Source organism: Odontesthes bonariensis, chromosome 13 (assembly GCF_027942865.1).
Source record: "Odontesthes bonariensis isolate fOdoBon6 chromosome 13, fOdoBon6.hap1, whole genome shotgun sequence".
In the NCBI taxonomy this organism is placed as follows: domain Eukaryota; kingdom Metazoa; phylum Chordata; class Actinopteri; order Atheriniformes; family Atherinopsidae; genus Odontesthes; species Odontesthes bonariensis.
Window position 1 is genome coordinate 20,249,566 of NC_134518.1, and position 69,943 is coordinate 20,319,508.

The following is a 69,943-nucleotide window of genomic DNA, read 5'->3' on the forward strand; positions in this document are numbered from 1 at the left end:
AGCAGAAAAATAAGCTGGACAAAAAGAGAGGAGATTGCTTCGAATGCTGTCAGAATTGAATCAGAGGCGGCCAGCTGTAAGCTCCGATAGTGCTTTGCCTCTAAATATAACAGGCACTGAGATGGACTGATAAGGCCACAACAGCCACATCACAGTGAGAAGAAAATGGGCTTCAACAACCATGACTAAAGGCAGATGAGATGTAAAATGTCCCACATGTACACACAAACAAACAGAATTACTTCTCACCAGCGGGTAATTTTCATGTGATGACAGTTTTAGTGTATATGAATGTGTTTGCATAATATCACCATATCCGTGTGCGTTTCGGCACTAAACATGCCTCCACTGACACACTCACTTGGCAGGGATAATATCACAGTCAAACTGCAGCACGACGATCCAACAAAACACATCAACTTTACAGCATGAAGACCCATCTGCCCAGACACAGCAGCAGGAGACACCCGCTTATAGAGCTGGACACAGGGGGTGAGAGCTGGCCTGGACTCCAAACCGCCCCAGATGCTCAAGGTGTCAGTGGCAGTGATGGAGTGACAGCGTCGCCTCTGGGTGAAATTACAACCTCAGCACACTATCCCTCCTCTCTTCTTTCTCATCTGCTGCTCCTTTTCCAGAACCCACTCTTGCTGATGGCAACTGTCTGTCAGCATAACGGTTTACAGACACAAACTCTCCTGCAAGACGGAGATATCCCCCGCAGAGCTGCTACACACTCAGACACACACACTCCACTCTTGGAGAAAGCAGAAGTGCCTTCGGGCATCATGACGGAGAAAATTCTTACAGGCTTGATTGAGACTTGATTTATTGACATGTCTGGGACAAGTCATTCATACACACACACACACACTTTTTTCCTGCCTTCCCTTGTCCCATCCTTCTTCATCACTAACTCCCACGTTAGCCTGTATGGGAAGAGACTGAGAAAGAACCGAGCTTGGCATCATTAGCATCCAGCATGGAAAATTAATTAACAAAGAGGCCATTCATTCATGTAAACAAGAGTTAAAGCACAGATAGCTGTACTGAGGCTGTGCATTGTGTGTGTTGTGTGAGTGTTAATAATGAAGGGGCATCCTGTGGGCCCAGCTGAGCTTCTTTGGGCTGATTCAGGCATCTGCACTGCTGTTTTGGTGAAAACATATTCAGGATGTTGGTTAATCATGCTTTACTGGAATGAATCGTACGTAGTAAAATCAATGATGCATAAAATTAAGAGTACAAGTATACTGTAGATTCCCAATCAGCCGGGTCACAATACTCCTAAAAGCTTTGATAAAAATGGCACAAGAGAGTGAAGATAAAGTAAACTTGTTCACACTGCAAACATGCACTGTTCACAGGGGCCACTACTGTGAGGGTGCGCCCAGAGGCCTGAGGTAATAATCAAACTGCTTTGAGTTTCAGTTTTTTATGCAGCGTGAAGGAAGACTCGCTTAAAAATCAACTCGGTTAAGAGAGTGGTAAAGTGGTCTGCCCTGGGCTGAAGTGGGACTGACTTTCTGTCCAGGAGTTTCACTCTAAGACCAGCCCACTTCATACCAATCTGGAGAATCTGGTGAATAAATCAAACAACCGATAAGTTTTTGCTATTCTGCCATTTCTATTAGCAGACCTTGTTTAAGTTGAATTAGTTCTACAGTGTGCTGCTTTCTCCCAACATTATTGCAATCTCGTTGTCATTAGACGTGATGATGTCGTGTAGTACATACCGGCATAGTGAGTGAGTTGAGTTGAAGTGCTTCAACCAGTTACTTACTTCTGATGATATATAAAAAGGTACAACACAGCACATTGAATATAGATATGTGAAATGTACAATTTGAAACTAATTGGTTTGGACTATGTTATTCTGATTTACATAATAAACCTTATTTGTCCTTCAAATCTACAATGTAAGCATCAGAAGCGTCTAAGCACATAGATTTAATTTAAAATCCACCTGTTGTTGTCTATTGACGTGATTCCACATATCTCCTTATTTCATCATTCCTCACATTGACTGAGTTATTTGCTGCTTAAATGCCACACAGGCATCTGTTAGAGTATTTTACTGCTCACGCAGCCAAACATATCCCCTGTCTCTGCAGTTGTTTCTTATTTTTCTGCCAGAGAGGGGATTTAGCTGAGAAAGAGGATGGACAGTAAAAACCACATGCTCAGAAACCCAAATACTCTCTTTGGTTTCTATCCTCAGAATGAAACAGTTTATGTGGAAGGGATTTTATTAACAGGCCAGTCTAACATGATCAGCAGTGGGTAGCTTTCAGATAGAGTAATACACACACCTGTACACTGGCTGCTTTCACGACATGTGAACCAAAATCCAACATCAGTTTAACCGATCTGCCTATAAGTTACACGGACTTTTCTGAGTATTGGCACAGCCCCTAATAAAAGTCTAATCATGGCTTTGGCTGTACAACTGCCATTTCACGATGGCAATGACAGACTATAAACGTATACACTGTTGGAAATGAGGTGCATGGGTGACGAATAAGAATTGGGTTTTTATTCAGCCAAAAGCTTTAATACATTTTCTTTCTGATCATCGTACGTGGGCCATTTGCCACTGAGATTTTCAGTAAGTTTTTGGGAAAAGCAATGCTCTCTGAATTATAATCATACATAAATTAAAAGTCTGGAGACAATTCAGAATGTGATCATTTGTGATCAAATGGTGATCATTTACACCTGACCAGCTGCATCTTGCGTGCTGGCCTGATTTGATGATATCTGTATTATATCGTGCTTCTGTCATCATGTGGAGACTGAGACTATAGGCTTTGTACACGTCTCCTCTTTCTGCTGAGGTCTTTTATTTATTTTCCTTAAAACAGGTGTATCATGTCAATATAATGAATGTTCATTCCATGAAAATATAATACAATACAATAGTCTAAATGGGTTACCTCTGAGGTTGATATTGTGCATTTTTTGTTATCAAAGGTTTAGCAGCTCGATTTGGGCCGAACAGCTTTGCAAACATTTTTTCACTCGCAACTAGTAGTAACTAGTAATTATGGTTGAAAATTAAAGTAATATATATAGAAAATGATTTATTCTCATCTTGGGAAATGTGTAATTTGCTGTTTATAAGTCACTTCCCAATAAGGGGCTGCGTAGCCCTGAAGGTATGATCTTAGAATTGGCCCGGTGCTGCAGGAAAGCACCTGTTTTCTTACAAGGTGTTGAGGTGTTCCTGGGTGCGCGGTTTCCCCCACAGTTAGCAACAGTGACCAGATAATTCTCTCATCACGTTAGTTATTTTGTTTCTCACAGTCTGAGTTATTCGGGGGGGCCTTTTGGCAAACTCACAGGAGGTTGTCACGGGCCTCTCGGCAGGGGAGGGCATATGTCTGCCTGCTGTGAAGTTGGAAAGTTCTCTAATATTCACAAAGGAACTCTGGATCTCATTAAAAGTGACTTTGGCCTGTTAGTTAAACTGTCTAAACTTCCATCCTTCATCACTCAGCTTGGTTTGGTTGTCAGACATACAAAGTCTGTTGGTGGTTCTAAACTTGAATTTTTTCAAAATTTGACATGACACTTTCATAGTTCTAACACACTATGAACTGCTAAACCTTATATTGACAGGTGCCTTCGTTCATATTTACATTCAGTATTTTCACTCGGGTCAAAATGGAGTCCTGTCAAGTTGGAGAAGCATTTGGTTGAAGGACCGCTGATAAGAAGTGTGTCTGAGTAAATCGTTTCTATTCTCTATCTGCTTCGTCCTGTTCACATACAGCCGTAGGAGCGTTTCACAGCAGAGTTCACCCTGCACAGGACCAACACAGGCAGATAACCACACACAGCCACACTCCTCTGTGGTCATTGCAGAGTTACCAGCTCACGCAACATGCGCGTCTTTGGACTGAGGGAGGGACCCGGAGAAAACTCAGACAGGCCCAAGCCGAGACTCGAACCTAAAACCTGCCTACTGTGAGGTGACGCTCGCCATAGTAACCACTTTGAATAAATTACCAAGCACTCAAAAGAACCATGTTTCTTTATCATTGAGAACTAATTTCTTAATGCGAGTCTAAAGTATAAGATGAGGAAAATTTTGAACTTTCTGATGACTCCACCACTGCTGCAGTTACATTTATAGTCTTGTTCATGCTTCACGTATCATCTGAAACATAATGCATTGTTCCTTAAACAATTATATTCGTGTTGAAACATTAAAGATCTTACTTCTTAAAATCTTCTTTCAGAAAGTGACAGCAAAGCCTCTCCAGCAGTTTTCTGTCAACGTAATTTCTGTAGAAATGTTTCTTGCTTTGAGATACAAATAATCATGTAAACAGAAACTTTGTTGAACTATAACATATGCATTGATCTGGATATCAACAAGACTAAATAAGACCACTCTCTATGGTTAGTAACTTAACAGAAAGACTTCGCAAAAGATATGAATATAAGATTTTTAATAGATTTCTTGTGATGGAAGATTTCTAACTGTTGTATTTGGAATCGTGGAATTGGAACCTGATGATCAAAATGCCTGTTCCACTGCTAATGAAACTGTTGAGAAGGCTAACAAACCTTTTTGTAGCGATATCTTTCTGAACAGTTGGAAGTACTGAGCAGCCACCTCTACCACTGCACAACTCTACCCCCTACACACACACACACACACACACACACATTCCTTCCCCCGCCGCAGGCCTTCTCTCTGCTGAGCACGAGCAATAATGTTCTCAGAGGAGCTCTTAAAGCTGCCGAGCACAGCAGGTGATTAATAAGCTCCTTCTTTCTGCTTATAGTCCTTGTTGTTTCACCTCAGTTTTTGGTGGTTTATCTTGAGAAGGAAGGGAAGCAGTCACTGAGATGTTTAAGACATCTTTGGCATGTCTTTAATGCGCACAGCAGCACCGGCCACGTAAATAAGTCGCCGTTAAAGAGCACCTGTCAGATGTTTACACTCCGACTGCGGCAGTCACAGTGAAAGGTTTGTGGTTCTCAGCCCCACTGGCTGCCATCTAGTGTTTATTAGTGGGATGTTTTCTTTCTTAATTGAATAAAAAATGTAGAGTTCCAAAGCTAGTGATGAGAAGATCACTACTGGGATTATGATATTGCTTTTTAAAATGTTTTTCTTAAGGCTTTCTTGTGTTTTTGTCAAAGGTTATTTGAATCCCAGATACCCCCAACATATCAAGAAAAACTGAAAATATCACCTAATTCACAGTGTCGTCCGTTTTCCATTTGAGAACCGGATGGATCACACAGACAGACAGACAGTGGACCGATCATTAACATTCTATAAACATTTATTCTCTGTACCGTTAGAAGGAATTAGGGGTAAATCGATGACACCGATTAGAGATAGAAAAATACTTTTAGTGCACCATGATCCCTCTACACATACATACAGTGAGTAACAAAAGAACATATCGTGTGTGTCCTGAACATTTCTGAAAACTAAATGGGGAAAAAAACAATGTGCGTGCAAACGTGTCCATCTATTGGCTACTCTTACAAAAAGACTTACAGCGTGTGTGGTACATTGGCATATTTTTATAACATACTCTACAAAAAAATATCAGTGATAGTCTCTTTTAAATAATTTTCTTTTCGATATTAATCTTGATTGTGTGCAAATTTTACAACTTAAAATCTGGCCTCTGCGTTTAAGGGAATCACATAGAGCTATGAGAAGAAGAAAACAATCAAGTCTTTGGAGCTAATCGCCTTTTCACGTATTTGGCTTCGTGTGTAAAAATCAGGTACCGTGACCTCCAGTGTGTTCGTTGACCGTGTTCCTTTAGCGGCTGTTCAAGTCGTAGAGTCCAGGGAGGCAGGTGCGGGGCTCTTTGATGACGCAACACGACACGTGATCTCTCTGTTTAACACAGTGTAAAGGTGTGCAGCAGATGCAGACGTCTTCCTCGATATATTGTCAGTGAATGTTGGTGTCACGGGCGGGTTTCTTAAATGCGACTCCGCTTGGCTTCATAAACTCTCTGCGGTTTTTCAGGATTTGTTTGATTGGCAGCCACTGTGGTCTTTCACGTGTCGGTCACAATGTTTTACTCATTCAAGAGGTCCTGCAGGTAAGACGGGAGCTTCCTCCAACACGGAAAGAGTTGTTTTCAAAACGCAAATCGACTTAGAGTGCTAAGGCAAAAATCTTGCAAAGTATTTCGTTTGACATCTTCAGTTAATCATTTTCGAGGTTTAGGGGCCAGTTGCAGCTTGCTGCTTGTTCACAGACGGGTAATAACCATGTGCAACGAGTATTCCTGATTAGATGACCTGAGCCTCACATGGCACACTTGTTCCTGCAGTGTGACTGTGTGTCTCAGCTGAAGTGGAGGTTAGGACGCTCCCTCAGAGGGCTGCAGATATAGATGGATGTGAACTGAAGGGCGAACATACAAGACACACAGAAGAATAGACACCGTGCGTCTCGTGTTAGGATTTCTGTAACGCAAGAAACAAAATGCAAGATTCAGCTTAAACAAAGCAATGTTAGCAACATCTTTGATGTGAACAATCAGTCAGTGAATAAAAGCGATGTGACGCAGAACACAAACACACAAACAGACACACAACCTACCAGTCACAGCTTGGCCCTTGTGAGGAAGGTTTTCACTGGGAGGTTTATGCGTTTCTACAGACACACAAAGACGCAAATGTAATGACACATTTGAGACAAGCAAACAAAAAGGTGACGTAAACAAAGAAATACGAAACTTACCTGCAGATTTAACCACAGTGTGGGTCAGTGTTGCTCCGTTCTGTTTGAAGTCCTGAACACAGTGTTGACGCAGTTTGAGCAGAGACCATTAGAGCCCAGAGTCTGGACACTGATGTCGACTGGGACGCTCAGCTCGACGTTCTCCAGAATACACTGGAGACGGAGATACACTGCACGCTTTATATTTCTACGTGATGTTAGGATGCAGTAATTAACAGCTGTAAAGCGTAAAGGAGGACTGATACCTTGGTGCACGCTGAGCTCATGACTGATTTGTGGAATTCCCCATCTACACACACCTGAGCAGAGAATAATAAGAGCAGGAAACGGCGTCTATTTCAGCGGATAAATAAACACAGAAATGCGAGTAAATCTTCCAAAAACAATGTCCACTTTTGTTCTGCCTACCCTGTATCCGTACACGAATGTGCCGTTACTGCAGCCCAGCTCGTCGAGCGGCGGCCTCTCCCAGCCAATCAGGAGGCCGCTCTGACCAACCGTCTTAATGACCTCAACAGAGCGAACCTCAGCTGGAGCTTCTGCAGAGAGTTGGACAAAGAAATGTTGTGCACAGCTCTAACCTCTTCCATATTTCTTTTAGCGAGGAGTGAAAAACCCCTTTTTAATCTTTTAGTTATTAAAACGCTACCAAGCAAGTACATTCAAGACTTGCAAGTGATACATTAAAATCTAATAATCGCTCGTGACGGTTTGTTATAAGAGTAGAGAACAAGGAAACGGCAAATAGCTCGAAGCTGCGCAGGAATGTGCAGCATTATTTTATCTGATATAAAAGACAGACACAGAAAAGAGCCCATATCTGGTGGGGTGTAATCACATCACAGCTACATGCAAGGAAAACTAATATCCTCCTGAACTGCTACATCGCGTACAGAGGAGTACACAAGTACACAAATATTGTGTTATTGTCAAATATAAAAGACATTTCAGCTCTTAAGTGAAGACACATTTTCTCTACCGGGACTTAAATTCCAGGGTGCAACATTGTGGGCAGAGACACCATTATGTTTTCATGAGTGTAAATCGTGCGGAAATAAGAAGTGTTGTGTTTTTATCAGCTCGGAACAAACTATTTATTTCCCAAAAGACAACAAGTCGCCCTCCATGAAGCTACTACAGTTTCCAAGAAGCGACTTGACACAGTTTTGGTGGAAGAAGGGGGAAAGTCAGTTGGCTGCCGTCTGCGTCCAGGACACTGGACATATTAGTCCACTTCAAGTCAAAATAAACTGAACTTTTAATGTTTCACACGATTAGCCTCGCAATATATCTCACTTATACTTCAGATTGTAATTTCTTTAAAAGCGTTACAAAAAAGTGTCAAAGATGAACTCTACTTTGTGATGTACACCAGAAGCTTTAACTCTACCATAAATGGTGTGAAATAACAGGCAGGGTGGAGCAGAGGACTCCCTAACTTATATTTTCACTATAAACATGCAGAAGCGAGTAGAATTCTGGTGGCTTTAAGAGATGCTCATGATATCTTAAATGTTACCTGGTTTGGGTCTGGAAGCCTTTTCATGAGCAGCAGTGGACTCTCTGGCAGGCTTGTTGGATCTCTTATCAGAGGAATGAGCAGACTGAGTGCAGGATGGAGTGAATGGGTTGTTCGTTTTAGAGGCATTGTTTAAAATGTGACACATGGGCACAGTTGGTGTGCTAGAGGCAGATAGATCTGGGAGAGTGGTTTGGGGATCAGTGACACTGGAGTTAAAAGTAGCCGTCTTCAAAGTCAGAAAAGCCGAAGCTGTATGTTTAGCATCCAATATGTCAGAGATGGTGATTTCCTTTGTTTGGTTTGGGGGTGTTGTGACATTAGTACCATTATTTGAGATGGATTCATCTTTGCTGGGTGCCACAGTGGCAAGAGGAAAGGTAGAGGAGGAAGAAAGAGCAGACGTTTTAGATATGTCTGCTTTAAGGTGTCGGCTAGTGAATATGCTAGGACTCAACGCTGCATTAGCAGATCGAGAGGCAACTGCATTAAAAAGTGTTCCTGACTTATTAAAGCTGGCAGATTTAGTTGTTACTACTGCAACATCTTCAGCTGGGCTCAAATCAGTGGCAACTGGGAGAGAGGGTGTGTGTGGAAAACTGCAAGTGAGGTTCTTCTTCTTTGCTTTGGGTGAGCTCAGGTCTGCAGGGGCTGAAAGTGACAGGCTCTTCCTGGGCTGCCGTCCCCTTCCTCTGTTCTCAGGTGCCTACATGTAAAGACAAAACAGCACTTGAACATAAAAAATAGTCGAACATTTGAAGTTATTTGGCACTGAGTGGAAATATCTCCATACCTGGTGAGATCTTTAAGTAAAAAATGACATGAATTAGGATGCGGTTTACATCTTTATCCAAAACAAAGAGGAAAGCAGTTTGATAAAGGTTTTTATGAGATAACACGAATGCTAACCTGTGTCTGTGCACAGCACATCAACAGACAGTGAAAGTACCTGAAAGCTGCTCATCAGAGTCTTCTGCAGTTGCTCGTGCAGGTTGAGGATCTTCTCGGGACTGCTCAGCCTCCTGCTTGGACTGACTCTTGTGGTGAAAGAGGGAGAACTGGGACTCTGTGAGGATTCGCTCGAACTGGTCGGATCTGACGAGGACTTCTCTTTCATGTCTAAATGATGAAACTCTGGTTTCTCTGGTCGACTGCTTGCTTGGACTGGTCCACTGACAGAAGACAGCTGCAGTGAGATTGGAAAAAGACTGTTTAGGACTTACTTCCAATTCAAAGTTCAAATTATCTGATCTTCTCTTATTTGACATTTAAAACCACTGACAAAGTGCCAAGTGTCATATGCTGTACATAAATAGGGGGTTAAAATTTTCATTGGATTTCCAATAAACACGTTGGTAAACAGGACCTTACAGGCTAATACAGGCTAACTGAGCGCTGTAGCCTTTAACTGACAAGAGTGGGTTAAATTTCTTATTATGTCACCTGTGAAGAACTGGTGGCCAGGCTACATTTCAGTGGCTCATCCACAGGTGAGGTCGGCCCAGGTGGGTTTTCCTTTAGTGTTCCTTTTGCTAAAGGTGTGACACGTGGGTCTCCAGATTCAGGTGAGACACCATTTTGTTGCTTGCTCACAGAGGTTAATGCAGCTGGGCAGGTTTGATCGGCTATGAATCCATTGGTGTGGTCTTGAAATGTTGCAATAAACTCTTGAGTAAACCCATCACAGTGACCGCGGGCCTGTATTCTGCTTCCCGGTGCGAATGCTGCAGTGTAGTCCTGCAGAACAGCATCTCTGAGCAGATGCTCAACCCGCTGTGTGAGCTGGGGGTCCACGCAACCCCGTCCGTGCATGGCCTTCATCATCTGAGCTAACAAGCCGTTTCTCTCCTGACACTTCACCACCAGGCAAGACAACTTGGCCTGTCATTGGACAAAATGTCAGTCGGTCAAAATCACCCAGCTGTTCATCAGCACAGACACTCCTGCGCAGCCGTAGCACATAACACAATGACAGAAGACTCTCACCCTTAACGGAGCAACATCCAGATCTTTCAGGCTTTTCCTTTTAAGGAGCGCATCATACTATAAACACAATTAAAGACACAAAAACTATAAGATATAAATAAAAGCACTTCCTAAAACAAACTGCGACAGCTGTCTACAGCGGTCCCCACCTTGGCCCTGATGTCGTTGTAGCGCGCCCTAAGCGAGACAAGAGCAGTACTCTGATCATCCCTGCTGCCCTGTCCTCGTTTCAGAGCTATGTACTCTGAGTTGAGCTCCTCCAGAGCGACAGTCTGTAAGGTTTTATAGACACATGCAACATCAAAACTGCTTCAAACAGCTGAAGAATAACAATACTGATCTAATAGAGTTGCAGTGAATGAATGCTGCCAACTGGTATTTCTGTGCAGCATCATTTAATCAGTGTCATCTAAAACGTTTATGGTTGCAGCTTAATATATAAAGTCCCTAGGATTTCACTTCCAGTGCACAGACAACATTTGTAATTCTTACTTTTGCTTTGAGCTCAGCGGTGAGGATGTTGTACTGCCGCTCTATTTGCGTCCTCAGAGACAGAGCATTTATCTTCTCCCTGAGCAGATCAGTCAGCTTGCTCTGCAGCTCATTAACCTGCAGCAGACACAGCCACTCATTACCACACACATTGACTTTATTTGGCTTTGCACCTGGAGGGAAATTGATAATCTTGAAGATAATAGGGACCAACTAAAAACTCATGCATATTTCCCAAGTCGTCTGAAGACAGACACGGCAATGTTATTAATCCTTCAACTAATATTGACTTGTTTATTCCATTGCTCATATATACTGAAGCTAAAGTGCTGTGGAAGAGAAATAAGGGAACTCTAACAAGACTGAATGTACTGTACCCAGGATGTGATTTAATCTACATGAAAAAGCATCATGCCACCATCTTCAATACAGCCACAAAGTCATTCTGTGAGTTCATTAGAATGCTGATGGGGGTTGAACTATTTTCCCAGTAAATACTGGCTGAATACCTGTGATGTGAGGCTGGAATTTTCCGTCCTGATGTCTTCCACTTTACTGGCTGCATCTGTCAGTCTCATGATCTGTTCAGCTGTTTGGGCTACCTTTATCTCAGCTTCCCCCCGCTTCACTTCTGACTGAGACAGTTCCCTGTGCAACCTCTTGCTCTGAACATGTGCACACAAGAGGTTATTGTGGTCAGAAAAATTCAAATAAAAATGACTAGGATCACAAAGGCGATGCTGCCCACACTCACCTCTACATGACTCTTGTCCAGTTCCTCTCGTAACTTCATCAGCTGCTGCTCGTGATTCTTCTCGTCGGTTTGCGTTTGGATGGGGAGAGCTTGAGGACAGTTTTTTTCCTCTCTTAAGCCCAGGATTATTTGCATTATCTGCTTTTCTTCTTGTCTCAAGCAGCTGACTGAATGTTCAATTTTTCCCTTTTCTTCTTTCAAACCTCGAACTGCCTTTATCAACCGGTCATGGTCTTCTTTTGAAGTATTCGCTAATTGTTCCTGGTCTCTCTGTTCTGTCGGGCACTTCCGGGAGTCGGTTAATTTATCTCTCTGTTGTTTCAGATGAAGCACTGTCTGGCTTAACTGGTTGCTCTCTGCCTGCAAACCCTGCAGTGACTGCATGATCTGATCTCTCTCTTCTCTTCCACTTGAGAGAGATTTTATTATTGCCTCTTTATCTCTTTGAAGAGCAGAAAAAGATTTAGTTAGCTGCTCTTTCTCCTCTTTTAGGCCACTCATGGACCTTATAAACTGATCTCTCTCATTCTTCAGTCCAGAGACTGCCCTGCTTAGCTGCTCTTTCTCTTGTTTAAGGCCAGCCAGAGACTGAGAGATGCAATCTTTCTGCTCCTTTAGTGCCCAAACTGTGCGAGTTAAGAGCTGTTTCTCATCTGTCTGTGTTTGGACTGACAGAGCAACATCTCTTTGCTGCACTCTAAGTGAATTAATGCTGTAAATTAGTTCCTCTTCTTCTGTTTTGAGGCTCTGGATTGAGTTGTTTAGCTTTGCCGCTTGGTACGTCAGTGAACTAACATGCATAATGCTCTGTGAGTTGTTTTGTGACGAGTCATTCTTTTTATTACAACCAGATAATGAAGCTGTGGTGAAGCCATCTGTTATGTGACTGATCTGTACCTCTTCTTGTAGCACACTTGCAACTACACTGTCCGCATATTCTTCTCCATTGTTGTGTAGAAATATTTCTGGGATTCCAGCTTTTTGACCTTGTGATTCCTCTTTAGCGGCCCTCAACTCCTCTAACTTTTCCTGAAGCTCCATAATTGCGTTAAGATCATCCTCAGTTTTCCTGGTGAGTTCTAAAATCAGGCAGCCTTGTTCATGGTTCTCTTGCTCCAGCCTGATCCCATCCTCCTTCAGCCTTGAAATATTTACCCTCAGCTTTGTTTGCTCCTTCTCGAGTGCCTCCTCTCTGAGCTCAGCGCGAGACATCAGCTCCTGGATCCGATCTGCCAAGGCCCAGTTTTCCTGATTCAGGGCTTGGACAAGATCATCTTGGGCAACGGCAATAATGGCATCCTCCTGGGCAGGAGATGATGGGGGACAGTCATCTCCATCGCAGGTGGGTGGTGTGACAATCTGCCGATAGAGGTAGATTTTGATCGTTGATGTACAGGAAGCAGAGAAAACCTTTTACAGATTTAAATACATTTGAGAGTCCAACACACAACATACCTTTTCTCTTGATGACCAGGGTTCTGTCACTTTCTGTTGCTCCTCTGCCTCGTTCCTGAGCTGTGATCTCAGTTGAGCATTCTCCTTAGCCATTACCTTCAGCTGCTCCCGTGTACGCTGCAGGGCGACCTCCAGGTGCTCACATTGCTCTCGAAGAGCTTGAAGATCTCCCCCTAATCCCAAACTCCGGAAAGCTTTCCTAAGTGCATCCGATTCCTCACTGGGACTTTCCTCCATGTTCCCCAGGTTAAACTCATTCAAGGACTCTGTAATGAAGGAAAGTGGCTGGAATTCGGTGTCGGACTTGGAGCCAAAGTGGTGAAAGAGGTTCAGAGGATCGTGTTTTGGTGGGGTGTTTGATTTGGCTGGTGGCACACGGTCGTCTGTGTTGTTCTGTAGGCACTCCGCTGCTCCCTGGTGGTCAACAAGTGAAACCGCCACTAAATGAGGCAGAACATCTTCCACAGCTGCGGAGGACTGGACCTGCGGAAAGCAATTTGTCATCTTCTGTGGGACAGACGTTGACAGCAATTGATCATTATGTGAACATAACACATTGTTGTTGTACATACACTTCAAGTTTATCACTTAGCCAATTTTACCAGCCACAGTAAGCTTGTATCAGTGAAAAATAGGTCATACTGAATCAATGGAAATAGGTGAGGGAATTTAAAGAGGTAGCCTGTCTTAGATTGATCAGCTCTGCTGGGTTCTGTAAGAGTTTTGAAAACATAAATACACACAACAAACACAATATTCAAACGCATTTGTACTTAAACACCTTTATCTACTACATAGTTCCTGTAAGTCATAGACATAGTAATACTTGTGTTTTAATTAAAAATTTTGGCAGTTTGATAAGATAAAAACTATTTTATTTCTAATTTCGTAATGACACAAGTTGTTCTTGTTTAGAGAGAAAAAACAACTCTTCCGAAAGCTATCACGTCTGTTCTGGACTTATTTTGTTTTCTCACACTACTCATTGTACCTTAAATTGCCTAATGCTGTTTTTTTTACCCTCCTTTTAATTACAGGAGGTAATTATCGAACGCTTTATGCACAATATGAGCAAATCGGCTGGACCTATTTTCCTATGGTACACATGAGCAATAAAGAGAGCGATTTGTATTGAACTGCTTTTGTTAAACGTCTCCTTCTGAAGCGGTTTCAACTTTATCCAGTATATCCGCAAATTCATTGGTCGCCTCTTGATATCACACATTTAAACACTGCCCTTTGCACAACTTTTCACCGTTACAAAACCTGAATGAATTCAAATTTTATTTTTTCATAGATGCCAGTGAAAACACTTTGTGTCTGTTTATGCATTTCTTCAGGATTGCAGACTCTCTGGATTTGGATTTTAACAAGACCATCTGATTTAATACGGATATAATAATAATGATAATAATGATAATAAAGATAATCGTGGCTTACGCACCTTTCCTGAGCTCCCCACAGAGGACTGTCCCATGGCAGTGGTATATAAGAGAGTGTCAGAGGACGTTGAGCAAACAGCTGAACTGCATCGAGGCGAATTGGTCCCAGGACTCACGCATGTGGAGTCAGGGATTGTGGATGACTGAGATGGTGTTCGGTTCGCTGCATCCCTGAGGATCTTCTGGAGTCTCTCATTCTCCTCTCTCAGCTCTTCAACCTCCTCCATCAGGAAGCTCTCAGACAGTTTCAGCTGATGCACCTCTCCATTTAACTCCTCCACTTTACAGCCCAGTAGGTGGCTGTTCCCCTGAGCCTCCTGGAGCTGCTCCATCAGTCCTCTCCGCTCAGTCATCCCATCCTCTTCCCTCTGCAGCAGCACCCTGAGATCCTCCTGAAGGCAGAGAATGAAGCCTTGCAGCCTGGCCTCATTTGAGGTCTGTTTTGTGACTTTGTTTCTTCCTCCCTCTATGTCGGTCTCTACCTTTTCCTCATCCCCCTCCCGCCTGTCTTCTCTCTCAGTTCCAACATTTGACTGCCACTGCTTCCTCCTCTCTTCCTTTTTCTCCTCTTCTCCTTCACCCTCTCCTCTCATGGAAGGGAGCCTGCCTTGTTCTTCAAAGTGAGTCCCAGCAGTAATTCTGGCTGCTCTGATTGTTGCCATGCTAGTGGCAGCACTAACAGTCATGTCAAGTAGCTGCTTCTCTAAATTGTAGATGCGATTCTGTAGGTTCTGCTCTCTGTCTCGGGTCAGGCTCAGCTTGTGTTGGAGTTGGGTTTTAAAGTTCTCAAAGTACTGGGACTGGCGGCTCATCTCCTCCTCTTTGGCCTTTAGTTGCCTCTGACAACGCTGCAGTCGCTCCCTCCAAACTCGCTCCCCTCGCTCCTTCTCCTGAGTCTGAGTAAGAGGTAGAGGAAGAAAGAGACAAAAAGAAAGAGAAATATCACAGTTTAGTCCAGATCGTTTCTAAAAGCTTGCTAAATACATTTTAAGCTAACACATCTACACAATTTCCAGAAAATTTGAATACACTGTAAACTATAAATACAAATAGAATGTTTAAAAAAAGATTTGTCTTTGTAGTCCCATGTGTAAAAAAGAAAAAAAGAATCATATTGTGACAGACCACAATGTGGATTTGTGAGTGCTTCATATCTGCCAGGGATAGCCAGGGAACTTTCTTCTTCTTATGAGGAATGCGTGTGTGATCATGGTGCTGGAGTTCTCACCATGGTCCTGACTTCCTCCCTGAGCATGTGGAGTTTCTGGTCCAGCCTCGGAGAGTGTTGCATGCTGGGCAGCTGGGAGGCAGAGGCTAGCTGGAAAAGCTGTAGCTCTCCTCTCGGACTTCTTTGATCCTAACAAAGCAGTGCAACAAAACAAATGCACATCAAATTAATCTAAACATCTTTAACTAAATCGGCATATCAACTTGAAGTTTAATCACGTCCTCTAGTCTGAAAATCTGTACTGGATGCTGGTCATTTCTCCTGTAAACGGCGTGCTCACATGCAGGAGTGCTCTGCGGTCATTTGTGTGTGATACGTGATATCACCTTGGCCAAAAGTGAGTGTATAGTAGCAGGTGTGTCACTGGATCCCCTCTCCCCCAGAACCTCACCTGTTCCTCCAGTAGCTGTCCGACTGGACGGCTCAACCTGCTCTCTGCTCCAGGACCTCCACTCTGTTATGCAGAAGCTGCAGGTCCATGTTGTTTCCTACAGTCTGTTGGCACCGTGGTAACCGAACTGCTCCTGGAAGTCTGATGAAGTCACGTGATCCTCCACTCATGTGCCTTTTGCCCACTGAGAGGATTGAAGTGAACAAAGAAAAGCTGTAAGAGAGTTTCTGCTCACTTGTCACGGTTGCATGATTCATCCAATTCTCAAGTCTGTCTCACTGCACAGACTGCACAGATGAACAGAAAGAGGAAAAGATGCATACACTTTAAATACAGTCATCTATTATTCACCACATCAACAGCTTGGTAGCAAGTTGTTGGGCACAGGTATCTCTCAAGTTACCCCACCTCCTAATCATCTTGCATCCCGAATCTCCTACTGTACCACCCTGCATTAAACATCACACCGCAGAGTCACCAAGCACAGTGTCCCATGTTTTCAAGTCTGCCTTCAAACTATACTCACATGCCTGTATGACAGTCGATCATTACATCTGTGTATCCGAGGCTGCTAATGTGGTTAAATGACGGAAGGTAGTCTTTGATAATTGTGAGCTAATTGTTTAAACTTGCCAAAAATGATGCGAGCAAGTTTGGCTAATTTTTAGCTCAGTATGAACAGATAACTCTGTGGATGATAAGGTCACATTACTATTTTCTGAAAATGATCAGCAGCATGTTTTTGTCTCAAAGCTGAAACGTCACAGATGGTCAAAGGATCAAATTTTCAAAGGTAAACAATAATACTAACCTGGTTTGTGTTTCTGAATGTAGTTTCACCCCCTCAATGCACGAAAAGCCTCTCTTAAGTTCAGCGTCTGATCTGTGGACTTTGTTGCTCTTTTGTTTCCTTAGAAACGCCACAGTTGTTGGACTTTGCCAGAATCCTCTATATCCAGCTGGCACTCAGCCTTCACACCCCCTCACTTAGCCCTGTTATTTCACTCTTTCCTCCAGCCACCTCTCCTTTTCCACTTGGCGTTTCTTCAGCTGAGGCTGTGGCTTTTCTCTTTTCTTTAATAAAAATCTTCCGATTTGAGAGTTTTCTTTCAACAAGTCCATGTGTTTGCCTCTCACAAATGAGTTTTTTGTTCCAGGTAAGATAAAAACAAACAAACAAAAACAACAAACAAAAATACGCTATAGTACAAGTTAATTATAAATAAATCTGACTTTAATATCTGATCTATATAGTTATCTTTAACATTTCTAAATATGTTTAAATTCCAGGTAAGGGTCTTCTGAAAAAGTGCGTGTTTATCAAAAAGGCCACGAGGTTTTCGTGAACTGTCTACAAATGCATAAAAAACAAGTTTTGTTTCATCCTTGCTTGCCTCAACAGCACCATAACACCTAAGAAAAAGAAGAGGTTTCTACATTATTTTCCTTATCTTTATTATGACGTTACCTTTAAGATGTAACTGTGTTCAAAATGCTTGTATGATTCAACAGTTATGTGCTCTACCTGATGTGGGTCCACAGTCATTTTGATTAAGGCCAAAGAATAAATGCTAAAGAGAAAAACAAAAAGAGGAACAAAAACTAAAGAAACACATGGGGTTTAATCAACAGATGACAAAAGAGAGAGAAGAGAGGGGGGTGTCAAAAAGTTTGTAAAACAACGAGCACCAACAAAGCAGATTTAAACTACCTTCAATCCTTCACACTTGCTCTAAAAAGGCATAAGAGAAACGAAACAAGTAAAAATTAGAGTTTGTACCTTTTCCTCTATTTCCTTTATTTGTCTCTTTTGCAAGTCAATCCTGTCCTCCAGCTCTCTAATCCTCTGCAACACAGAGACAGAAGTGGTTAGCTTGTCGAAATATGTAACGGAACAAGAGTAGAACCATTTTAACTCTCACACAATCCTCCCTTTAATTACAAAAGAACTGTCTATAAGACCCACTATTCCTGAATTCCAAATGAGCTCATGGCCTCCCATCACGCCACCTGTCTCCATGGTAACCAAAGAGCAAACTTCACTGTGAACAGTGAAAGTGACTCTGATCTACTGAATAGATCTGTGACCGACTGTGGATGCAAACAAATGCCGGCATGATTTTTTTTCAAACTTGTTTTATTTTCAAATGTGAGCAGGATTTCAGACATAAGTTTTTGACCTCCTAAAACCTGGATTTCTGGTCTAATCTGCAGTCTATGTTCTATAAGTAGTTTGTCTTTACACATTCAGTGAGTTAGTACTGTGCTTTATGGTGAAGTTAGAGGTTATCGTTTTAGTAAGTCAATGTAGAATTGATTTAAATGAAGTTTAAGGTGTTGTGGTTGTTGATGTAATCAATGAATAACAAGTGCACAAACCATGGGTAGAAAGAACAGGGGAGGGGGTGGGGGGGAAGTGTCAGGTCAGATCACAGTGAAACACACACACATACACACAGACAAAGTCATTCTGTCTCATCTTTCTCTCTTCCACTTCTACATTTGCACTTACAGGTATAGTTACAGGAAGCACACACAGGGATACTGCATCTTTTTCATAGCACCAGAGCTTTCAGACAGTAACCGGGGGTCTGACTGAGGACGGGCAGGACTCAAGGACCGTGACGGGTTTGCTTTGAGCCTTACCTGCTGGGCCTGCTGTAGGAGCTCCATGCGCTCCTGTAAGATTTGACTGTCATACTGCCGGCTCTGCCGGTGAATCTGACGCCGCAGTTTGTCCACAGCGAGCCTCAGCTCCTCCCTCTGCCTGTCTGTCAGCGACTCGGCCACCGCCCGGCATGCCGGCTGCTCCTGCTGCAGAGCGCTATACAGCGTGGCCTCCAGCTCCTCGATCCTCTGCACAGCCAGCCACATTTACACGCATACAGGTACACAAAAACACACGTATGGGCGTGCACATGCGCATGCGGAGACACACACAGGCATGCACGAGCACGCACACAGGGGCACATAGAGATTCACAAATGCAAAAACAAACACACACACCACTGTGACCATGGCAGATAGGGTGAACAATGTTCCACTTGATATTGGCAGATATTTAGGCCTAACTCTTACATGGCAGGCTCTTATTTTCTCAACAAGGCAAATTCTACCAGCAGAATTGGCAGTTTCTCTAGCAAACAACTTGTTTAAAAACTAAACCTGGACCAACAGAATATCAAGTAGGACCTTAAAACACAAACCAACACCAAAACTGACCAAAATAAAATAGTTAGAATTACATGAAGACTGCTCTAAGTGTTTAATTCGGCTCTCTGGGTCCAGAGTAAGTAAACTGCAGAGGAGAATGATTTCACATAATCGTGCTCATAAATCTATCGATAAAATCTGACTAAACCCATTTTGTCCAAAATTTCATCCAACTTCCACTTGACACCAAATTGAGTAACGTGTTGAAAAAAAAAATGTAGAAAATTTTTGTGTTTTCCTAAATTTAGGAGGGAGTACATTAGGATGGCCTTCTTCTGAAATTACAGAGCATCAGCCCATAAACAAGCAGCTCGTTAACATTATCAGACTTCAGTGGTAAAAGATGCAGTATCCCAACACAATTGACAAATTTTACTGTCATGGAGCATGTTGCAAATATGATCTTTAATGGGAGTTTCAAATGTTTATGTGTCATGCTGAAATGACAGTGTTGCACTCCTGCATTCCCTAATCATTTATTATGAGCCAATTCTTCACACAGCTCTGATTGTGTTACCGATGATTGATTGTTTGATTATCTGTAATATAAAAAGGTACAGAACAGTGGTTATGACCACACTGTCTACGGTTATATTGCTCAGGCTTCGTACCATGTAGGCCTGATCCAAAGCCTGCTTCCTGTAGTCCAACTCCTCCTCAAGGAATCCCTTCTGCTTACTGAACCGCTCCTGCAACAAGATGCAGCAGCGGTGAAGAAAATAGCGAATAATCCAAAATAAAATAATTTTTTTTTTTAAACGAAGCCAAGACCGGCAACTTGACATCAGAACAACAACAAACTGAAGTTGCTTCTTTGTGTTTCCACTGGCGCAATAACATATGAACGAAGAACACTGAATGTGGTAGCAGCTGTAAAAGTCAGGGGGCTTTTCAATTCAATTAAATTTTTCACCTTGTCATTTTCCAGGTCAATCATCTTCTGAGTGAGAGCGGCCTCTGTAGTGTCTATCTGCTTCAACCACTGCACGGGCAGAAAAAAATAAAGGGGTTAAAACTTTCTCACATTTCTCAATCTCAATTTGTTTTTTTTTTGTTTTTTTTTAAAACTGAACTGACGAGCAGCGGATGAACTGGGTCTAAACTGTTGTACAGTTACAACGAGCATCCACAGTGTGTTCCCTTCACCTTTTCACAAAGCGAGATCACCGTCACAGCCTGGATCACCGCCACCTGCTCCTCGTTTCGGAGATTCTACAAGAAAATCCATTAAAAAGATAAATACACAAAATATCAGAAATAATTTGACAGAGTGGAATAAAAAAAAAATTGGACTTGTATTAATCAAAGTGTGATCAAACTCACCCCATTATCCCCCAAAATATCCAGCTTCTTCATCAGCTCAGAAATGATTACATCCTGCAGATGTGAAAACCAATGAGGACGTCATACTGGCATCTCGTATTTGAGCCTTCAGGTAAATGGCTTGTTTTCTCAGGGTGTGTTTTTACCTTGACTCCCTCCTGGTGGCAATAGATCTGAAGGGCACTGCTACTATTCTCAGGGAACGCAGCCATGTGGAGATTGAGGGCAGGAGATCGGCGCTCCCTCTCCTACAGGAACATGCACTACGTTAATACTAAACATCTCCGCAGCAGTCCGACAGTAATATAGACATTTATCACAGAACTGAAGGTGGTGAGCAGTGAGAGGAACGAAACAACTGATATTAAATGTAAATAATGTGCACGAAATGGCATGGGAGGGAATGAGGATTTACTTACATGACACTGAAAATATTGAGCAGGATCTGCCAAAACGAGGGAGTCGAAAAACCCAAAGAAGGGGGACACATGCTAAAACTCAAAAACTAAAAATGTGATCCTGAAGACAGAGATGCAACACGAAAATATCAAGAACCAAAAGGTACGGTGACATCAATGGATTTACTCAAAATAACAAACCCTGAAATCCTTACATGAAATGATCGTGTACCTCTTTTTGGGTTTTAGTTCATTCCAACTTTTGATCTTATGAGAAACGTACATAAAGAGGGGCATGCAACAAATGACAGAGAAAATGAACAAAGTTTGAGATGGATGGTGAACTTAAATACTTTTTATTGAAGTAAAAATTAAATTCATCTTCATACATTTGTCCATTTAAAAAAAAAGAAAATAAAAAAGGGTCCATTTCAATGAAAGGGTATGCACACAGCTGCCATGCTAATCCAGGAAACACAGACATACAGTGAGAAAACAGTGAGGATCAGTTTGTGTGCCTAAGTGTCTGGTGGGTCACTGTATGTAGGTTTTGCATCTGGAGCTGAGACTGTTGTTGTCGCCTCCTGGTGAGAGTTTGATGCTGGTACAGTCTCTTACTTCCAGTTCAAGCACTCTGAATTCCAGCAGCTCATTCTGGTCTCGAGCGTCCTGAACCTCGGCCTGCAGCCGCGACTCTGCTTGCTGTGACGCACACATCTACAGACAAATATTCGCCCAAATTGTTATTGTACAAACATTTTTCTGTACGAATTAGCAAGCAGAAATAAACCAAATTTTTTAGGTATCTACGGAAGGGCAGATTTTACTCTCAACACTTTCCAGGCTGTACAATCTACCTTCTCATGTAGTTCCTGGTTGGTCCTGATCAAGTATTGCTTCTCCTCCACCCACTTTGAATCCTGCCATAACAACCAAACACACCATCAGCAAGAAATGACACTGCATGCAAAGGGGCGGAAAGGAATCCAAGTAACAGGTTGCAATGAACAACGCAGTCAGAAACACAACCTGCAAAGCCAACTGCCCGACGACCAGCTCAAATCATGCCAAGTGACGTGCAAATGTGACACAAAAAGACAGGAGGAGAGTGCCGGTAGCATAAGTTTATTGATCCAGGAAAATAAACCCCACTCCTCTGATAACAGAGAAAACAGAGCCGCTTTCACAGTCAATAACAGTTCACAGTAACAAGAAGAACAGAAGGCAATCTGAGATGAGAAGGAGCAGAGAAGCAAATCGGAATAACAAAACTGGATCAAGCCACAGTGGAACATGCAACATGCAGTGAAACAAATCAAATTTTCACAACAGGTTTAACCAGGAGTACCGATACATACTCATTTAAATAGGAAAGCATTAAAGTGTTTCACTGTATTCAGTTTATAGAAAATAGCCAGGCTTTTTTTCTTTTTCATGATAACTTTTATGTAAAGCAAAAATCAACTTAAAGGCGTAAATTTTCATATTTAGAAAGATAGGGAGATACAATGGCATCTTCTAAGCTTATCTATTCACAGCTGACAGGAATCCATGTGGTTCAAACCTTCTCTCTGTGGTCAGCAGCACAGAGAGCCTTTATGTGAAACACCACCACCAACAGTGAGGACAGAAGGTGAAGCAGAGCATGCAGCCACAGAGCTGTGAGATAACACGTGCAGGAAGTAACATCACAGGATTCTGCGGTAGACCTGGTCAGCATAGCGCCATCCCAGGAGCAGAGCAGCCAGACAGACATGCAGGAGGGCCAATAAGAGCAGGACCAGTGAGCTCCTGTCCCCATCCTCTGTCTTTATTACCTGCCCCCTCTCGGCCAGGGCCTTCTCCAGGTCAATAATCTTGGCTTGGCAGCTGTTTAGTTCCATCTGCAGCTGTTCACGCGTCTGTACGACGGTAAAGAAAAAGCACAGCCAAAAACAGAGGATCAGACTGAAAACGTTTCCTCTAAAACCCTACAGTCTAAATATTTTTTCTGGCTTCAGAGTCATTTTCATTCTTCACATCAAAGGAAACATAGGTTTTGGAAAAATAGCTAGACACAAACCTTGGCCTCCCTCTCAGCATCCAGAGAGCCCCCGGTCTGTTCCTGCAAGAGGGCGTAGGCCCGCTGAAGAGCCTGATACTCTCTGGTGAGCTGACGGAAACGAAGCTCTGACTCCTCTCGGGAAAAACTCTGTTATCACAAAGGGGCACAGTAGCGCTAACAATTTTGTATGGTGTTTCCTTTCCATCAGTCTTCTCAAGCATTATTCTGTATGTTATTAACAGTAGAATATAGTCATTTCTTTCCTACCTCTTCCAAATCTTCTTCAGGAGTGGCCGGTGTTCGGTCTGTGAGGTCAGTGTTAAAGGAGGTCAGAGACGAGGTCTCAGAGTCTATCGACTCCTCATCAAATCCAAAATATGTCTCCACAACATGCCTCTGCAGAGAGGAGTGGAAGAAAAAAAACTCATGTGGGTGCAAAGCATCAACAGATATGATGTCCTTTAGTACAGTAATCATCAACATCTTGTCAAAATCTGGTAAAAACCAGGCACTGCCATTCTGTCGTGTATTTTACTTGCCAGTCAGATAAAGTCAGATAAAGTCACTGCATGTGTTTTTCACTTCTTTCTCACTTTGCCAAATCCAACAGAGTCCTTACCATCGTGTTTATAAGTCATCTCCTGGCAACCAGAAAAATAAAGGCAGACCAGGGCACAAAGACAAATGAAGGAGGAGAAGTACAGGATAAGAAGGAAATACTCAGTCATGGTCCACAACAAAAACACTAAGATTAAGCTAAAGCGAAAGTTCTCAAAATTTGAGACAAAAGTTTGTCATTTCTTGGTATGTAGCAGCTTATCTACAGCGTAGAGTGTACGACAGGCTTTCAGTTATACTGCTTTCTCTTACTCTCCCACATAAAATGGAAAGGCACACAATAAAGCTTCTAGTTACAAAAAAACTGCGGCTATGAAAACGCAAACGGACAGCTGCTAGATTTTGTCTCCCTCTTCATGTAGTCTGCTGCAGCTTAATATTCCCAAGAAGAGAGACAAATTTCCATGCGCAGGTCCAAAAGCCGAACTGCTGTGACCCACTCGGTTTCAGCTGCCCAAGCTTAAAAAACTGGATCCAGGAGGAGAACTGCTAGAAAATATGTCATGTAACAACAAACTCCTCCTCTTAGCAACATCCCACTTTAAAATGTCCCTTGATACATAAGCCCAAACATGCCCACTGAAATGAGCACTCACATCACAGCAATTATTTTTTCCAACACTGTCACCAATTAAATATCATGACCTGTTTGAACCCTTTATTCACACTCAAAGAAGCATGGATTAAACTATATGTATATATAAAAAACATAAAAAAAAGACATGACATGCTTCACACTAGTTGCAGTCTTCGGGACATCTGCATTAACTGTCCTACCAGACCACCAGATACACAGAAAATAAATCAACAAAGGAAAAAATAAATAAATGCATTATAAAAATTCAGCTCTCTGAGGGAACTTTTCATGCAGGAGTTTATGGAGTGTATTCTCATACTGTCATCACTGTCCCTGGAGCCCAATTAAACACGAGCACACAAAGACTACCGGTGGAAGACAACAGTCCCTCAACCACAGACAGGGTAGTTGCTCAGTTACACACCGATGGATTAACAGGTGTGTTAAAGCACTCATAGGCACTTACTTTTGGCAACTTGGCAGGTTTTCTCTTGTTTTTCTTGCTCATCACCAGTCGATCTCGTTCCTTAAGACAAACACACTGTGTAAGATTTTGTCCGCAGAAAGACCATATCTGATATTTTGGCATTTCTCAGTGGACGCAGGGCTACCTTTGATCAGACTATAAGACTTCATGCAGCAGTGTTTGATCAAGTCTATTTTTTTTCAGATTTCTTAGACGAATAAGATCAAAGGAATGAAGGCCTAATGGGAATCAGCAGTTTATGATGTGTGGTGTTGTTGGTAAACTAAATAGTGTGAGAGGGGAAAGACACATGTAAGTAATGTGAGGCACTCTGTGTTGAACTGGAGATTGAGTAAGCAGTCCATTCCTCCACACACAATCACTAAAAATGATATACTTTTGAAAGTATATCATAATAAAGTGTACTTTGAAAGAATATTTATTCCCCTGAAGCAGCGGAATAAAAAAAAGTGCTGTCAGTGAGTCAGTGCTGTTGTCATGGTATGCCCAGATCTTTGCATGGCTGACTGGGTGAAATCATTGTAAATGCAATAGTGATATACAGTGTATATCCCATTATGAGTATGTACGTGAAACATCAAAGTATATCATAATGAAGATACAAAGGTCTGTGCGATGCACATTTATTATGACATCACACGTTTTCACATCACATCATACTAAGTGAATGATTTCTTCACATATAACTTTAGTTGTTTGATTCAGATCCTGACCTGCGTGAGCTCATCAATGATGCCTCGTTGCTCAGCAACCTGCAGCTTGAGGAACTCCACTTCCTGTTCCTCGTGGGCGTGGCTAAGGTCTGTCAGAGAACTTGGTCGCTTTAACTGGGGCTGAATGGGTTGTTGTTGTGAGGGCGGTCGAGAGGAGGTAGCCTTTTCTTTCTGAGGGAGGGAAACAGACGCCTAATTATGTTCCATGCTTTTTCTCAAATGGCCAGCAGAGGTCCTTTTCCCACCACAAAACCACTGTTGAATAAAACTAAAATGTTTATTACGAACTACGTGTAATTGAATTTTGACTCTTCTTTCCTGAGAAACATGAGAAAAGAGAGACGTGGCATAGAGTAAGGTGGGTTCATCTCACCATCTCTGCATTGTCGCGGCTCAGGTTCTTGAGTTTTTCCTCCATGCGTTGTAACGTTTGCAAGAGGTCATCATTTTTCTTGGACAGACGCTTATTCTTCTCAAACATGGGCTTCATCTGGCTCTCTGCCTCTCGTACCCGCTTCAGCTGAACAGAGGAAGGAAACAGGGAGGGGAAACACTAATCTTATGTCTTGACCTTTGGTGACACAGAATTTCCAGTGTATGCAGCAGAGGTAAGGCCACGGCTAAATGTTTTGATACTCAATTCACTTGTCTTCATATTTCTGTGTAAATGTTTTGTACTGTTTAGAGTAGCAATCTGTGTAGTTACATATTGCAAGTCTATGAACAATACACGTAAAAATCTGCACGCGTGTTCCTCACTAGTTCGTTCCTCTCATCTGCCAGCAGTGCATTTCTGTCCTCCAGTTTCCTAATGACTGAGTGGAGCTCTGCGATTTTCAGCTGGAACCTCCTCTGGTCACGCTCCTCCACGTCCTGTTGAGCAGGGGGCAAAGGAGAAAAGGAACAAGGCAAAAACTGAAAAAGGATAACATGCAGGCAGGCAGGCGGGCAGGCAGGTAATGGAGATGGAAAGAGAAGGTGTTGGGATGAAAAAATTAATTTGAAAGTGTGGATGTGCCTGTGCAAAACACACAGTAAACGTGTGTTTTAAACAGGAAGGGGGTACAAGCTATGTCATTAGGTAAAGAACCTGTGGACCCAACAGATTAAGGTATCCCTTAAACTAACTACTAATTTCATGGGGTTGGGTGGAATCTATTAAGAGCACCAAAATAAATAAAAGCATGCAAGTGTACCGTTTTTTTATACTAAAAGTTTAAAACTTTGAAAGATGTCCGAGATCCATCAATTCCACTATTTCTCTTTGACACCTGATAACAGAGAACTGGCCAACCCCACTGCACCAGTAGTCTGTTTTGTGGATGTTATAGTACTTCTTACTGTAGTAATTCTTGCTGTATACACTTGGCAGTTGAAATTCTTTGCTTGAAAATGGACAGAACAAATAAAGTATGTAAAAAATATTGGCTTTTTAAATCATCGATAACAACAATATTGCACACATTTCATGCCGGTAATTTGGCCCTTTGCACATTAGTGCTTCAAATGTGTACAGATGCACTGATACACAAGTCTAAACGTGTGCATGTAGATGTGTGTCTGTGTGTACCTGGTTGTTCAGCAGGTCAGGGTTTTCCCCCAGACCAGACACCACTTCTCTCTTCGGGCTGCCGTGGTTGTGTCTCTCAGCCTCTCGTACGTGACCCAACTGCTCATCTAAGGCCTCCTTCTGCAGCTGAAGCTTCTGGGCATACCCAGCCTGCACCCCAAGCTCTCTCTCCAGAGCACACATCACCCTGTCCTTTGCCTTCAACTCATCCATCTACAAGAGCGGTGGACATGAACAGAGAATACTGAGTGAGGGAATCAAACAGGAAGGTTTTTATTAAAAAAACAAAAAACAAAACCATCAATACTCTTAAAACGTTCGCTATAAATGATGAGTTTGTACCGTTGTTTGTATCATTCTTATGGTACATTTGAATGCACCACAAGTAAAATATTCATCTATGTGTAAAAAAAAAAAAAAAAAACTTTTAACTTAGAGTTGCTTTATGCTCCAATGACCAGGAGAATGAGATTCAGATCAGAACGTTGTGCTTCAGCTGTGATTCATTTCAAAAGCTTTACTCTTGCTCTAAATTCACACAACTCCTTCATACGTTGCTGCCACTTCTGCTTCCCTCTGCTTTTTTGTTCTTTAACACCGGCATTTCCTGTGTCGCCTGCTCTTCATCTGTCAACCACGCTTTATTCTTTTCGTTTCCTCGCTCCAACATTCCTTTACTAACAATGACGCCTGTCATTACACCACTGCTGTATGTAACGGGCTTAATGAGTAATTGAAGCAGGTATGGAGGCTTTTATTTTTGCTGATAAGCGCCATGTGGTGAAGATAAACTCACAACAGACACTGCATCAATTAACCTCTTACCTTCGCATAACATCAGTGAGATAAGCGCTGAGCTGGAGCTGAACTTCAGAAGCTGGTGTGTGCAAGGACTCTTGGTGATATTCAAATGTGGTCAGGACAGACATGGTCTGTTAAAATAACTGCTGCTGTGTTTGACAAATCCAACCTACCACAGGAATCATAATGTACGGTTCACGGAACGGTGTAAGACATGCGTTTTCATTGCTGAGATCCTTTCCATATTTTCTACTTTTAACTCATTTGAGCTCACTGAACGTAACAGGACATGTCATGAGTAATTACATTTTCAACACCCTATAAACCTATTTTCTCAATCAGCTTCCAAGCTTTACAGACCTACAATGAAAATATGCGTATACATTTGAAAGTTAGAGAACTTTTAGACCTGAAAGACTGCTGTCTGTGTTTATACAAAATCAGTACATAATATGGACTGGTGATCTGACCAATGTGCACCCCCACTCTCACTAATTGCAAGATCGGATAAGCTCCAGGCCCCCTGCAACCCTCTAAGAATAAAGCCTGTAAAGCTCTGATGGGTGAAACTGGGAAATTTAATGAATTCATTACTTGATGAAAAATGTGTAGTGTCTGTAGTATAAGTCATCCCAGCTTCGTGACGTCTTACCAGTCGGCGGATGTCTTTCTCACAGTCTCGCTTAATGCGATGCACCTCATCCTGGTGCTGTTGGTAGGCTGTGCGGAGATCAGCTGCTTTGGCTTTATCAGCTTGAAGAGCATTTGCCAGTGCTTCCTCGGCCTGCTTTCGGCCCATTTTATGCTCCTGAATCTAAAACAATCCCCCATACACAAACATGCAATAGTATCAATACACTCAACAACAAAAAAACAACAAGGACGCACATATTCATGTATTTATCGGCACTCATCATCACATTTAACGGTTGTAATGGTAGATGCCCCGTTTGTCCAGGGAGGCTACAGTGAAACAATAGCTTGGCAACAGGCTTTTCCACCCTGCTTCCTGTTTTTCAGCAGCAAATTTACAAAGGTGTATACAGTCCAGCATGAATCTAGCCACACACAAACACACTCACATATCATTCTGCTACCATAAAGTGTCTTTATCATAGCAGCCCACAGTTCTCCTCAGAAAACATCCAATCCTTAACCACCAGTTCACAGTCATGTGATCTTATATTATACCTGCAGCATTAGGCTTTCTGTCAATCGTATACACTGTTAAACCTACTTCCTGCTGTAGCTTTAGTCTCTCCCCATCAAAGGCTCTCCTGGCCTCCTCCCGAGCCTCTCCAAGAAGAGCATTTTTGAGTTTGTCGGCAGCTCCATCTCTCAGTGCGTTTACAAGACCCTGGAGTCTCTGCACCTCTGCGTCCCGGATCTTGATGGACCGGGCCAACTCCACTTCATGCTGCCGTGCCAAGGCCTCACGGACAGCTGCTATCTCACGCACCTTTTCTTCATGAAGTTTGGCACGTAGGTCAGTGATGGCCACAGCGTGTTTGTGCTGTTCAAGCTCCCGAGCCTGCCGCTGCTCCTGGAGACGCTCACGAAGCTTACAGAGCTACAACGAGGACATGACAGAGAAGAATAATGGTGTTGAGTGAGCTTCTGCACACAGTATTATAATGTCTTCTGCTTTAAACAACAAACAACACCACAAAAACAAAGTTTTAGAATTTGTCATTAAGAAGAACTGCGCTGAGGCTGATGAAGAAGAAATGAACTGAAACCATTTTGAGAGGAGTCTGAAACATAAAAAACACGCTATTGAAAACTAGAGAGGGTCTAAAAGGTTTTTGTGCTGGTTGACCCAGACAGGTTTAAGTCAGGAGCATCCCTACACATCTCCCATATCACTGTATTTACAGAGGTGAAAGCTAAAACTGTGAGCAGCCACTATTTCAGAGCTGCGTGCGTATAGATACAACCCCTTGGCTCAGCTGGTAGAGTAGTCACCTTCCGACCGGAAGATTGATCGTTTGATACGTCCACGTTATGTTCATTGGTGTTTGACAACAGAGAAAAAGTGCTGCATACTGTATATAGAGCACATGTATATGATAGTATATGTGAATGCGTGAATAAATTACTAAGAAACACGTGTAAGGTGATTTGTTGAACCGAGACATGATAAGGAGGCATTGTAAGTGTAGACCATTTTCTATTTTAAAAGTGTGCCTTTAATATCATTTGTCATACCATCTAAATAATTCTCTAAAATTGGCCCCTTCTCCTCCCTGTTGAATTTTAAATGGACAACTATTTGACAAGTACAGTCGGCGTTATCAGTTTTGTACCGCCTCTGGTTCTTCTTCTTCTTCCTCCCTCTCACCTTGCCACGCTCCTGCTGCAGCTCGATTTGAACATCCATTAGTTTGCTCCGTAGTTCCTCATTGGTAGCCTGCGCTGAATCAGCCATCGCCTCTGATTTCTCCGACCTCCTTCCCTTCTTAGGGGGTTGAGTCGACGGGGGTGTGGTTGATGACATAGCACTGTAGACGTCCTGTCAGGACGGTCATGGAGTGCAGGATGGAGGAGAGAATCAGTCGCTGCTCCTCCTCCCTGCAAGGCCTGGCATCATCATCCCGCCTACATCATCTACATCGTTGCCAGAGTTTGTTGGGACTTTCTGTTGGAGAGAGGCAGACAAACAGGGGCAAAGATGGGAAAAGGGTGATTCAGTCTTATAAACTAGGTTACACAAAACTAATCTGTACAACACTCTGGGTCCAGCCCTAATGACACACCACCGCCTAAGAAAACAGATTTTTTTCGGAGTAGAATTTGCGATCGCCTCTCTCACTTTAACCCTCTTATATACACAGGGCCCATTTATCATGATTTTATTCCACTCCCTGGGCTGCACTTAGCAGCTCCACTGTGCATGAAGAGGAGTCTGCCCACCAGAGTTTCAGTTCTCTGTAAATTCCTCTGTTGAGAAATCCCATACTCTGTTCAGAATAAACTGAAGAATCTTCGCTCTTATGTGACTTGGCTGGAAGTCTCCCCCAAAACACTGACAACATTCTCCCAGGAAAATATCCTTCATTTGAGTCATTAATTCCCCCTTGTTGCTCTCTATTCGTTCTGTGCCCAAAGATTGCATGATGTGCTGTTTAAGCATTGACATTACAGTGCGCACACAAGCATTTCTTGGATCACAGGACAGACAATGTCAAGAGGGAACAATTAGGTTAAACAAATAATGTTTTTTTTTTTACTGTGTGATTCAAAGAAGTATGGAAGTAGTTACTCTGTTGGCAGAGTTTTTGTTGCCACAACACAAGTTAACGTGGCTAATCTTTTCGATTATTTAAATTGCCAGCACAGTATGTCAGATCGTTGACCTTTTAGCCTGGAGTGACAGTCAGTCAGCCTTGTAGTAACCCTGCTCTAACATTTGTTGACTTGAAAACATTTGTATGGCATTAAAATTCATGTAACCCTACCCTGCAGTGAAAAGGAATATATAGATATATATATTTCTCTTATTTACATTTGCACCCATCACCCCAGTCATTCTGTAGTAGCTGCGACTCTCCAAACAGCTCAATTCTTCAATTTTCCATTAACACTGTTTTTGCACAACTGTCGCGATATTGTAGAAATAAAAAGAATATCAAAATGCTGTTCTTTCCAACACAGTTTAACAATGAGGTCCTACTTCTTATCATCTGATAAATCACTATTTCAAACAGAAATCTAACTGATCTGATTTTTTGGTAAGAAAAAATATGAATAAATAAAAATTTAGTAATTTCTTGCCTTTGGCTTAGCTTTACAAATGTCATTGAGTCACACAAATAAGTGCAAATGCAGAAGGGTTTTAATCAATGACTAGTTATGTCACCGCTCCTTTTTTCCAACTGGGGGCAAGTACTACTAGTGCACATTTTGTTGTATATGTGTTGTTCCCATGAAACCCATTCACTGAGCAGAAACTGGACTCCTCTAATCTCTTCTTGGAGCAAATTGTAACCCAGTAACCCTCCGCTCTTTCTGCTGACTATTAAATAAATAATGCAACGATTAAGGAGCTGAAGCATTAAGACCACAGACTCTTCCATCTTTGTCTACACTCTGCCAAATATCCATATAACATACACAGATGGAAGCAATTGTTACCAAGGCAACCCTTGCGCTCAAAAACTCTCTCATCTTCCCGTAGCAAAGGATGATGGGAAGGAAAAATATCACAGTAGATGCACAACACAAACTGTTCACAAACCGTATAGAGGCTGTACATCTGAACAACACATGCATGCACACATGACTGTGATCTGGTCCCAGCTTTAAGCAGACATCGACTGAGAGAAAATGCATTGACGCTGACAAGCAAGAAAGCTTCTTCTACTTTCATTTTTGCACAGCACATACGATGTGGGAACCAGAAGAAATGGAGGAGAAATGGACTGAGAGAAAGAGAGGCATGCAAGAGGAAGGAGCAGGAGCACAGCAATATAAAAAAAAAATGCAGGCCTCAACCATCTCCCCTTCTCTCCTCTTACATTCCCTAACCCCAACCCCCATTTGCTGGCACGGTGATGCTACTGGTCTCATTCACAGAGACAGAAAGACAGAGGCAGAGAGAGAAATCATTCACACTGACACAAGCAGTCGTTCTCAGAGCCTTAAACTGAACAACTAGGGACAGACACGGCTGACACAGATTCACACGAGCACCAAAGGCTCTTATCACTTATTCACATTAGAAACAAAAGTGCTGTTATTTATAGAACGCCAGACTATAGACTTGTAAGCATGTGTAGGGCAACGTTTGAATGTTTTGTGCACACTTGCAAACGCTGCCGCCATTTTCAGCATGTTTATGCCTGGCTGTGTTGTTATGGAAGAAAGTACCCAGGCTGAAGCGGCTGAGAGGCATGACAGATGGTTTCATGAGGCAAGGAGGCATGGATGCTTGTACTCCTAACATCTGGATACAGCACTCTTCCTCAGTGTTCTGACACATGTCAATCATCTGCACAATCATTTTCATCAGGCTTAGGTTCCCCACAGCGAAACCAGTGCAAGTTTATTTTCTGGACGTGGTGCCATTTCAGAGAAAGGAGTCTCTGATAACTTTTCTCTCAAAGCTAAGCCACAGTAGTATTCAGATATAAACGGTATACTGGCAGTGGTATAAAATGTGTGTACAGGCACAAAGACATGCATCACCCACAGTTCCCACAAATCCTCATGGAGCCACGTGTTCCCAAGATGGCAACCAGGTGGTAAATCTCAAAGGTAATAGTTCGTTGAAAACCAGGAATGTTATATGGAAGACTGGAGCATTTTATAGGGGCACTGTGAAGCTAACGAGCACTTTTAATGTTCACAGAAGCAAACAAAAAGCAGCACAGGTTGGAGACCTCACATTACTCCATCCACTTCAACTAGACATTTAGTCAAGCTTTAATTCTGTTGGAAAACCTCTGAGTGCCAAAAAAAAAAGCATTTAAATAGACTTTACTGCCCATTCTTTGTCATCACTCCCTATTACCCATAAATAACTGATACAATCCCACATTCCTCAATCAATAAACAACTACTATGACTCATGAAATCAAACAAGCCAGTCTTTGCAACAAGTTGTATAAAGTGTATGACAGATCAAGTTAAATGCATCTTCAACAATAAGTTAAGAGTAGTGAATGTATCTCAATGACTGCGACTGCCAAAGTGATGAAGAAATTCTGCCGCATAAGATGAAAAGCTAATGCAGGCAGGAATCAAAGCTTGTACTTGGCCGCCATAACCTGATGTTGTAACATTGATCCAAATCGGGGGTGAATAAGGTGTGACAAACACAGAGGAAGTTTCATAACTGAATGAAGAAACCCCCCACCTCCCGATCTGTTAAAGCAGCAATAGGGTTTTGTCAGTTTTATCATTTTGTTAGAAGAACTCAGATCTATGTTGGACGTTTAAATGTTTATTTCTTAGCAAGAACAATTTTTTTTGTAGTTTAAATGTGCAGCCACATGCGTGATATTCTTAAAACTGTGAATTAAAGTCACAAACTTCCCACAGCTGGAGACTGTTGTCCCCCACAAGCACTCAAAAAACAAGCCTGGCAGACAACTTTTCTGTCTTTCTGTGAGTTTGTGGCACACCAATGTAACACATTAGCTACAATCTCATCATAAATAGACTAATTTGTTTAATATTTTCATCTCTGTCTCCCTGATTTGCTTGTTTCTTTAAATCAGAGTAGAGGGAGAAAATTCCCGTGATCATTTCTCTGCATCCGTTTCTTTTTTTCTTTAATCCATACAAGACTCAAAGAAATATTAATCCAGACGTGCCGTGGACGATGGGCTGCAGACAGGGGAAGACAGAAATGTTTAACGTAATACTTAACTTGTCAACATTAACTGCCTCACCAATTTATTCTGCGTTGGGTACGAAAAGTCAGTTCCACTCATTTCCTGCTTCTAAGCAACCCGATTCATGATATGTATGTTTTATTGACACCATCCGTAAAAAAAAAAAAAAAAAAAAAAAAGAGAATTTTTTTGGGCGAAAAGTACTGGCATTCCTGTAAAAAAACTCTACTTGAAGGATATACAAAGTGCACAAAGGGACGTCTAATTGATTCAAGATATTGACGATGAGTATTCAAAAATACTCGATGGTTACAGCTAAATGCAAAAAGTCAGGGAATCAAACTAACTTTAAAGGTTTTAAAGTAAGTAGGCCTAACTTTTCGTGACCTTCTGTGATATAGCAACGTGTGATAATAAACGTGCGAGGTAATGTATTCTAATATCTTAGTCTTGACTTAAGCGAAGGGTAAATACTTCAACATGTAGAACAGACGAATGTTTTCACAACGGTGGCAAGCTTATTACAAACTGACAGCTGGATTATTTTAAAGCCAGACAGAGCACACACACACACACACTCACAGTGTGTCAAACATTAACGAAACGTCAGTGCGACATAAAAGCCTCAATAAATACATGAGCAAATGTGAGCTCAAACAAAGACCTCTCACTTCTGGTTAGGCTGACAATCAACAGTGGGTATGTGGACATGTTTGTACCGCACAGTTGTTGCATCGCCCCAGACTCACACACACACAGACATACTTTTGCATTGCACTCACATCAGCAGATTGTGGAGCACTAGAACAGGTCTGGCCACACTCCAGACATCCCTCCCCAGTCCTCTCACACACACACACACATTCAATATAGAGGCTCAAGATACAGTAAGGGTGGCAGTGAGAGGTTGAGTAACCGAGCCAAGAGCGACACCGGTGGAGCATATGACCTAAAAACTACTATGCCCGCAGAATGTCCACAAGTTACTGACCCCAATGACTAGTCAACCCAAACAAATACACAACAAGTCTCTCTTACACTTGCATGGCATTGCAAGTTTTATTGCTCAGTCTCTGAGTACCTATTACTGTGTCACTCTTTCCAGTCACTGCTGGAGGCATTGTGAGTTCTTAGTCTGAGAGAGTACATCCAAAGTTTGTTTGTGCCCTCTTTTGCATGGTTGCTTCTGGGTGTATATTAGCAATAAATGCCTCAACCCCTCAGAAAACCATGGCAGTGCAGTAACAATAAACTTGTATATGTCAATGCAAGAGTTGACGGGTAATAGTCCACTGGATTATTCTAACAGCAGCTTGTCACACAGGCCAGTGCGCTGAGGAAGGAAGGGATATGGAGGGGGAGCTAGAGATAGGATTATGAATGAGGAGTAAATCGTACAAATTATGTTCGTGAGAGTAGAGGGAGGAGAAAGGTTGGGTGAAATGAGCAGACAAGAGTCTGTTAGCAACCCTGAATGTGCGGCTAAATGAGCAGGCCGTGATAGGTTGATATAAGCTTGAAAATAAAATGTTAAACAATCAGAAATAGGCAGTAACCCCGCCTTCATGTTACTTTTTTTTTTTCCCAGAGTCCTCTGCCTTTGGCTTGGTTGCACATATAATCAGCGCAGCATACACCACAGCCTTTGATGAACATAACTGAGTGTGCAACACATGTTGGCTGTCCACTGGGGCAAATTTACAAGCCTCCAGAGCCGCCTCACACAGCGGCAGAGCGGTTATGACAGTGTCCCTGCCAGTAAGCACAGTTGACAGGCAGACCACAAGCAGGGGAAGAGGCTGGTAAAGGGATATACTGGGAGATGTTGGCTTGATGTGATATGACCATTCCTTTAATGGGCTGTTAAACGGGAGATTAAAGGGTAGGGTGTTGCTGGAGGGAGCGCGTTTGCACTGCTGACAGCCTGTTTGTCCGCCGTGCCAACCACACCCCGCGGTGACATGCGAGGAGCGGCTGCTACTGCTGCAGCATCCTCCAGCCACAGAGGGCTGGTGCCCTCGCCTTCAGACTCGTGGTTGATGTTTCAGTGCATGACACGGCTGTGTACATTTACACCGAGCAGTTTGGAATAAATCACCCGGTAGAGCAAGGGAAGAAACCATCGCGATCAGATAAGGAGTCGGACATTAAAAACTGTTTATCTCGCAGGGGAAACGCTGTCATCACGCCCCATGCTTTCCCTTTAGCTCGCCGGCAGGGTTGGTCAGCGATGTCATACGGGCTGAGTATGCAGCCACATTATTCACATCCCTAAGCGGGTCCTTCAAACGCTCAGCAGTTACTGTAGAAAGCCCAAACTCACCAACAAGCAAGCAAGCAAGAAATGGTTAACCCCGGTGCGTGCCCGTTACTGCACCACCATCTAAAAAAACAGATATTGGACATAATGTGTCACAGCAGCTAATCGCCTGTTATTCTTTAAATAAGTTGTGTAGCCTCACAGACCGCACAAACTCACCTGAAATGGTCATCCAAACCGGTGGTCACAAGTGGCCTGATGATGTTAAAACGTCGCTTCACATCCAGGAAGGGAGGCTGGGCATCGGTGTGGAGCACTGAAATAACTCACTTAATGCACTTTTACGATGCGGAGCTCGGCTATATGCACACGAACATTCACAACTTTATTCCTCTGCAGTTGCACGGGCTCTCGAGCAGTCTACACAACGACTGGAGCTGTATTTCCGCCACTGTTAACATTACCCTGTAGCTACACACGTCCAGCTCCAGCCTTCTCCTCCCCTCTCGCGCTGCACGTTATTTTTCCTCCACGCCCACACACACATAGACGTTAGAGTGCTCGCGCTACGTCATTCGTTCCCATACATTTGAACCCACAGGAGTAAAAAATTAATAAATAAAGCTGTCTGCGACCGTGCCGACGTAAACGTGGGGAAAAAAAAAACCGGGAAGACGTCGCCAGCAGCGTGATAGAAGTGCGACACCTGACTGCGTGTTCAAGGATGACACCGCGCGCGGTAAATGCGTGAACACGCAGCCAGTGCGGGAGAAGAGACGTACGTCAGGGTGTATCTTAGCCCACGGACGTTATACCAGGAGTACCCTTTGTAAAGCAGTAAAATCCCAAGTTTAAAGTTGTCACACTGAAGCAGGTTTAACTGTCAAATTTAACAATTTTTTATTATTTTTTTTATTAAAAAAAAAACTAGAAAAAAGGTCCCATATGTGAATACTTCACTTCTTTTGTTTGGTTCATCCCCAAAAGCATAATTGAACATATGAGTGCACGTTTACAGATTTTATTAAATTATACGGTGTTGAGTATAAAAACAGCTGAAAAAGCAGTTAAAGCAAAATAGAAAGCATCCCTGCAGTTTTTCCTCTCTCTGTATTTTCACCTGTAAAAGCTTCACATGTGGTATTGTGGGCCTCTAAACCCCGTATAGGTCTTATCTAGGACAATATGACTCGCCAAATTATTATTAAGTAGGTGAAATAATCTGACAATATGAAAGTGGTGTGATTGTGACCCAGTTTCCAGGAGGATGCATTACTTACACACAGCTGCCCGTCTCTGCCTCTCCACAAACACATCCTCCCTCCTCTCTGTCGCTGCAACATATGCAGCCCATTGCTGCAAGGCTGCATGGGTCACAAGAGGCTAAGCGCATGGCCGGGAATTACTTTCAGTGGTGTCCATTATTTTTTCCTTTCCCCTTGTCGCTATTTATATGCGTACCTCTAAGAGTGACAAGATAAGAGGGTGAGTTTTGAGAATTAAGCAGCTCTCCACTCATGTTGATACTGAGGCCAGGAAGCAGACCCACAGATGGAGTGATAACGTGAAAAACAGTGTGGGTGCAGACAGAGAGGGAAATGTGGGTCCTGTTTTGTTTCGGTGAAGACTTGACTTAGGGAGCAAATGTGTGTCAGAGTGGCCATTAATTGTTCTGCCTGAGGGTTTTTTTTCTCTCTCTCAGTTTTAGGCAACATGGTATTTTATCAGGCTGTTTTGTACCTTGGTCCCTCTGAGAAAACAACAGGAGTACAGTTCACAGAAACACGAAAAAGGAAACTTTTTCAAACCACTTCATGGTAACCTTGTGATAAAGCCTTGTGATTTCTAACCTATTAATAAAATAGGCCTCCCCTTGAGCTGTCACCTTACCGTGGTGGGGGGGTTTGCATGCCCCAATGAGTCTGGGAGCTATGTTGTCTGGGGCTTTAAGCCCCTGGTAGGGTCACCCATGGCAAACAGATCCTAGATGAGGGACTAGACAAAGAACAGCTCACAAAACCCCTATGATGAATAATATTTTTGGACACCGTGTTCCCTTGCCCAGACGCGGGTCACCGGGGCCTCCCCCTGGAGCCAGGCCCAGGGGTGGGGCCCGCCGGCGAGCGCCTGGTGGCCGGGTCTGTGCCCATGGGGCTCGGTCGGGCACAGCCCGAAGAGACGACACAGGTCCCACTTCCGACAGGCTCACCACCCGTGGGAGGGGCCATGGGGGTCGGGTGCAGTGTGAGCTGGGCGGCAGCCGAAGGCAGGGACCTTGGCGGTCTGATGGTGCGCGAGGCTGAGCGGTTCCGGCTAGATATAGTCGGACTCACCTCGACGCATGGCTTGGGCTCCGGAACCAGCCTCCTCAAGAGGGGTTGGACTCTCTTCCACTCTGGAGTTGCCCGCGGTGAGAGGCGTAGAGCAGGTGTGGGCATACTTATTGCCCCCCGGCTGTGCGCCTGTACATTGGGGTTCACTCCCTCCGCCTTAGGGTGGGGGGACGGGTCCTGACTGTTGTTTGTGCTTATGCACCAAACGGCAGTTCAGAGTACCCACCCTTTTTGGAGTCCCTGGAGGAGGCACTGGAGAGTGCTCCTCCGGGAGACTCCCTCGTCCTGCTGGGGGACTACAATGCTCACGTGGGCAATGACAGTGAGACCTGGAGGGGCGTGATTGGGAGGAACGGCCCCCCCGATCTGAATCAGAGTGGTGTTTTGTTGTTGGACTTCTGTGCTCGTCACGGACTGTCCATAACGAACACCATGTTCAGGCATAAGGGTGTCCATATGTGCACTTGGCACCAGGACACCCTAGGCCGCAGCTCGATCATCGACTTTGTGGTTGTATCGTCGGACTTGCGGCCGTATGTCCTGGACACTCGGGTGAAGAGAGGGGCGGAGCTGTCAACTGATCACCACCTGGTGGTGAGTTGGCTCCGCTGGTGAGGGAGGAAGCCGGTCAGACCTGGCAGGCCCAAACGTATTGTGAGGGTCTGTTGGGAACGGCTGGCAGAATCCCCTGTAAGGAGGAGTTTCAACTTCCACCTCCGGCAGAGCTTCAACCATGTCCCGGGGGAGGTGGGGGACATTGAGGCCAAATGGGCCATGTTCCGTGCCTCCATTGTTGAGGCGGCCGACCGGAGCTGTGGCCGTAAGGTGGTCGGTGCCTGTCGTGGCGGCAATCCCCGAACCCGCTGGTGGACCCTAGTGGTGAGGGAAGCCGTCAAGCTGAAGAAGGAGTCCTATCGGGCCTTTATGGCCAGTGGGACTCTGGAAGCAGCTGATGGGTACCAACAGGCCAAGCGGCACGCAGCCTCGGCGGTTGCTGAGGCAAAAACTCGGGCTTGGGAGGAGTTCGGGGAGGCCATGAGAACGACTTCCGGACGGCCTCGAGGAGATTCTGGTCCACCATCAGTGCGACCTTTCAGGGGGGGAAAGCGGTGCACCGTCAACACCGTGTATGGTGAGGGCGGGGCTCTGCTGACTTCAACTAGGGGCGTCATGAGTCGGTGGGGGGAATACTTCGAGGGCCTCCTCAATCCTACCAACACGCCTTCTGATGAGGAAGCAGAGTTGGGGAGCTCGGACGTGGGGCCTCCCATTTCTGGGGCTGAGGTTGCCGAGGTGGTCAAAAAACTCCTCGGTGGCAAGGCCCCGGGGGTGGATGAGGTCCATCCTGAGTTCCGTCCTGAGTTCCTCAAGGCTCTGGATGTTGTGGGGCTGTCTTGGTTGACACGCCTCTGCAGCATCGCGTGGACATCGGGGGCAGTGCCTCTGGACTGGCAGATCAGGGTGGTGGTCCCCCTCTTTAAAAAGGGGGACCGGAGGGTGTGTTCCAACTATAGGGGGATCACACTCCTCAGCCTCCCTGGTAAGGTCTTTTTGGGGGTACTGGAGAGGAGGATCCGCCGGATAGTCGAATTTCGGATTCAGGAGGTGCAGTGTGGTTTTCGTCCTGGCCGTGGAACAGTGGACCAGCTCTATACCCTCCGCGGGATCCTGGAGGGAGCATGGGAGTTCGCCCAACCGGTCTACATGTGTTTTGTGGACTTGGAGAAGGCGTTCGACCGTGTCCCTCGGGGACTCTTGTGGGGGGTGCTCCGGGAGTATGGAGTGCCAGACTACTTGATATGGGCTGTTCGGTCTCTGTATGACCGGTGTCAGAGTTTGGTCCGCATTGCCGGCAGTAAGACGGACATGTTTCCTGTGAGGGTTGGACTCCGTCAGGGCTGCCCTTTGTCACCGATTCTGTTCATAATTTTTATGGACAGAATATCTAGGCGCAGCCAGGGCATTGAGGGGGTCCGGTTTGGCGACCTCAGAATCGGGTCTCTGCTTTTTGCGGACGATGTGGTTCTATTGGTGTCGTCAGGCCGTGACCTTCAGCTCTCGCTGGAGCGGTTCGCAGCCGAGTGTGAAGCGGCTGGGATGAGAATCAGCACCTCCAAATCCGAGACCATGGTCTTCGGCCGGAAAAGGGTGGAATGCTCTCTCCGGGTCGGGAATGAGATCCTTCCCCAAGTGGAGGAGTTCAAGTATCTCGGGGTCTTGTTCACGAGTGAGGGACGAATGGAGCAGGAGATTGACAGGCGGATCGGTGCGGCGTCTGCGGTGATGCGGGCTCTGCACCGGCCCGTCGTGGTGAAGAAGGAGCTGAGCCAAAAGGCGAAGCTCTCGATTTACCAGTCAATCTATGTTCCTACCCTCACCTATGGTCACGAGCTGTGGGTAGTGACCAAAAGAACGAGATCGCGAATACAAGCGGCCGAAATGAGTTTCCTCCGCAGGGTGTCCGGGCTCTCCCTTAGAGATAGGGTGAGAAGCTCGGTCATCCGGGAGGATGTCAGATGAGGTGGCTCGGGCATCTGGTGAGAATGCCTCCTGGACGCCTCCCCGGTGAGGTGTTCCGGGCCCGTCCCGCTGGGAGGAGGCCCCGGGGAAGACCCAGGACACGTTGGAGAGACTATGTTTCTCGGCTGGCCTGGGAACGCCTCGGGGTCCCCCCAGAAGAGCTGGAGGAAGTCGCCGGTGACAGGGACGTCTGGGTCTCTTTGCTCAAGCTGCTGCCCCCGCGACCCGATCCCCGGAGCAGCGGAAGATAATGGATGGATGGATAATAAAATAGGGACGGAAGGTGTTTAAGGGAACAATGTTGGTGATGATTAACATGTTAATTTAAAGGCAGTTTTAGGAGAAATACACTGATCTAAAGTTTAGCAAGCATAACAGTTCTAGATTTCTGATCACTCCTCGGTCCATTTATGAAGAGTACTGTAGGTAAGGACTCACTGTGTTATTAGCTTAACATAATCATCTTATTTTCAGCATATTTAGTGAGCTGTCCACAATGAGCTTAACTTATTCGTGACTGTATGCAGATTAAACTCATTATAGCTTTTAGAAATGGCCCTTAGTATTCAAAGCCTGCAAAGAAATCAAATTACGAATAAATCACGCTAACCTGACACTTTTACAAGATTGAACTTAGACACACACACACACACACACACACACACAAATGCACTGAATGAAACAGCATCCCTCTCTTGGTCCATTTCTGCCATTCACCAACCTGACCCATTTTTACACAAAGTAAACCCAAGTGCTCATGGTGATGTAACATTTTCATATGAAGGTAATTAGGCTTCCCGGGCATGAGTCACCACTGTTAGTCACTAAAACGTCTGAGCCTGATGTTCCATGTCCATGCCCAAAATCTTCATTCATAATATGAGTTGATGACTTCACTGGTCTTTAGGTTTCTTTGAGCTGTTAAACTTCTCTTAAAAAGTATAGGTTGGTTTAGTTATGAGGCGTTTACTAGCAAAGTTGCTGTGAAATGTTCCATTAAACAGACCAAATCCCTACACCCAGAATCATGAAAGAAGATCTCTATGTAGCCTCAGTGAAAGATGTGTGACTTAACAAAGACGGTAAGGGGGGTTACGGTGTTGGATAGTTTCACTGGGAAAAAATGTATAGGGTGATCATTCAGTTTGCAAACAGGACATTTTTTAATGACTAAAGTAAGTGTGAAATACTTTTCAGTGAAGACTGAATTGATTTCACTATCAAGATGGTCCCTTTTTTTTTTTTTTTTACCTTGGCTTACCTTTGTTGAGGCAAAACACAGAACAATTCAACACAAAGCACAGTAAGCCCAGACGTAAACACTTGTAACCAGAGGATGCTCTTAAAAATGTATTCCTTTTCTCTTTGTTTGAATGCTTTGTTTTTCTGCCTGTTTCAGTCAGGGCCTAAAATAGCTGCAGATCAAACAAGCGAACAGCGGTTGAGAGCTGTAGAAGAAGATTAACGTACAGGTAGGAGTTGAGTTTTTCCCATTTAAAGAAAGTGTAGGAACTTCAAGAGAGCACTGAAGGAATTCAGAAATAAACTTATTTAAAAACAGAGAGTTCGTGTTCTAACATTTTTAGCCTTTTCAATAAATTAACACTTATTAAAGAATGGGATTACTGAAAAGATATTGTTAATTTGCACTGATGGTTGATTGAAAGCAAAGTGAAACTGTGTAGTAAAGGTTTTGGTCTGAGTTTGATTCTCACCTGGTTGAGGTGTGGCAGGCGTGGGAGGTGGTTGTGGAGACTTGAAATTTGACCAAAGTGACTTTATGCAGTTCGTCCAGTATTGCAGTTTATTTCCCCACAGAGACAATCTTCAAAGGTTAGCTGATTCAGTGTTGGAAAAACTCATCTTCACTGCAGTCACTGTCCGTTTTCGCATAACCCTGCCGGTCGCTATGGTTACTGACCATATCTCATCTCCTCCTCCTCCTCAGGTCTATCCTCCTGGCAGAAGAATTGCTGGCGGAGTCCGTGGGTGGGGCCTGCGTCGTATATACAGAGACCTGTTAGATAGACACAGGGAGAAGACAAAGAGTGGGTTGTATGCCTTTCAGACAAACAGTCTGTATTTTTTTGGATCGTACAATTCGAGGAGCAGTTCGTAATCATTACAGATAGAAACTGTGATGAAGAGAGAAGACAAGAAAACTGAAGTAACAACATCAGATTGTTCCAATTTTCAATGGGTAATGACTTGATTATAGCTCTAAGTGTTGACCACAACCGTCTCAAGCACAGACACCCCCCCCCCCCCCCCCCAAAAAAAAAAGGGATTTGCATACTCAAAAGATTTGGACTCATAACAAGCTCATTATAAGAAATATCTGTCTTGAGCTGCTTTGACTAATTTAGGTGAGATGGACCGTGCATGTGAGTCTAAGCCCATTCAAAAGACTGATTGCCTAATATAGATTGAAGGTGTGCATGTGAAAGACCAAAACCAGAAGAAGGGTGCTGCTTATCCTCTGAACTGGATTGTATTAATCTACTAATCGAGATAAATTTGCATAACTGCCTCAGTGCGAGTGCAGTTAGGCAATTAGGGCCCTCATTTCCTTTTTCTTTTTCTTTTTTTACCCTCACAATGTGTTTTACTCTTGTTCCCAGGCTTGAACGTTAATCTCAGTCCTTCCCCTGAGTCCTGGTGTCTTTAAAGTCCTTTAATTGTGAGTTCTCCTTCCTGTTTTCCCACATGCCCCTCTTTTGAACATATTGTGAACTTTAATGTTTTCCTCTCTGTTTTCCAGCTGATGGCAGTTTGCTGTGAATGTTATTGAAAGGATTCTACATTTCTATGAATTATAACAAATCCTAATTTGGTATTAATTTACTGAATAAAGTCTTATCTTACATATTATGTATATTGTGACATGGTTTTATTTGTTGCGTGACTGAATTAATAACTATTTCTTGTCTGCCCTCTGTGCAGATTACACTGTGGAGTTTGGATCATGTGATTAGACATTGTTGCTGGATGAATACTGAATCCAATTGTTGTTTGGTGTAAGCACCTTATAATATAACTTGTCACTCTGTGCCAGTTTTTGCAAATTCCCACAAAATGTCATGGCTTTTTTCCCACCAAATCTCACCCACAAAAGTTCTTTATAAAATGTTATGATGTTTATCAATATAATTATTATACACCATAAGGACTGAGTGTGCAGTTATACTGTTATACTGTATACTGTTTTAGAAAATGGAAAAGCACATAATCAATTTAAGTAGACTGTCAAATAAACTGTGTCAAAAATATGTTTTTCTCATAACCATGAATATACCTTTTGCATAAAATAAAAATATAATAAATAAATAAATCTACATTTGCAAACAACAACATCGTGTTATGTACTGCCATCTTCTGGTATAAAACAGCTATTACGTTCTTTTAAGCAGAATAACAAATTTAGTAATTAGTTTTAAAAGACAAAGCAGACGAAAGAAGCTACATACTATAATTACCTAGTTCCTATTTGTGAGAATAAAAATATTCTGTTTTAGACAGTAAAATTTATCTGCAAAAAGTTTTTCGACGCTTGATTATTCTAGACTGATTATTTTGAACTTCCTGCCTCTGTAACCAATGAAATCACTCTTCAACATATGTGTCATTATATTTGTCCAATTAGAGCGCGCAGAATGGAAAGAAGGCGGGGAAAGGAATCGGAGCAGCTGATTGAGTGTTGTGAGTGTTTGGAGTTTGACCATTTAGAGAACAGAGGGCAGGACTGGTGGATTTCACTCAATGCAGAGGGAAGAATGACTCTGGAAGCTGAATGACGAATAATCTGACATATACTCGATAGCTATTTCATTCAGAGGAATTCAGACATTAGTGCTGACGGTGAAGGTGAGTGGACACAGTGTTAGCATTAGCCACTGTTTCGCCGCTAAGGCTACTTGCCTTAACTATCAGTCTGATGATTGTCAGTGTCGTAAATATTGCGTTACATTAGATTATTTGTACGACCACCGTCGGTGAAGTGTCAGCTCCGTGTTTCCAACAGGGACTTTCCTTAACTGCAACACGACAATTCACTTTCCCATTCCGCGAGCTTAATGGATGTCACCCTCGGCTGCACAGGGCTCGCTTGATGTGGTTAAAAAATAGATTGCTGAGCACATGACAATTTTTTTTTTTCAGAAGCAAAGCTAAATGTTTTACATGGATTTATTGCCCGAATCAAAAATCAGTACACGTCCGAAACAGAGGTTACTGTTTGTTATAACCCTGCTGTAACACATGTTACACTTTGGTGTTTGCCACATGGGGCAAGACACAATCGACACTCTCAATCATTTACATGAAAGTTATATGTCATTACAAATACATTTTATTCATACACTGCAGTTCTGTGAGCTAGTAGCAGCTGAGTGGCTGGATTTAAGATCCAATGACAAGTGAAAGTGATCTTTGCAACAGGTGTTGTCTTCTTAGGTCACGCTTCGTCAGCTGTTTCTCCCTATGGTGTACTCCTTGCTGTTGCTGTTCACACACTACTATAAGTCTCTACTATCTTAATCAAATCACTTTGAAAGTTATGAAACCCTGAAACATCTTTTCTTGCTTTATTTGATGTGTTTTCAGCCATGGAACCTTCACCTACTGGAAATTCCTTCACCTCTAAACTCAGGCCTTCTTCTCCCACCACCATTAGGCCAGGCCCTTCTTCCCTCAGCTCATCTGCTACCACATCAACCCCAGACTCGCATAAACCTAAACTCACAATGCTGCCCACACCTCCAGCCACTCCCTCATCTTCCACCTCCAGTGCCTCTCCCCAGACTTCTCCAAGTCTTCAGTCCCGCTCTTCCTCCCTCTCCAAGCCAACATCCTCGCCGCTTCGCCAGCTGGGTAGGTCTCAGCTCAATGCAGCCTCCACAGAGAGTGTCCTAACTGGACCCTCAGCTGCGGCAGCAGCTGCTGCGTCTCCACAACCACCTCCCACGCCTGCCACACCTCAACCAGGTGAGAATCAAACTCAGACCTTTGAGCTAACACAAAAGCTTTACTACACAGTTTCACTTTGCTTTCAATCAACCATCAGTGCAGCCAACACTCCCTGGCTGCTGTGCGCACCGAAGTGTCTCCATGACATCTGTTGACATTTACCACAAAATGTAAAGCGGCCTCTCTCGTTCATTGCTGACTTATAGGGAAAACACTTTTTTTCTGACTGAATGCAGGATGTAGACTTTACCTGGTTATGTAAATATAAATGATTGCTGGAAAGTCTGAAATCTGACACCTCGGTCGTTTAATTTGAATCACAGCTTCCAATACTGCTATACTAGTCCTGCAAGAAATACACTCACTCTACCATGGGTCCAAACAAATAATAATGATAATTAAATAGATTTTTGTAACATAGTTTTTTTTCTTTTTTTTTAAACGGGGAATATATCGAATGCTGTAAGTCTGGCTGTTATATTAGAGAAGCCAGCAGCTGCTGTTGACCATGCAAAACAAACAGTTATTTTAGGGCTCAGGGTTAAAGTATGAGCGACGTACCAGGAGCATTGGCAAGCGTCTGATGTAAGTCATTGGATATCAGTAGTATTTTCTTTAGTTTCAAGACTGCCACCTCACTCCCCCAGAATGGCTTGCTGATACAGTGCTGGAATAGCATTTCCACCTCCTTCATTTTGAACACAACAAATGAGACAACTTACTTTTACTTTCCTGCAAGTAAATACATTTTCCGTATCAGCTCCAGCTCTTCTGGAGAATTGGGATTTGAGAGAAGCAGGAGTCATTAGCTGGAAGGGGTGGGTGATGAAATAGAGTTTGTCTTATCAAGGCCAAAGCTGTTTCTGGAAGGAGCTTAGGGATCAGTTTTCACTGACTTCTGCACTGAACTTGCCTCTACTTGCCTATTTGTATTTATCTGGACAACATGTGCAGAGTATATTAATGGGCACTGGTGAGTTAAAAAACAAAAAAAAACAATCATCCTCCTTGGGCAGATAATTCAGTTTATTTTTATAGCGCCAATTCGCAACATGTATCATCCCATGGCACTTCAGAGGATAAACCAGTTCAATCTAGGTCTAGTTGAAGCCAATTCAATTAATTACAATCCAACAGCCCAATTCATCATATTTGCATTCATATAATGCCAATTCATAAGAATAGGATAACTAAGGAAGCCATCAGATTTCATTGTATCTTCAGTTTGGCCCAATCCCAAGCATGTATGGACTGTCAGGTGACAGTTAAGAGGTTGAGACCTCCAACAGAACCAGACTCAGGATGAACAGCCATCTGCCTCACACGGTTGGAGGTGAGATGGTTTGAGGTGAGAGGAAAGCATAGAGACATAAAAATATAAACATTAGGCCAGAGATACCTGCTGTGGGAAATTACAGTGAGTTAATTACAACACAAATAGCATACACCTGCATAGAGAATAGAAAATAGAGTGAGTAGAGTGAGGAAAGGTGCATTTTGAGAGGTCTCCCAGCAACCCAGGCCTGTAATAGCAAAATTAAAGTGATGTTTCAGGGTCACCTGAGCCTACCGGGACTATAAGTCAAACCTAATCTCAAAACCGTGTAAAAGGTGACACTTTGGGCTGACAGAGCAGATGTGGAGCTCACAGCTGCTTTGTTGCTGTCTCTGAGCAAATTATAAAGGATCTCAGGCTGCATGTCAGCATCCTGAGATCTAAACAGCTTCCAGTACAACCTATAAAAACTGTTTTAATGAAGGATTTCCTGTTTCAGAGGAGCCAGAGGAGCAGGTCACCTTAGAGGATTTGATGGAGAAAGCAAAGTCGGGTGATGCAAAAGCACAAACAAAGGTCAGTGGCATGAACATATTGCACATAGTGTTGTCTTTGTCAGCCATATGGTGAGGACGGAGCAGATCAGCCAAGTAATGATAAATGTTGTTTTAGAGTGGCATTTATAGGAAGGACAGGTCAATAAGTCACAGTAATGCTTGTCTTGCAAGTTTAAGAGTGTGTGTGTGTACGTATGTTTGTGTTCAGATGGGTCGTTACTTCCTGGCTCTGGCAGAAGAAAGTGACGAAGAACTGAACAACTGCACGGCTGTCACTTGGCTGATCCAGGCTGCTAAACAGGGCCGTAAGGACGCTGTCAGACTGCTGCAGCAGTGCTTAGCTTCCAGGAAAGGTAGCAGAAGTTCCCCTCCGCCATCCTCAGTCTAAAAGCATCTAGAAAGCATTCTATCAAGATGATAGAAATTGAACTTTGAGCATCGTTAACTATTGACTGTGCACTTTTGTCTTCCTCTGTTCTTCAGGCATCACTTTGGAGAACTTTGAGGAGGTGAAGAAGCTGTGTACAGAGACACGTTATGAAAGAGGAGTCAGGAAGGCAGCTCTGCTCATGTACTGGAAGCTCAACCCAGAGAGGAAGAAATCAGTGGCAGTTTCTGAATTGTTAGAAAATGTTGAACATGTCCATGCAGAACCAGGTACAGGAGAGAAAAGTCCATTTCAGTATCCTGTCAGAAGGATTTTTCAAAACATTTGAACGCGACCTATCATCTATCTGCAGGCAAACCTGTGTTTCCCGGTCCACTCAACAGCTCTGCTAAGAAACAAAGGCGAGTCCTGGAGACTATGGTCACCAGTGAGAGTACGTGTATGAAACATGGCCACTATACAGGCTATTTCCTTCCCCTGTTACTGATGCTCAGTCAGATTAATGAAAACAAAGCTACAGTCAGATTAAAGTTTCCTCTACACTGCTTTGCAGCCAGTTCTCACGTGGGTCTTGACGATTTTGTTGAGATGACAAAGAAGTATGCGCAGGGAATTGCACCGTCTCCAGCCATGGCTGCTGCAGGTGCCGATGACGACGACGACGACGACGTGGTAGTGAAGAATCCAGATGAACTGCCACTGCATCAAAAGGTGGGAAACCTTCATTGTAGCTGCTCTGCTGTCCCGTTCAACTCCTGTCCTCAGATTTCTCTGCTTTTTTTTTTGTAGGTTCGGTGCACGTATGAAAAAGCGAAACAAGCATTCAGATATTTGGTCTGTTTCTGTTTTTGCTCTTTGTTCTCAGGGGCTTTGTTGAGGGGTGGTCTTGTAGCTGTCTCTCCCACATGTACGAGCATCTTGATTCTGTAATTATCGTCTCCTTACGTGGGTCCTTACAGATCTTTGTTGGCTCCTTCTGAGCATTTTTCTGAACATTATTTTTACCCCAATTGCTGACACAGCTTCATAACCTAAACAAGGTCAGAGCTTTGTGGAAAGCACCAAATGGGTCAAATTATTTAGAGCACCAAATAGTTGCAAAAAGATCTGACAAAATTAGAGCGAAAGCCTTAAAGTCCCTTTCAGTGAGCACTTTGTGGCAGCGGGAGGAAAACCTTTCAGGTTTTTGTCTGTTATGTTTGATGAATAAGGCCCGTCATCCCAGCGGTTGTCCGATTCAAATGATTCCTCAGAACGTCTCCACCGGTATCCTTTTATTTTAAGTTAATATCAACATTCAGTTGATCTTATTTCTTGTGCTTCCCACAGCTGCTCAAGTTTCCCCTGTACACCCTGCTGGAGATAAAAGAGCACCTCATCGACTGGGCGTCGCGAGCTGGCATGCAGTGGCTCAGCGCCCTGATCCCAACGCACCACGTTAACGCACTAATCTTCTTCTTCATCATCTCCAACCTCACCATCGAGTTCTTCATCTTCCTCATCCCTCTACTGGTCTTCTACCTCTCCTTCTTCTCCATGGTCATCTGCACACTGCGCGTGTTCCAGGTTAGTGGTGAGCTGCATTACCGACTGTGGCCGTTTCAAACCTCTGAAACTGTAAGTGAAACGTTATCGATAAAACAAGCTCCTTCTCTGCAGAATTCAAAGGCGTGGGAAAATTTCCGGGCTCTCACAGACCTGCTTTCTCAGTTTGAACCTGGTATTGATCTGGAGCAGGCTGAGACCAACTTTGGATTGACGCACTTGGAACCATACCTGTAAGTTCATCTCTGTTTACCTGAAACATATTCACGTTTTGCAAGCATATTGCTTGACAATTTGAAGTTAAGGTTTGTGCTTGTTTTACTCATTTGATCAAATGTCCTAGTAAACGTTTTCATGGAATTTGTCCTAGAATTAAAAAAAAAAAAAGGACGTTTGAAACTGTCAGGGTATCAGAAAAGGCAAGAAAACTTGTCACTTAAAGAAATCAAAATGACGTGTCTCGGTTTTTCCAGGTACTTCCTGCTCTCGGTGGTCTTTGTTGTTTTCTCCTTCCCTGTCGCTGATAAGTCCTGGATCCCCTGCTCTGAGCTGTCCGCCATCGCTGTCTTCTTCACCGTCACTGCCTTTCTCAGCCTCCACGCCTCCGCTCAGCTCTTCGCTCATAAAGCCCTCCTCACAGAGGTTCTCTCCGGGGCATGCTCCCTCGCTCACCTCCTGCCAGACTCCTTCTGGTTCCTCAGGGTCTTTGGGATGACGTTCATCACGGTGCCTCTTGGAGATGTTGTGGCGTTAAACCTGGGGGTTCCATGCCTGCTGTATGGACACCTTTTCTATCTCCTCTTCCGTATGGCCCAGCTAAGAGGCTTTAAGGGCACCTACCTGTGCCTGGTGCCCTACCTGGTTTGCTTCACCTGGTGTGAGCTCTTTTTGGTGTTCCTTAATAATGCTTCAGTCATTGGTCTCATCCGCACCTGCGTGGGCTACTTCCTCTTCCTGTTTGCCCTTCCTATACTCTCACTGGGTATGGCTGCAATGCTCATGATCCAGTTAGTTCAATGGTTTCTCACCTTGGAGGTGACCAAGATGGTGGTCACACTGACTGTTTGCTTTGTTCCAGTAGTGCTGAGGCTATGGACGCGTTTCAGCCTCAACCCCATCGTGGTTTTTCGCTCTCTGTCACGCAGTAGCATTGTGAAGCTCATCCTCGTGTGGCTCAGTGCGGTGGTGCTCTTCTGCTGGATGTACGTCTACAGATCTGAAGGCATGAAGGTGTATAACTCAACCCTGACGTGGCCTGAATACAGCAACATCTGTGGCCCTCTGGCCTGGAAAGAGTCTAACATGGCCCAAACACAGATTCTCTGCTCTCACCTGGAAGGACACCGTGTCACCTGGACAGGACGCTTCAAGTATGTCCGTGTGACCGACATAGAGAACGGGCCACAGTCGGTTATTAACCTGTTGCCTGTGTTCTTGGGGAACTGGATGCGGTGTCTGTATGGTGAACCCTATCCTAAGTGCGATGATGGGAAAAATGCCACCGCCGAGCCCCCGCCACTGCCCGCTCCAGCTCCTCCTTCTGAAGATCCACTCTGTAAACTTAAAAGAATGGCCAAGCACGAATGCCACGTCAAACGGTTTGACCGGTACAAGTTTGAAGTCACACTAGGCATGCCGCTGGAGCGGAAGACCAAGAACGGGACAATCGTAGAGGACGAAGATGCGACTAAGGACATAGTTTTGCGTGCAAGTCACGAGTTCAAGTCTGTGCTCCTACACTTAAACACCGGTAGTCTGGTGGGGTTCAGCACCATACTGGAGGGGCGTTTGGGCTCCAAATGGCCCGTGTTTGAAATGAAAGCCATTCACTGCCTGTCATGCGGGGACGCCCAGGTTCTCAGCCGGAGGCAGTACAAAATCGAACATGACTGGAGGCGCACAGCTCAGAATGCCCTCCAGTTTGGTTTTGACTTCTTCTTTAACCCTTTCCTGACCGCTCAGCTTGACCAACACTCAGAGACTGAAACAGAGACTGTGCCACAGGAGGACATTTAGTCAGAGAAAGAAATGCCTCATAATGATAATACTATTTTCTGCTGAGGAATGCTAATGATTGTACAACACTGTTCACTTAATTGCAATATTGGTGAGTTACTGACCGGAGGAGCGTGGACATGACCTCAGGCATTTATGATATCTGCGCTGGGTGTGTCCATGTGCGTGTGCGTGTGTGTGTGCCTGCATCCTTTTAGTTTTTGAGCCAAATGTATATGTGATGGATCTAATGAGGTTCTACTTTATAACGCTACATTAGGAAACACATATCCCTCGCTGTGTTTCTCATAAACATTTCATTGGATTGAAGCTGCTTGTGTGCTCATCATCAGCTGTCAATGCAGTCCATTTGACCTTTTTTTTTTTGCCATACAAACGCTCTTTCACTCAAATTCTCATGCGTGTTGGTGAATATCATGACATTTTGCAGCCAAAGCTTCAGTATTATGATTCTGACGTTTGCTTGATGAGCTGTGTTCTAATTGTCCTTAACTCTAAAACTATTGAAGGAAAAGTTGTTGTTTAAACCTATATATAATATATGTCCAGTATGTCATTTTTGAAGTGGTTGGGTCTGAAGTGCCTTAAAACAAAGTCCTGTGTTGAGACATAACTTGGGAGGGAATAGACTAAGACTTAATCTCAGTTCCCACCCTTGGTTCTACCCCTGCAGTGTGCAGGGTTAAGGTGACATTTTTATTTTCAGAGATCCCGAAGAAGTGGCCATGAAGTTGTTCAACTGGTTCGTTTGGATGGCTCGATGAGCACTTCTTCTTGATTTCCCAAAAAAAAAAAAAAAAAAGCGCCAACGAATTTACCTGCAAGAATGAAAATACAAAAGGATGTTGACAAGGGGCAGAACTGGCATTGGGCCTTAATCTCTAAATACCTTACTTGAAATGTCATTGACATAAAGGCTCAATTTTTATGTCTGCCCTCTATGTTTTCTCATACCTCTCTACATATTGTTTTCCTCCCTATTTTGGTCTTCATCTCTGCTGTGCAGGGATTTAATATACTCAACATTTAAAGTACCCAAGTGAGGATGTGTTGTAAGTTAGGATGTCACTACTGTTTTCTATATTGTGATCTATAAACATGGTAAATCCTTGGCTTTTGGCTGTTTTTTTTGTAGTTTTGCATTATACCAATCCTGAACACAGTTTGAAGGAGACTCTCGGCGTGCTGTACATGCTTGTGATTTCAGTGAAATTGACCTTTTTATAGGGGACATTTTTATTTGACATGTCACAATAGTGAAAGTAGAGATTGGAGGAATTAAATACAGGCAGAAACTATCAGGTTAATAGTACAGATAATGCTGGCTCAATACCATCAGGATAGTGCCTGGGCTTTTCTTCCTAGGACAAGTTAAAATTGAAAATGGCGTAGTAATTGGATTCATATTGGAAAGATAAAGAAAAGAATCAGGAAGTGGTTATCGGGCTATTTGAGTCCAGTATTCTACAGTGGAGAACATTAAATACATCCTCTCAGGAGCTGGCATCCCAGCAAGTTTATCCCTCAAGTCAGACCATGCAATGCACAGAGAAATTCCCAAAACACCCAAGAGCTACATATCAGACTTTACAGGCCTCAGTTAGCATGTTAGATGTTAAAGTTCGTGATAGTACAGTTAGAAAAGGCCTGTACAAGTAGGGCTTGTTTGGAGGGTTTGCAGGAGAGAGAACATGGCAGCACAGCTTAGGTTTGCAAAGTCACATCTGAATAAACCACAAGGCTTCTGGAATAATGTCTTTCGGACGGATGAGACCAAAATTGGGCTGTTTCGGTCATAATGCACAGCACTATGTATGTAGAAAACCAAACACTGCATATCGTCGTATGAAATACCTCATACCAACTGTCAAGCACAGTGGTGGAGCGCTGATGAGTGTCTTGCACTCAGTGAGTCAACCATGGACTCTTCTTTATACCAAAGTATTCTAAAGTCATATGTGAGGACATCTGTTCAACAGCTTAAGTTTTACCAGAAGAGGTTCATGCAACAAGGAGAATGATTCTGTTGAATTTCTCAGTGGTGCTGCTCGTGGAGGATGTTTAATTTCTTCAACAGTGCATATGGAAGAATTATTTTATTTCTAGGTGTAGTAAGAACATGAAGACACTAGGCGGCCCCGGAGACTACTCAATTGGACAATAAAAATCACAAGTGTGCCCTCATTGGATGCAATTTCGTTGAAATCTTTATTCAGAAAAAAAATCATATCAACATCATTTATAACTGTCCATTTGACAATCATGTCAACATATGTTAAGACAAAAATATCTGAATCAACATTAGTTTGGTAGGGACGTGGAGTACAGCTGACAGATGTTCCAAATAAAGGATAAATAAAAGACAAATCAGTTTTCTAAAAAATAAACGTATCTGCACTTCAGCAAAGTAATCAGTGAGGAAGGCCAAAGAGATTTCAGTACCGTCTCTCTGCAGTAGCTCCGGAGGCAATCATCGATGCAGACGATTGAGTCCACAGTTGGTTGATAGAAAAACAAAACCCCAAACATGTCAGAAACAGAGCTGATATATACAGACACCATTGAGGCCCCTTGATTTATTTTTTTTTCTTCTTTCAGAGTACAACATTTATCAGAAACATTCCCCATTTTTCTTGGCTCTCAGTTTCAATGAGTCGAAACTGACTTGTGGACGGCTTCATTCAAAATGGACGTGTACGTGTTTGAACCCAACACTGGTAAACATGCTTCAGTGTCCGAGGACACAAATAAAGGTAGGAGGGCACAGTCATCTATGGTTACTCGTGCTGTGAGGAGCCCCGGGAGCCCCTGAAGCCTTTGTACAGCTGGGTCTAAATGGTTAAGAAGGCAACCAAGTCAGTCAATCAGTTTATAAATATTTAGGCTAAATTTGTTTGACATGCAGCATCTTTTTTGCTTGATTGTTGAAAGTACTTATTTACTTTTTTTTTGTATTTTTTTTTTATATTTTATTTTTGCTTGATCTGAGTTTAACATATTTAGTGTCAAAGCAGCACAAAACGCAGCCCCGGACCAGAAGCAGAAACCACAATCGGAGAGGATTTTAGCCTGTTTCAACAGAGAAAGCATTCATTGCTGAAACATACTATATGTTGCAGATTTGAATGTGCGTCCTCATGTTGTAATAATCTATTAACTTCTGCTTCTATCTGTAAGGACCGTAAATGTTTCTCCTCACTGAGCACAGCCCAGCTTTTGGTCAGCTCTCCTGAATCAGGGAGGCATCTGGTGCACTTGGGTTGAGGGGAGGGTCACAGGTACATCCTTGTTCATCGTACGTATCGTTTCACGTTGTCACCACAACCACCATCGTCAACATCATTTAACAAGAAGATACAAAAACAGAAAAGCTGATTTGAAAATTAAACAGTCAGTTATATAAATGCCCCATTTCTCATCAGTGCTGCTGGTAGACAACCACAAAGGGTTTTTGTTACACAAAACAGTGGGCAAAGGATAAGAATAGGCTTTGCTCGAGCGCACAAATACATAGAGGAGAGGAGGAGGAGGTGGAAAAAGCAAAAGAGCCAGAAGAGTGAAAAAAAAAAAAAAAAGACAAAAAGTGTAAACGTCTCTCCTGTCTGGGGGGGAGGCTGTCCTCCCCCTCAGAAGCTGAGCTGTAGCAATCAACACACCATCAAGCACAATCCACAGGCTAACAATTAAGAAATCCACAGTTCGGACAATTTTGCAATCCGTAATCCACGGTTTAATCCAGCCGGTTCCCTTTCTAGCCCTGACCGGGTCCTTTCAGTTCTGGGAGGCTGAGGAGGAGGTGAAGGAGCAGATGTGTGTGTGTTCTGATTGTGTGTGTCAGGCATCTTCCCGGGTGTATGAGAGTGTGCGTGTAAGTCTGATAATAATAATGTACATTCTAGCATAGTTGTATGTTTGCGTGTAAACTCATTTGAATCCACCAGTGACATCGGTTCATTAATGCATCTCCGAGTTGAGTTTGTCCTGAAAGATGTACAGGTTGTTGGTGGCAGCGATGGCTATGATGTTCTCAGTCGGGTGCCATGCCGTGTGAAGGATCTTCTTGGTAAAGTCCAGGCTGTCCACACTGATATCATCTTTCCGGCGCTTCCCTCCGGCGGCGCAGACCCTCCGCGGCTTCAGGACGGCTCTGGGTTTGCTGCTTTCTCTTGAAGCCTCCAGGGTCACGTCGCGTTTGGTGTTGCGGTCGAACATGCGGAAGAAGTTGTTGTAGGCTCCGGTCATGATCACACTGGACAGAGCAGGGGAGGAGACACTCAGTTGTGTTTCATTCAGTGTGTTTCCAGTCAAATGTTGTTGATGATAAGCAGGTATCGCTAGGTGAAAGATGACAACTTCAACTGAAAATACCAATTTCGCAGTCTGACCTCATCAACTATAGTCTCAAATTTGAAAGAGTGTCTTTCTCTCCTTGAGGACCTCAAGATAGCTTCTGCCTATATCATGAATTTACCTGCATGTTTTGTGTACACACTGCAGGAACTGTGGATGATCAATGTTTACAGAACTCCATCATCAGTAATAGCTGTAAAACATCGGCCCATAGGAAAACGTCTCTTGACGTTAGTCTTGAAAATGAAACAAAACGCAGATAATTGGGCCAGCTCAGAGTTTACTGAGCTATATGTGATGAAGTAATCCTGCGGTTTTCTACCTTCCCTATGGCTCTGGAAAACAAGAGGTTTTCTGTCTTATCCAGATGTGTTCTAAAAACTGCTTTCCCACCAACTGCTTTTTAAACTGCTTTTCTGGTGCAAATGCACATAGAATCGTCACAATGCCACTATGGGAAGTATTTTCAGCTTGACAGAAATGGCATTTAAACTGGAAACCCATGCATTTATCATCAACGGCTTCATGAAGGGTAATGAAAATCAACTGTTTGTCATTGAAAGTAAAAACTGTATTTTCTAACAATTTGTTAATTTTTTTCCAAAAAAAACCCTGAAAAATGTAATTTACAAAAGATGCACCGATTGGGAAACTCTGGGACGATACTGATAGATTGAAAGATAATCATTTAGCCCATGGTCGATAGCCAAGGCTGATTGTTTCTGTCATTTGCCAGAGAAACAATGAAATTGCCTTTGTGTGAGCACAAATTCTTTTATACAAATGGATTAAAAAAAATCTTTATCAATGCAACACAACCAGGACAAACCAGATAAATGTCGGGCACTGCCATCAGCTGATGGACTGATTGCAGTCAACAAGCTGAATATCAGCCGATACCGGTGTTAGACCAGTAAATCACATCAAGTATTCAGATTCTCCACTAGGAGCTTTGTTGAAGCACATTTGGCAGCAAAGCAGCCAGTAATCTTTATCAGAGCTAGGCACACCTTCTGATTTGGAAAATTCTCATTCTTACTGAAACAAACTCTCCCTCTCAGTCAGGTTGGGCTGTGGGGTATCAATGTATCTGTCTAACCTGTCCAGGCTGGGCACAGAGGTAGGATATGCCAGAGAACAGTTTTTTTTTTTTTTTTATATTTAAGTCTCTTTTTAATAGATAAAGAAAAACTTTTGGATGGATGGATGGATGGATGGATGAAAAACTTTCATTTTTGCTTTGTCATTGAGAACTGTCTGTAGATCAGTGAGATAAAAATTATAATTGAACCCAGTTTGAAATAAGAGTGCAAAAAAAGTTGTGGTCCTGTACTTTCTTTTTACGATGGGTACAGAAACACGCACAGAAGCAAACACGTCACATTAAGTACCTGTCTGAGCCATTCCAGGCGCACTCGAACTTGTCAAAGATGCAGTCGTTCTCGTAAAGGGAACACAACTTGCTGCGGAGGTAATCATGAACCTGCAAGAACACACACAAATAGAAATGATCAAAAAAATAGCTGCTTCCCTCCCAGGTACTGAATCCCAGTGCGAACTATAAATAGAAGAGAGTAGAAGACAGGCACAGACACACTGAGCTCAGAACAGACTAAACACATCCAATCTGGCCCAGCTGTAACACAAACCTCCCCAAAGACGGCACAACGCCAGCCCTCAGGAACACGAGGGCCAGGAGTGCATTTGAATCAAGAATTCCATTTTCAATACACTAAATCCACTAGCATCCAGTTCTCTGTTATCACACGCTCCATGGAACAGAGATACAAGTGTGAACACGCTCACAAATTCACTGACTAAGAACTCCTTTCTCGTGTGCTCCTATCTGACCTGTCTGTGTCAGCACTGTCTGTTGGGTGATGCAAGGGCTTGAAATCTACACCTCCCTGCAGCCTCTGTGCTCTGCATGGAGCACCCACCTCTCATATTCTGCATAAAGTCAGCAGTCAACAGCTGCCTTGCAATCAATAAACGGTCAAGCTGAGGTCGCTTTGTGGTTGCACATCAAACCCCAGGATATTTTTGTGTCCCCATGTGGGTCTTTCTACACAGGGTGAAAGGAGACAATGTCAGCTAGAGCTGAATATGGTCCTTTTTTTTTTGTTTGTTTTTGTTTTTTCCCAACCTGCACAAACCATGATAAAGAAAAAAAGTGCCGACTTGAATGCACCTGTCCTTACTCGCTGCATCATTGTTATGTTCCATAAGGAATAAGGGTGTAAATCTCCCAAAAAGAGCAGCATAGTGCTAAAATCTTGAAGTCCTAAAATCCTCTTTCAGCCTATTTTCACATGGCTCAATCTTTTTACCTTCATTCAGAGGTGAGAAAATGTATGAGAGCCATTTGGGATTACCTGTCTGCATTAATCTGTCAGGAAAAACGATCTGATGTCCTAACTGAAACAGACACTATGTGTACAGCATGATAAGACAGAAACAACTAAAAAAATGTACTGAATCCTTTTAGGAAATAAATGATAAATGAATTATTTGGCTGCAATAACTCCAAATACTGTTTCTATTAGCCACAGGTCAGAACAGTATTACATTCAGGTGGAACTCTGGATTGTGCAGCCAGTCACATTTTTATGATATCAGTCTCTAAAGGAACTACAGAATCTGTTTTGGGTTAAGGTCTGGGCCCCAACTGGGCCGAGACAGAACGTAGATTTCCTTTGTTTGAAGGTTATTCTGTAGTGGATTTAGTCCACTGTTTGGGTAATTGCTGCCAGCATCTCCTGACTTTAACATGGCCATCACCAAGACATTCTCCTTTTAGCCATTTATACGAATGCAACATTTGCGCAAGCCGGACACAATATAGACACATATTATATGTCATGATATGACATCACACATAATCAGTGACTTATTCTTAAAATGCTGTTGAACATAACAGCAAAGGCTTAGTTACATAAATGCTTTCTACATTACTGTCAGCCTCGGAGACAGAAATTGTTGAAGGTTTCTCAAGAAACTCAAGTTGTAGGGTTCTAGGGTTTTAGATTCTTTGATCAATTAAGAATTTATAACATCCCAAACCATGATACTCCACCTACTGCACTTTACCGTGTTCCGGGGGTGATATTTTCATGGTGGCATGCTGTTAAGTTTTCTTGCAATAGTTTAGCCTAAAAGGGATTTTTCGCTTTATTAAGTGGGGTTGTGTGAAGCACTTATCGGTATTCGGTGTATTCAGTAGAGCGCGCTTAGTTTGGGGCAGCAGAGGGTTTCTCGGGGGGGCAGGCTAAAACTGAAAGATTCTTGTCAGGAAACCATCTTAATTATTCAAAATGACAGCACTCTGACTGCTGTCTACAGCAGGTCACAAGTACGTCCCAAAACCCCACTTAGAAAATTTTAAACATCCCTTAAACAGTTTCATCCCTCCTCAAAACACTTTCCCAGTAACATTGTCAAGGGCTTCTTTGCCGAATTTCAGGCACAATTCGAAAACAACCTCCTGCACTGTGTCCTGCCACAGGCTCTGTACTCCACACTCGTGGAGAGAGATGATCCAAAATAAACTTTTGCTGTGAGTGCCATTTTCTTTTTTTTTTATCTCCACTCAGCATTTTGCAATGTGCTTGTGAAACCCCAGGACTTTTTTTTTTTTGCCCCAGGGAAAAATGAAAAAAAACCTTCATAATGAGGTGGTTTTTCTAAGTTAAACTAGATATGACCCACAATATATGAATGTTTTTTATAGATGAGAACAATGCAATAATTTTATGGACTTTGTCCATAACTGTAACTAAGATGAACATCAGGCCTTATTTAAGACTAATTCATACTTTAAAACAATGTTGAAATGATTAACTTTCTTTTTTCTTGCCTCTTCGTGCTGCAACGTTTGCCATCCCATCATTAACTCTCCCCATTCTTCTCTCCTCCTTTCACCAAACCATCCTCGCTCTCCCTCCCACATCCACACCCCGCTTCTCCCTCCATCCCCCTCTTCCTCCCTCTCCGTGCTGCATTGCAGATCTAGGTGTCAGCCACCGTGTAAGGTATCCCTCCTTCCTGCTTTACTTTATGAGTGGAGGCTCAGCAGCCTATAAATAGGTTTCGGTGCGTCTTAGCCTCCCACTACTGGCTGCTTCATAGGCCCTCACACATCAGGCAGACACACATCCACAAACTCACATGTTCCCCTACATGCCCGCGGCAGGAATACTAAACACACAGGGAAAAGAGAGGTTCATAAAAACCTATAAATTCATGAACAGAAGTTTGAGTGGCCTGTTGTAAACACTATGGAGTGACACAAAAAGATCAATTGTATTTGTAAAAACTTGCAAGGAGAAACAGAACAAAGCTCTTTTCTCAGCTGAGTATTTTGTTTTCTATGTTCATTTTGAACAGCACGTCAGGCCATTGTTTTCTTTGTCCCACATAGAATACACTAATCATGATTTTTGTATTTTTCAGAACCCATTTTCCATATGACTAGAGATTATAGTCCTACGTTGTAAGGCTGACCCCAGTGAGGGTCCCTGCTGATTTAACGTGGATGAGGGGTGCTTTTTCTGGCCTGCAATCCATTCAATTGTCTGGTTTTGGAAAAATTCAATCATTAGAAAGTACTCTTATTGCTTGAGGCAACCTTCTGCACGTGATTCATTTCTCCAACTCTGCATATTTTTCAGGAAGGCGATCCCCCTCTTCAGCAAAGGGACAGTTGGTCACCCAGCAGCAGGGACAATAAAAATGTAATTACGTCAGAACACTTTAAATTAGAAAGTTCAGATTGAATTAAAGGCAGTATTTTGATTTGGTAGAGGAAATTCTCCGATGTATCTTCAACTGTATTCACATAGCAATTGGAGCCCAAAACTTTCAGGACGTTATCTGAAGGGACAGTGAGATTGACAAAACGTTATGCATACTTTTTATCACCTACAGTAGCTCCCTTGTATAAAGGCCAGAAAAATGTCAAAGGATTAACAGAGAGTGAGTGTGCATGCTGATGGCATTTTCTGCTTCATACTTGCAAGGTTAGAGATAAGTCTGCAACCTTGTCCACTGCAAACAAAACACTGCAATTTGGGCAATACCTCCGGTGTGCTCTGCCCAGGTGTCAATCTGGAGTATTTTCAGTAGTGGCAATGCAGCTTCTCTTTGAGTATCTCCTGCTGTCTTGTGTAAGCAACTGCAGGCAATGTCAAGACCTGATTCTTGGGACACAGTTCAGCGTTCATGTGTGGAAACAACTTAGCAAGGCATCAGGTCCCTCAAGCCACAAAAACAACTGGAATAAATTCCACAGAAAACCCAAAAGATCTTCCCACAAGATGTGTCAGAGAGTCCAACACACATCAGTCCAGAAGTATTTAGCTTGGTTGAGACTGAGTATCAGTATATCTTCTTCAAATTCACAAGACGCATTCAATGGCCCTTAAAGATGTGAATTGCTGATGTTGCACTATTTCGGTCATTCAGGAGCTTCCTTTCAATTTGCTACCAATAAGTGACTTAAAGACACATGAACATTAGATCTCACTCTGCTCAAAGAGCCAAAAACCTGAGCAGCAGCGTGTGTTGTCAATATGAGGATGGCAGAAAAATATGTCAACATAACAGCTTACAGACTACAGCTGCAGAAGACTGGTGACCAGCAACATACACACACTACACATTAGTGTAGTAATCTGAAACTATTCCTGACCTCCTCAAGACGAGTGCATTTAAAGAAAATATTCTAAAGTAACCACTACTCAGTCCACTTCTCCCAAATTTGCTACTTGATTGAAATAAACTTCATGGTATTAGCTCTGTATGGAAGATCATTTCAGTGTGGTGTTTATTTTTTTGTATTCAGTGTCTTTCCTCATGTTTGTCCTGCATGGTCATTCACACACCTGGTATGTCTCCAGGGGCTTGCTCTCCATGTTGAGGTCCCAGACTTTGGCTGTCAGGTAGTCTCTAGTGAGAAGGTATCGGCCGCTGTGGCTAAACTTCACGTCTGACACAGAAGAGATAATCTCAGAGAAAAAGGAGCGGGCACTGGGGTCCTCGGGCTCCTCGAACACTGCAGAGGGTGGGAGAGATAAAGGGAGAGGAAAGTGGATGCTGTTAAACCAAATGCTCAGCAGAAATACGCTTTATGGGTATCACACTCTGGTCTTTCTCTTGAGTATGGAGATAAATTGATATAGTGTCGTGTATAAAACAGAGAGACCATCCAGAAAACTTCCTTTAGGTACAAATGTTGCTGTTTTTGGATACTGCTAAGTTAAACATAAGCAAATCACAAAGAGACTTATCAAACTTCATTCAAAACTTGACACAGAAATACAAAAATGAAAGCCCTCGCTGCTTGTTGAGCACAGCTTGTGCAGGAACACCGCACCAGTGACTCATGGTCAGAGCTGTTTATCAAATGGGAAACATTTCAACGAGAAGAAGGTGGAATAGAAAATAACGCTTGGAGACCATGGGCCTTAAATAATGAATGTGCCATGAGCTGATTTGTCCCTTAGGGAGAGCAGATTTATGGAAAAAAACAACCCTGTTCTTTACTAATGAAAAAAAGACCTCGGGTAGAAATAAGTATTGAACAAAGACTAAAAAATTTCCTAAAGGGATACAATACATTGTGCTTCCACCCTCTGAGAAAACCAAACTTCTTACAGTTTAGATTTCAGACAACTCGCCTGGTAAATTAACAAACCAAATGTTTATGATTCTAGTTACCATGTGAAAACGGGGTAATTAGAAATAAACACAAAGTACAGATGGGGCAAATGGGAATAGTCACTTTGGACAGTTTTGTCTTTTTGTTAGCACGATTACTCATTAAGGTAATGGATGGATTTGCAGGAACATTTTTACAAGAGATGGGACGCAGCCCAACTTAAAAGTGATTCAATTTTGATGTTGATGTGGAATCCAGAAAGTTTTTGTTCAGCCTGGGTGGAGGTATGCAGCGTCAGACTGCTCTTGCAGGTACTTTGTAATAAAACACAATATAGGACCGACTGAAATGTCACCCTGATGACATGATGATTCCATTTGTTCATCGAGGGGCAAATGTAAAAATCTGGGGATCACCAAAGTTATCAGCAATCATCCTCTGGGAAACATGAATGATGAAGTGTGTAGATTTTGAGATGGTTGAAAGTGATGTATCACTACTGGTCCTGAAGCCTTGCTGCTCATATATTTGTAAACCTGTGGCTGTCAAAAAGGGTCAAGAAATTAGTATAAAGTCATTGGACATGCATTGTTCAAACCTATGAAAAGCACAGAAACACATTTTGATCCCTGAAGACCCTCTCAGTGGGTGGGTTTTAGTTTAAAAACACAACGTGTGGATTTGACCCGTGTCTCAGCAGATTTACTCACATTTGGAGTGCTTGTCGCACAGGGCTGCTTCTCTCATGTCACAGAGGCGAAGTGTGCCTTTGCTGCTGCTATAGACAAACAAGTTGCAGTGGTGGGGGTGAAACTCTGCTGCTGTGATCACCTCTGTCAGATCCTCCATGTTGGCTGGTTTAATATCCACAATGTCTGATAGAAGAGGGAATCGCTCAGGAAAACAGCAGAGAATGAGTTTTTCGAAGCTTGCCGTTTATTTCAACCAGACCTGTTTTACAGTAACCTTCCATGATCATCACCATACTGTGGGTACTTATTCATTAATTTATGCATTCTTTTCATGTTTTTCGGAAATTTTAATCACCAACTGACTCAAATTAAACTAATCAAACTATGTTTTAATTCATTTCAACTCCAGCAAAGGCCAATAATCCTTACAAAGCATAGACTGAAGTGCTTGTATACGTAAACACTGCCAACGGAATGTAAATATTCTACAGCAGGGTAAGGCAAACCAATAAAAATATGTCTTGGGGGCATTGTTGGTTGCAAAGTAATTTCATATTCAGATAAATTGAAATATATTAAACCCTTTCTGGGTCAAGGATGTGACTATTGAACTGGATTAGAACTCCGAAATGAGCTAAAATATTTATGCAGCTGCTGAATTATTCATTAAGATACATTTTCACCCCTCAAGAATATTCCCCTCCCCCAGTGATGTGTGTCTTTGTGTATTTCTATATACAACAAAGTGGGATTTGCAGTATGAGTGTGTTGTGTGTTGCGTGTGTGCGTAGGCAGGGGTTTCTTATTGAGCACGTGTAAACATCTACGAGTGAATGTATGCATTAATTATCTGTTGTCCATTTGTTTGAAAGCGTGAGTGTTCATCGCTTCCTATCCCGATGCGCATGCAACACAACCCACAAAGGATACTGAAGCTGCGGTCGGTGATGTCCAGATGCCAGAGGTTGATCCTCAGGTCATCAGCTGACATGTAGGTCTCGTAGTCGGAGTTGACGGAGATGGAGTTGACGTGGTAGGTGTGGGCATTGGCAAACACTCGCCGTGGGCTCACCTCCACCATCAGGTCCATGGGCATCAACACCGGCACCTGGCAAAGACACAGAGCAGTATGTCATCTTTTCCATCTGCTTAGAGGAAGAAAAATAATAAAGATGAGGTGTGTATATCAAACTAAATACATTTCATTGTATCACACATTAATATTTAATGCTGTGCTTCCTTTAGCATCAATAATACATCACTGATTTAACAAAAAATGCCTTCTTGATAGCAAGATCAAAACCAGTTTAGTGTTCAATTGCAAGTTGTTTATGGCAGCATTCTCATAAATTCTTCGTTGACACGTTTATATTTTAATCCACAGCACCACCGTCGTCCAGATGTTCTCAGACCTCCACGGAGATGCTTTGGCTAACTCCGATCCAGTGCAGACGTTGTGTAACTGAATATAAAGGGCTTCACCACCCCGACACACTCACACAAACTCATCCGCACTGTGTGCCAGTGACCCATTTTCGTACATGCAAGCACAGCTTTATCTCTGACCCACTTTTATTGGCTTACCAGACAGATAGCTGGATGGATAGATAGATAGATAGATAGATACCTGCAAGGACGTGACTGTGGACATGTCCTTGAAGCGGCCCTCCTCATCCTTCAGGTTGTATCCCTCCGGCCGTTTATCTCTTTCACTCACCTTCCACAACTTAATGGTCTTATCTGGAAAACAGACAGAAAATTGCTTTAGAAAATATTGGTACCTACATACTGTATATATGTATTGATATATACATGCAATGTATAGAGTCATGCTGAAGTAATCATTGTGTACACTATATGCAGCCTTCTGAAAGTATTTCCTTTGTATCTTCATATTTTCCTGTGTGGGCCCTCACACACATCGCCTATCACACACGTATACATTCTCCTTCGGCAGAAATAAGACTTTGCATAAAATCCACTAATACAGCAGCTTCCCACAGATTGTGTGGAGGTGTAGACATGTTTATTTATGTTTTAAAAGGTTCCCGCTGTGAAACAATCAGTAAACTATGAATTATGTCTCTGATTTATCAGTTTGTTCTGTAAAGAGCTGCAGTCTAAGAAATCTTATCGTGTCCAATAATCTCTTCTTAACTCCAACCAGAAAAGATCAGCTCTGTAATTTGTGTAAACGTTTTTCAAAAAAGCATCTGACAGAGAAAGCATAATAGCTGCTTTGTTTGTCTCAATCTCAGAATAAAAAATTACAAGTTCCAATATCCTTTTTCCAAGGAACACAAAATGCAACATTACTTGCTGGCGAAGGAGAAAAAGGCCCAAGTTTTAAAGGCTGTGTTTACGAACTGTGACCACAAAATGCATCTTTAAAGTCCCCATGATATGGCTGGTACACTTCCGTTTGCATTGTTGCCAACTATTTTCAATACAATGTACTCAAAACCTGCTCCAAAAAAAGTATTAATGTTGTTAATTCGCATATTAATGATGTCATCACTTGCATTATGTTTTGCTCCAGTTGAAAGTTAGCGGTTTATCTGATGATCTCTGATTCGATTTTATCTAAAAATGTGAAATAAGATTGAATACAGAACTTAAAATCAATTTGGTCAAATTAAAACCGACTGTCTCGGGTTCAACAGACTGTCAGACTATATTAAAAATGATGTCAGCAAGCATTTCAGCAGAGTCAATGCCCAGCTGCTGAAGCAGCTCCTACATTTTTCATACCTTCCATTATAAATAATATACTACTTAAAGAAATCAATAACAGGCCTCTCAGGGTAAATCTATAGATCTTTCAGCAAAGCCATAAAGTCAGAATGTGTTACATAAATTTGGACCTCGCTGCACAGCAAGACAAACTCGGACGCTAATGATCGTCAAATTTGTGATACAACGAAAGCAACTCTTCGCTGTTTAGGTGGAAGAAAATGTGTTTCTGACCAGAGAAACTCAGGCAAAAATCTAAACTAAATCGTCCTTTTCATTCACCCAAAGATAGTTTGGGTTTACAGAGTGATAGCACCACAGGTGAAAGGTAAAAAATTAACAACCTCGATGGACGAGGAACATATGGATGAGAATCTTTAAACGAATAGATACAACTTTAAATTCTATCATATATTTCTGAAATAAGGAGTGCATAAAACCCGCACAATAAGTCAACAGAAGCTTATATGATTGATGATGCTCTGAAATTTCTGAAGCGTTACTCTACCACGTGAGTGCAGACTCATCTGTTTCAGTCATAGCAGTTCTAGATGGCCTTCCCTTTGTGTCCCACTCAGCGAACTTTTCAAAACGGTCGGCTACGTTTTAATACGAAGCCCTGGCTCCGCTGGGATGTGTGTGCTGGTGGGTTATCTGCCCTCACCATTGGTGGAAAGGAGGAATTGTGCTGCGTTTTGCTGAGGCAGCCATCGGATCTTATTGATCTTCTCCTCAATCTCCAAACTCTTAAGGTAGTCGAATTCGGGCTCATGGCTCTGAAAGGTGCTGTACACGTTGTACTCTCCCTGGGAAAATGGCTCAGTCTTGCTCTGTGGAAACAAAACCAGGAAATTAAAGCAAAACATGAAGTTGCTCATGTGTCCATTATAGAGCAATGTAAATCTTTGGGCTTTGTGTGGTCAGCTTAACCTTGATCGTGTGAAGAAACCGCACGGCTTTGCACAGCTATAGTCATAAGCTCTCTGACACAACAGACACATCAACTATTCATCAAACCAATCTATAGCGTGTCTGGAGGGAAACACTTTGTATTTGTCCCTCTTCTTGCTGCTGTAATGAAAAACTGTATATTTGAGTGCACGGTTGGTGTGTGTGCCCACCTCAGGTTCCCTCTGAAAGATGACCACACGGCCCCCTTTGTCCCCTGTGGCCAGGAGCTCTCCTGTATGGTTGAACTCAACAGTGGAGATGATATCAGCTGGAGAGAGCAATAGACAGAGGCCAAGAAAGAGAAAGAGGGGGGTAATATGAGAGGTGAAATGAGAGAGACAAAGACAGCAGCCATCAGATAACTGACCACACATCATTGTTCATCTGTGAAATGTTCATGGGGATATCAGTGATCAAAACAATCAATCAAAGCATTAATGTTATAGGATGACAAGGTAATATAATGTGAGGGATGAAACTAGATTTGATCGCAAACCCAAATATGTAAATTTGCATGAGCACAGAAAGTGTCAGCTCTCACAACACAAAGAAAATCAAAGCCACACATGACACATACACAGCTGTTTCACAGTAGGCTCAGGTGTTTTCTGTCATCCACTCTGAGACACACACACACACACACACACACACACACAGTGACGCACAAGGCCGAGTTCATCATCTGCAGGGATAAACATGTGCTCCACGATCTCTGCAACATGTGAGTGCATAAACAGCAGCGTAACTGAATCAATCCACGAAATATATATATATATATATTTTTTTTATCCACGTTTACATTTCATAAACAATTTTGAATGTTTGCAACAATGTCCCCATCAGTAGCTCTGTGCCAAAAAATAACAACACACTCTATGACACAACACTGTAATGTGAAGAGGAAACACATTAACCATCAACATTTACTGTGCAAAGCGTTTTTTCACTGGTCCCCTCGGCATCATACAATTCTGAAACTGAAATAAAAAGCTCTCAGCCATGCTGACTGATGAAGGGTATGAGAGTGTGACATCTGAGGCTTGAATCTGGTTTGACATTGCGTGTAATCTGCTCTCTGTCCTTCTGTCTACTCATCCTCTCCTCTCTTTTCCCCTTTGTGCAGCAGATTTAAGATTTAGTAATTTACTTTGAGACAAATCTGCTCCGGAGTTCAAAATCTATCAGTCGTTAAACCTCTTTCGAAGAGATTACTGGCAGAGCTTCAGTAATGGACCCAACAATAGACCCTCCAAGATCTTCAATGCCATGCTTGTAAATGGATGTTTGTTTTCAGTTTAGTCCTGTATTTTCACTTGCTTTGTCTACCAGTCACCCTCAGACTATCTTATCTGAATAAACTCTGCATGTTTACAGATGGCTGTGAACTGAATGTTCAGCCCAGGAGTAAAGTTTCAAATCTGTGACCTTCAACACTAAAAAATACAAAGACAGCGTTAAGGACAGGAAGCAATGTTGATTGCCATTAGTTTAGACTTCAGTTGCTTGGATCCGGGGGGGTAAGGCGTTAAATTTTACTTTAAAATGGACTAAATCAGTTCTCTGCAGATTAAATCATTTGACAGTAATGGGTCTTGGGTTGCAATCACACCAAGAGGTTATGACAATCAGCAGAAACTCCACAAAGTTGCAGCACGTAGACAAAAAATGACTTCCTCAATGTCACCTACCCCGAAACCACAAAAATAAACAAAAAAGATATAAATTATAGTCAAAAAACTTTAGAGAGCTGCTGGTAGGCTTTCTTTGTACTTTAGAACCAGCCAGAAAAGCTGATTTGTTGGAAGAAATAAAATCTCGATCTTCGACTAAATACTCATTCAAAACAAAACCTGTGTGAAAGGAAATGCAGTCGAACTATCATTTATTAGTTAATTATGTTCATGTAAACTATTCAAATAAGCGCAGTTTAGTCTTTTTTTTCCCCCTTTATTTCAAACATCTGTGCCCAATGTACATCTAATGTCCATATGTTTCATCTAAAAAAAATAAAATAAAGATATTTTTTGGTTGGTTTGTTGTTAAATAAAGTGGATATCTTATCATAATGTTGAGATTATCAAAACGTGGCTCCTTTGCATTGATTTCTGTAGATCTGCCTTACTGAACCACATACCTCTGCTGTATGATGTCAATGATTCTGACCAGAGCAGCAGAGGTGGAACAATAAAAAGCTTTACAGCATTTATTAATAGAGCAGTTCTGCCACATTGACATGTTGTGCAACAAAAACTCAAATCGGCTCAGATTTGATAGATAAGAACGTGTCGTCACCAGCTTAGACTGTAATAGAAATAGAGCGTGGAGAGTGTTTTTTTTATTGAGAGCCAGAGCTGAAGCTTGCCTGTTTTGTGGTGGCCTTGAGTAAGTTCGGTTTTATGAGTGGAGACAGGGGCTGCTCTTGAACCTCTACACACCAACACAGCAATTCTCACCCTGTTCCACACACACTGACTCTTCTTTCCTCCGTTTCTGTCATCTTTACACTCATCATCTCTTGATCTCTGATGTGCTTTTAATCATTTTCAAGGTTATGTCAGCCTACATTTTCTTTTGTCATCCCTCATTTCAGGCTCCCCAGTTTCTCTCGTTTGCCACA

General features: G+C 42.9%; 5 protein-coding genes across 12 annotated transcripts in view; 1 reads left to right on the forward strand and 4 right to left on the reverse strand.

Annotated features, from left to right (window-relative positions):
* Positions 1 to 5,285: 5,285 nt before the first annotated feature.
* Positions 5,286 to 17,495, reverse strand: LOC142397767 (uncharacterized). Of its 5 annotated transcripts, none has more exons than XR_012772725.1 (18): positions 16,812 to 17,495; positions 16,001 to 16,184; positions 15,610 to 15,738; positions 14,384 to 15,277; positions 12,940 to 13,422; positions 11,485 to 12,843; positions 11,240 to 11,395; positions 10,731 to 10,847; positions 10,388 to 10,510; positions 10,239 to 10,295; positions 9,696 to 10,133; positions 9,202 to 9,438; positions 8,253 to 8,958; positions 7,142 to 7,272; positions 6,979 to 7,032; positions 6,734 to 6,886; positions 6,593 to 6,646; positions 5,286 to 6,456 (listed from the first exon to the last, which is right to left on the reverse strand). XR_012772725.1 is itself a non-coding variant. In XM_075481448.1 (17 exons), exons 3-16 carry the CDS (start codon positions 15,670 to 15,672, stop codon positions 6,758 to 6,760), a joined length of 4,971 nt encoding a protein of 1,656 aa, XP_075337563.1. In that variant the 5' UTR covers positions 15,673 to 15,738; positions 16,001 to 16,184; positions 16,812 to 17,495; the 3' UTR covers positions 5,286 to 6,456; positions 6,734 to 6,757. The 5 variants fall into 5 exon arrangements, 2 of the variants coding, with proteins under 2 accessions (XP_075337563.1, XP_075337564.1); XR_012772723.1 differs by having other exon boundaries at positions 12,940 to 13,446; XR_012772724.1 differs by lacking the exon at positions 16,812 to 17,495 and having other exon boundaries at positions 12,940 to 13,446; positions 16,001 to 16,779.
* Positions 17,496 to 17,510: 15 nt separating this feature from the next.
* On the reverse strand, positions 17,511 to 37,064 carry jakmip1 (janus kinase and microtubule interacting protein 1). Of its 2 annotated transcripts, XM_075481450.1 has the most exons (21): positions 36,562 to 37,064; positions 30,086 to 30,382; positions 28,982 to 29,314; positions 28,397 to 28,558; positions 26,944 to 27,156; positions 26,133 to 26,246; positions 25,747 to 25,893; positions 25,374 to 25,544; positions 24,640 to 24,699; positions 23,246 to 23,374; positions 22,997 to 23,125; positions 22,752 to 22,835; positions 21,792 to 21,854; positions 21,553 to 21,651; positions 20,683 to 20,784; positions 20,537 to 20,590; positions 20,360 to 20,425; positions 20,127 to 20,195; positions 19,825 to 19,902; positions 18,647 to 18,856; positions 17,511 to 17,846 (listed from the first exon to the last, which is right to left on the reverse strand). In XM_075481450.1, the coding sequence occupies exons 2-21, from the start codon at positions 30,239 to 30,241 to the stop codon at positions 17,733 to 17,735; spliced, it is 2,553 nt and encodes an 850-aa protein (XP_075337565.1). In that variant the 5' UTR covers positions 30,242 to 30,382; positions 36,562 to 37,064; the 3' UTR covers positions 17,511 to 17,732. The 2 variants fall into 2 exon arrangements, with proteins under 2 accessions (XP_075337565.1, XP_075337566.1); XM_075481451.1 differs by lacking the exon at positions 18,647 to 18,856 and having other exon boundaries at positions 17,512 to 17,846; positions 36,562 to 37,062.
* LOC142397769 (uncharacterized) lies at positions 23,383 to 24,088 on the reverse strand. Its single transcript, XM_075481453.1, has one exon. The coding sequence runs from the start codon at positions 23,704 to 23,706 to the stop codon at positions 23,557 to 23,559; it is 150 nt and encodes a 49-aa protein (XP_075337568.1). The 5' UTR covers positions 23,707 to 24,088; the 3' UTR covers positions 23,383 to 23,556.
* A 7,836-nt stretch (positions 37,065 to 44,900) lies between the features above and the next one.
* On the forward strand, positions 44,901 to 53,037 carry wfs1b (Wolfram syndrome 1b (wolframin)). Its single transcript, XM_075481454.1, has 10 exons — positions 44,901 to 45,059; positions 45,798 to 46,178; positions 47,936 to 48,012; positions 48,202 to 48,346; positions 48,477 to 48,650; positions 48,734 to 48,814; positions 48,935 to 49,092; positions 49,711 to 49,947; positions 50,041 to 50,159; positions 50,400 to 53,037. Exons 2-10 carry the CDS (start codon positions 45,800 to 45,802, stop codon positions 51,940 to 51,942), a joined length of 2,913 nt encoding a protein of 970 aa, XP_075337569.1. The 5' UTR covers positions 44,901 to 45,059; positions 45,798 to 45,799; the 3' UTR covers positions 51,943 to 53,037.
* A 1,089-nt stretch (positions 53,038 to 54,126) lies between these two features.
* The window catches only part of LOC142397771 (serine/threonine-protein phosphatase 2A 55 kDa regulatory subunit B gamma isoform), a 23,487-nt gene continuing 7,670 nt past the window's right edge, over positions 54,127 to 69,943 (reverse strand). For all 3 annotated transcript variants that reach the window (XM_075481457.1, XM_075481456.1, XM_075481455.1), the window contains exons 3-10: positions 67,497 to 67,594; positions 67,040 to 67,205; positions 65,270 to 65,382; positions 64,573 to 64,750; positions 63,661 to 63,825; positions 62,175 to 62,344; positions 57,684 to 57,775; positions 54,127 to 56,191 (exon numbers count right to left, since the gene is read on the reverse strand). In XM_075481457.1, coding sequence (XP_075337572.1) covers positions 55,897 to 56,191; positions 57,684 to 57,775; positions 62,175 to 62,344; positions 63,661 to 63,825; positions 64,573 to 64,750; positions 65,270 to 65,382; positions 67,040 to 67,205; positions 67,497 to 67,594 — 1,277 coding nt within the window. In that variant the 3' untranslated portion in view covers positions 54,127 to 55,896. The remainder of the gene's footprint in view (positions 56,192 to 57,683; positions 57,776 to 62,174; positions 62,345 to 63,660; positions 63,826 to 64,572; positions 64,751 to 65,269; positions 65,383 to 67,039; positions 67,206 to 67,496; positions 67,595 to 69,943) is intronic.

Bases quoted from the DNA above. Each gene is read 5' to 3' on its own strand.
- LOC142397769 (XM_075481453.1), bottom strand. From the start codon at position 23,706: ATGACTGAGTATTTCCTTCTTATCCTGTACTTCTCCTCCTTCATTTGT.
- jakmip1 (XM_075481450.1), bottom strand. From the start codon at position 30,241: ATGTCATCAACCACACCCCCGTCGACTCAACCCCCTAAGAAGGGAAGG. The intron at 22,836-22,996 runs GTTTGTGTCTAG...ACCGTCGTACAG, and splicing joins ATGCTGAGAGGGAGGCCAAG to ACGCGTGAACAGCTGCAGAT. The intron at 17,847-18,646 runs GTAAGGCTCAAA...TCTGTGTTGCAG, and splicing joins TCCTACAGCAGGCCCAGCAG to AGGATTAGAGAGCTGGAGGA.
- wfs1b (XM_075481454.1), top strand. From the start codon at position 45,800: ATGGAACCTTCACCTACTGGAAATTCCTTCACCTCTAAACTCAGGCCT. The intron at 46,179-47,935 runs GTGAGAATCAAA...TTCCTGTTTCAG, and splicing joins GCCTGCCACACCTCAACCAG to AGGAGCCAGAGGAGCAGGTC. The intron at 48,651-48,733 runs GTACAGGAGAGA...ATCTATCTGCAG, and splicing joins ACATGTCCATGCAGAACCAG to GCAAACCTGTGTTTCCCGGT.
- LOC142397767 (XM_075481448.1), bottom strand. From the start codon at position 15,672: ATGCAACACTCTCCGAGGCTGGACCAGAAACTCCACATGCTCAGGGAG. The intron at 10,848-11,239 runs GTATTCAGCCAG...TGTCTGCTGCAG, and splicing joins ATTCCAGCCTCACATCACAG to GTTAATGAGCTGCAGAGCAA. The intron at 6,887-6,978 runs GTATCAGTCCTC...CTCCGTCTCCAG, and splicing joins TGAGCTCAGCGTGCACCAAG to TGTATTCTGGAGAACGTCGA.